Here is a 60,948-nt window from a genome sequence, read left to right on the forward strand (position 1 = left end):
GATCTTCATTGTTTCCTTTCTTATGCTTACTTTGGTTATGCTTCGCTCTTTCATTGTGGTCAGAAGACATAGTTTTAATGATGAGAATCCTTTTAAATTTATTGAGGGTTTTTTTGTTTTTGTTTGTTTGTTTGTAGCCCACAGTATGGACTACTTTAGTAAATGTTTTATGTGCAATTGAAAAGACTGTATTCTACTGATGTTGGATGGAATGTTCTATAACTGTCAATTAGATCAAGTTGGTTAGTGATGTTGTTCAAATCTTATATAGCATCTCTGATTTTCTTGTCTATTTGCCTTATCCATTGGAGGGAAGTGTTGAAGCCTCCAACTATAATTATAGACTTGACTTTTTCTTTTTCAATGCTTTCCATTTTTTTCTTTATATATTTCAAAGCTCTGTTAATACACTCTGCATACACATTTAGGATTGTTATGTTTTCTTAAATTTACCCCTTTCTGGGACTTCCCTGGTGGTCCAGTGGTTAAGACTCCATGCTCCCAATGCAGGGGACACAGGTTCGATCCCTGGTCGAGGAACTAAGATCCCCCATGCCACAAGGTGTGGCCACAAAAAAAAAAAGTACCCTTTTCCAATTCCTCTTTATTTCTGCCAACATTTCTCATTTTGAATGTACTTTGAATGTATAGTCCCTCTAGCTTTCTTTTGATAAGTATTAACACAGAATATCTTTTTACATAATTTTACATTTTCACCTATTTGTGTGTCTTTAAATTTAAAGTAAGTTTCTTGCTTTTTAAAATCCAATCTAGGACTTCCCTGGTGGTGCACTGGTTAAGAATCCACCTGCCAACGCAGGGGACACGGGTTCGAGCCCTGGTCCGGGAAGATCCCACGTGCCGTGGAGCAACTAAGCCCGTGAGCCACAACAACTGAAGCCCACGTGCCTAGAGCTCGCTGCAACTAAGGAAAGCCCAGGCACAGCAATGAAGATCCAATGCAGCCAAAAATAAATAAATAAATTGGAAAAATAAATAAATAAAAAATAAAATCCAATCTGACAATCTTTGCTTTTTAACTGAAGTGATTAGAACATTGACATTTAATATAATTGTTAATACGACTGGGGTTAAATCTACTATCTTTCTACTTGTTTTTTATTTATCACATCTGCTCTTTAATCCTTTTTCCTCTTTCACTGTCTTCTTCTGAATTGAGAATTTTTAAAATAATTCCATTGACCTCCACTATTGACTTAGTTATTCCACTTTATTTTATTCTTAATGATTGCCCTAGGTTTTACAATATATACCTTTAAGTTATCACACTCTGTCCTATTCTCTCTCTCTCTTCCTCCCATAACTCAACTACCTGTATGTTAGATCATTGGAGTTTATCCCACAGCTCTTAGGGCCACATCACCTGCTTCTAGACTCTTTGGCAAGCTCGTTCACATGAAGATGGAGTGGACGAGGATGAAAAGAGTAGTCCAGCCATAGTAGCACCAGGATTTGACCCCTTTGGGCAGGTCAGAAGTTCAGAGTAGATGTTCAGCCAGGCTGCAAGGCACATGTCCAAAGGACTCAAGTCTTTGATCAAACTCTTCGCTCGAGGTGGAGAGAGAGGAGGGTGAGTGTTTAGAAAACTCAAGAAGTTTTAGAGTCTCTCTGAGTGAATTCAGTTTTTATTTCAGCCACGGTTCTGCTGGCAATAGAAATTTGCTGTCTGCCTATTAGGTGTTCTCGCAGTCGTTTCCAGGCAAACACCTTCCCCCACCTCCTCTCCTCCCTGGGGTGAACCTGAGTCCTGGAGGGCTTTCCATCATGAGAGTGTGTGTCTGCACCAGGGCACTAAGCAACTAGTCTCACGTAACTGTCATCCTCACACACACGGACATCTGCTGAGACAGCGGGTTTCCAGCTTGGCTTCTGGTCATACGGTTCTTGTTGATTCTGCCTACTAGGTCGCTTTAGTTTTGCCAGTGTTCTGGGGTGGACGTCAGCCGCAATAAGCCACACACGAAAACAACGTTCTAGTGCCTCTGGAGTACTTGCGGGGAGTGCAGGACCCAGCTGGGCTGCCATGGCCTGTCTGTCTAGACACATTTCAGTTCCACTGCCTTTTCACCCACCAGGCCCTCCGCACAGCTTGCGGCGTTCTGTCTTCTCCCGGGAATCAACACGCTGGCTCGCCCTGCTCTCAGGTCCCCTGACACGTATGAAGTACCTGTGATCCCTCATCCCTTCCCGCAGGGCCAGTATGAGGGCAGGGATCTGTGGCGCCCTGCGGGTGACAAGCCAGTATCTCAGCTCTCCTTCTAACACTGTCCCCTCCTCCCCTAAGGGGTGCTTTCTTTGATTGGTTTTTGTTTTATCCTGAGGCGGGAAAAACTAATCGATCTTATAGTCTTCTAAAACTATTATTTATGACATAAAGTGTGTGTCCCGCATTATTTAGAACTCAGATTTTTTTTTTATATTCAAAATCTGAAATTTAATTCTTTTCTCTTAAAATATCGTCTTTGCCCTGAGTTCAAAAACCTTACTTGGGAGTCACAGGCCAAGACCTGACTTTTCTTACTCTCTGGTTCTACTACGAGAATCATCCCTTGGCAGTGGGTACAGAGTTTCAAAAAGAGGACCTGGAGATAAAGAGAAATGACTGAAGAAAAAATTATTGAGACTATCTTGATGAGTGTCTTGAAATACTATCCAGTTACATGTATATAAAAGATGGACAACTATAAAAGTTGGTCACAATTTCTTTATTTAGCATTGTTTCACTAAAAGATTTAAAATCAACATTCAACCCTTAACCTATGAATAGTGTAAATACTTAAAAGTCTCTCCTTGTTTCTTTTGTATCTTAAAAAACCCTTGTTGTCTATTTTTAGCAAGCTTACTACTTCTATGTTTTCTTTGCCGTGACTGTGACATCCGCCTTAGGTATTAGGCTCCTCTGGAGCAGAGGCTGTATTTTTCCCAGGAACTACACTCATTTCCTGATAGATTGGTTCTGGCAGCTCTCCCGTCTCCTCCTCTAACTCCTGCAAGATATGCGGCTCCCTTTTCCCACTATCCCCAAATACAATCCTAGACTCCAGCCAAAATCGTCTACTTGCAGTTCATTTATTCATGAATAACTATGGGGAATCAACCATATGACATTTGTTGGCAGGCAGAAAAGTAGTAGAGTAGTAATATGTCATGTTTGTCGAGCACTAGGCATTGCCCACTTTTCTAGTGTTTTATATGTATTTCACTAAGTTGTCCCAACTGTTTAAGGCATATACTGTTATTATTTCCATTTTACAGCTGAGGAGTACAAGTCTCTGAGAGGTTAGGCATCTTGCCAAAGTTACCGGGGCTAGAGCCATGATTCCAGCCCATCCAGTCCGGCTCCAAAACCCACACTCCTAATCTCCACACTGCCTCACACCCCAGGAGGTCTGTCAAATTTCTACCGAAACTCGAGGGATTCTTAGGTAGAACTACGTCAAATATGACTGACGTTAGGAAGCTACTGTCTACTTAAGTGTGTAGTGACTTCCCTGGGCGAGTGAGTTGGACAGCAATATTGTTTTGGTTGGTCTTCAGCACGCTGCCATAGGGAAGCAGCCCTTCCTGGAGGCTTATGAGTTCCTTCTCCTTGGTGGTGTGTCCTTGCAGAGACGTTGGGTGAATAAAGTTATCAGAGTTTGAAATCACCTCCCCACAATATTCCACAACTTTTTCTGATCTATCTTATTCCCACCAAGTAACCAACTTATTATTCCACGCACAGCACTTTACCAGTTACCGATCTAAGGCTCTGCCCTCTGTCTCACTATGGGAGACTATTGGACTTACAGGTACCACCAAGTACATTCTAACATCCCATTGATTTTCAGTCAGAATATCAAGTGGGGAGAGTAATAACATCACGGAGCCATGGCTCCTGTCATGGTCAGGGAGAGGAAGCTGGGGGCCCCCCAAAGGGAAAGCAATGGCCTGGTACAGTGGTAGTCAGGGTGAGGGCAAAGGGGGAGCAGAAGCTGAGCAGACTGGAAAGGTCAAGCCGTGGGAAGAAAACAGCATGCAGGAATGAAAAGAGCAAAACCAGTGAATAGTCAAGGCCAGAATCCAATAGAATGAGAGCAGAACCATTTCAACACCCAAAAAGAGGTGACTGAAGTATCCAATGAAACAAGGGCGTTACCTCAGTCCTTTGAATAGGCACATGGGTCAACCCAATCTTTTGTTTCTGAACTTCTTTCGGAACCCCTATCTTTTCTGAAAGGAAGACACGGTATCATAATATCATTAGGGTAGAGGGGTGTTTTATGGAACCCAAGAGCATGAGGATAGCTGGGTCTCAGAAGCGTGCAAGGATGTGGGACCCTCAGAGGCTCTCTCTTTGCTGTCTCTGCATTTCTGCTTTATTCTTCACTCTCTGTTTCTATTGCTTTTTCTAGGACCGCAACACTCCTTAACTCGGGTGTTAGAGGTCCATCCAGATTCTCTCTCTGGATTTCAGTTTTATATTTCAGGAAGAAAAGATTCTCCGATTGGCCTAGTCTGGTCAGGTACTACCCTTGGACTAAACAATCGTGCCTAGGTTTGGGGTCAAGTTGTAGTAGCATGGCTGGTGAGAACCTACTATGGGCGTTGGGCCCCTCCTTCAGTTTCACCATCTCCCAGGCCAGTCTGTGTTGCTGTAAGGATCAGATTAGAGAATATATATGAAAAGCTGCCATGAAAATGGAAAGTACTGTTACAATTTTCATGGCTGAAATGTGTAACCGTAAGGAAATATTTGAAGCCCAAATTGCTTTTGTGGTAATATTATTAGTTTCCATGCATTATAAAGATACCCTAGATATATAGAGTCCTGTAAATTGGAATCAATTTGCTTCTTCTGAGATTTAATTCTAAACCTTTTGCTTGCAAAGGATGCAGTGAGAGAAGGGCAGGCTTTCCAAGAACAGGTCTCCTGATTTATAGAGAAGAAAAGTCTAGAATTGGAGGGAGCAGGGAGAGACACAGAGACAGTCATTATTTGGCATCCAAAAAGTTAACAGAGGAAACTGTTAAGCACCAGTCAAGGATGTGTGAAGGGGAAAGTGGCTGGATTTTAAGTTTCCTCTATAGGATCTCTCTTCCAGAAAAGAAGCCAGTTGTACCCCCTGGAGAGGATGCTTTGTACCGCTAGTGATAATTGCTCCTCATTAACTTGGCCACAAAGAAGCCGTGTGCTGTGCATAGAGGTAGATGTGCTTGCTTTCTTCTAGTTAAATGCTAATTATTTTAGACCTTACGGTTCTTGGGCTGTAGATTTTTATTATTAAATTTCCTGACTCCTCTTCCATTGTAAAAAGCAAACAAATAAACAAAAGGTAACTCAAAAGAAAAATATCATAAGCTTTCATTTAAAAATGTGTTTCAGGGATTTTGGGGCTTAAGAGTACAGCATCTATTTTTAGCTGATAAAGCTTTAAATTCCATTCTATTTCACACTTAAAATTCAAAGGGCCAAGTAGATTGATTGTTTTACTTGTAAGGCTGTGTTGCCCAGAGTAAATTGTTTAACCTCATTGTGCTTTTTGAGGAGGAGAGGTAACATCTTACGTCTTGAGTGTTTCTGGGACTTTAAGCATAAAAACCATGCTAGAGCATAAAGTAAGTCATGACACAGTGTTTTTCTCTGCCTTGATGACAGTGCATCACAGAATTTTAATTATTAATGTGTTGTTCAGATGTGTCCAAATGCTTCCCTTTTAAAAGAAAAAAGGCAATGGAAAATGGAGTAACTGGGATGACACTAGAAATTAAACATAGGACCACCTTTCTGAGATCTGTAAGTAGTTCAGAATAGAGATGGAGGTGATCAAGGAGGAAAGAACCAAGTAGGAATAATCAGGTTAAACAGTAAGAAGATCAAGAATAAATAAAAGGGACTTCCCTGGTGGCTCAGTGGATAAGAATCTGCCGGCCAATGCAGGGGACGTGGGTTTGATCCTTGGTCCGGGAAGATCTCACATGCTGCGGAACAACTAAGTTAACGAGCCACAACTACTGAGCCCATGTGCCACAACTACTGAAGCCCGCACAGCTAGAGCCCATGCTCTGCAACAAGAGAAGCCACCACAATGAGAAGCCCACGCACCGCAATGAAGAGTAGCCCCAACTCACCGCAACTAGAGAAAGCCTGTGTGCAGCAAAAAAGACTCAACACAGCCAAAAATAAATAAAATTAAATCTAAAAAAAAAAAAAAGAATAAATAAAGGATGTTAAGAGAAGACGTGCAGGGGTGTGTGTGCGTGTGTGCACACACACACACACACACCCCAAAGAACAAAAACTAAACATATTTGAACCTCAGAATTAAACAGAGAAAATGTCCCTGTGGATCTGTTGACATCTTCTACAGGAAAAAAAAAAATTACTTCTACCAGAATTTTTCAAGGAAGTGTACGCGGATGGATATTCTTGAACTGACAACCAGTCAGTCGGTCTACAAAAATGGATAACTTAGTCAGAGCCAGACAATGGCAGAGGAAATACACCCAGGAAACAAGATAGACATGATCCCAATCCTTGAGGAGCTTCTTGTCTAAAGGAGAGAGATACATAAACAAAAATAGCAGTCAATGATAGGGCTACAGAGGAATCAGGGTACGCCCAGGAGCTTATTAGAGGTGCACCTAACCTGGAGGGTGGGGGAGCCTGGGAAGGCAGAGAATTGCACGTTCAATGGCCCTGGGTGAGGAAATGTTACCGAATCCAAGCTCGCTCTGCTCGCCGCATGACAGGCCAATAATCAGAGATGAGGTGTTGAGGCAAGGAATACTACTTTATTCGGAAAGCTGGCAGACTGAGAAGATGGCAGACTAGTTTCTGAAAGGAACCATCTCATTGGCGGCTGGATGCCAGTTTCTTTTATAGAACAGAGAGGGGGAGGAAGTGAGGAAGTAAAGTAAAAAGGCCATTTGTCTTGCAAAATATCTCCTGGAATGGCCAGCCTCGAGGAGGGGATATGTTAATTTCTTCTTTCCTGCAGGCATCCGCAGGTGGACAGGGTCTGATTGTCTCCCTGTGAGCTGAACAAAGGCACTTTAGTTTAACATTCAGGTGGAGGGGCAGGGTTCCAAGAGGCAGGACATTATGTATGCCAATAGCCATAGACAATACCCTTTTAGTGATTATAGCAACAAAAAGCAATGAAGAGCAAAGGTTAAAGTAAAAGAAACAGATCCAACATGGAGTCAGATTTTGTTCTTCCCTGTTACAGAAAGGGAGCATGGACTTCTGCATTCCTGAGTTCCCCTAGACTGTCCACCAGTAACTGTGAGGGAAGTCCTCATTAGCAACTGTGGTTTAAAGGAAAATGTTTTGAACTTGAAGTCAGACCAGTTCTAGATCCACCATTAAAAGTTGTGAGATCCTGAGCTTCCTCATCTCAGTTTCCTTGTCTGTAAATTGGAAATAATAAAATATTTCCATGATTCGAAGTGACTGGAAGCTGCATTATCAATTTAATAAGAAATTTTCAAGGTAAGCATGGAGAGAGAAGTATGTGTCAATTGTAGTATACGTCCCGATTTCAGCAACATTAAAATGTAAAAATACGTACATCATAAAATTAAGAAAATGTGGTGATCTTCCAGAGTTGTTGTGAGGATTAAATGAGATTATATACAAGAATATAATTTCACACTGTGCTGTGGACTGAATGTCTGCATCCCCCAAAATTCATATGTAGAAATCCTAACCACCCATGTAATATATTAGGAAGGGGGGCCTTTGGGAGGTCCTTAGGTCATGAGGGTGGCTCCCTTGTGAGTGGGATTAGTGCCCTTGTAAGAAGAGACAGGAGAGCTTGCTCTGCCCTCCCTCTCTCCATGTGAGGATACATAAAGAAGGTAGCTGTCTGGCATCGAGGAAGTGTGTTCTCACCAGACACCAGACCTGCCAGTGCCTTGATCATAGACTTCTCAGCCTCTAGAACTGTGAGAAGTAAATTCAGTTGTTTAAGCCACACGGTCTATGGCATTTTTGTTATAGCAGCCTGAACAGACGAGGACACACTGTCAAGTCCTACAGTGGAAGTATTATTACTTGCCTCACCATCTGCATAAGACCCAGACTTTAATAAAATACTAATGACTTGAAAAAATGGATATGCCGTTCAATCTTGGGATCAAATTTCTTCATAAGAGTCATTTTTATTAAGGACGTTATATCATTCTTAACAACTAATATGCAGAGGCTTTTAGAACTAAAAGGAAATTTAAAGTTCAATGAATTCTATCCTTAAATTTTATAATAGTAAAAAACTGAGGATCAGAGAAGTAAGATTGCTTTTCTGTATACACATGGTACATGACTCCGTTGGGACAGAAAGAGGACTTTTTATAGACGATGTTGACAACCGTTAGTGATTATGGCTATGGTGAACACTTGGAATCGCTGTGTAACCTCAGCTCCTACACAGCAGCTGAAGGATGCCAATCCCCCCAGTAAGCAATGCCTTAGCAACAGTGCGGTACAAGGTTAAGCTGATTTAGGGGGATCGGGGATGATTTAGGGGGATGGGATTGGGGGGGATGGGATGGGGGCAGGTGGGAAAGGCATAGGTGGAGAATTCTGAAGTATGAGATGAGCTTCCTCCCCATGGGAAACAAAATCATGCTCAGTCTGAGGGACAGAGTTGCTGGACTTGTCGGTCCTTCTGTACGGGGGTGTTTCCATACCCCTCCAGGAGCCCTCCCCCCCCCTCCCGGCAAGCCGTCTGAAAATGACAAAGCAGAGGAGGTCTCTCAGACACATGACCACTGGTTGGGGTGGGGAGTGAGGCATGTCTGTTCACACTAGAACCATAAGAGGTTATTATTTTCTTTGTAGTCACCAGGAAGGCTGAGTTGGGCTGGGGTGAGTGATGACACTGCTAGCATCCCAAGAAGTGCATCTGCGAATGATTCAATCACATACCTACCTACACCCATGTCCCCCCGCCCCGGCCCCCCTCAGCAGCGTAGCAACGCTATAGCAACTCTCTTATCAAAGCACTGCAGGCAGGACGCAGCACTTTGTGGCTCTATCTATAGAAGGCAGATGAGGATGGGGTTGTCACCATCCCCCATCTGGGGATACTGACGCCTGGTTCCATCATCCCTCTAAGCTCCCTGCAGATGACGAGAAGTCCAGTCTGTTGTGCTAACTCTGTGTTGCTCTATCTGGCACGCCGTTGGCCTGCTCTTCAACTTCAAGACAAACTGGAAACAGGCTGCCCGACAGTGGGCAAAGCTGAACTGAAGAGTCACAGGAGTTTACAGCAGGAAGTCGGGTATGCAATCTGTGTTTACCTACAACGACTTCCTTGAGTTCTCAACACAGAAGTATCATTGCCACCGTCGCTGACAGATGCAGGATCAGAGACTAGGAAAGCGTAGTCAGACCGCTCAGGGTGGGGGGACTGGTTCGTAAAGGAGCTGAGATTCCCACCCGGGATCCTGACTCGCAGAGTTCTGTCAGGGCCGCGTCAGCACGCCTCCCCCCCAGGGGTCCCCGTGCGCGCGGCCCCGTCCCCAGGCACCGGGCCTGCCCAGGGCTTCGGCTCTGCGCCCGGCGCTACGGCGCCTCCCCAGCCTTTGTTTGAGTGCCGGAGAGCCCGGAAACAGAGAGAGGCGTGACTTCAATATTCCTGTGGTTTTTGAGCAAGCGATTGCCTAACCTGTGTCTGTCTCACGCCGGCGTGAAGCGTCCGTAGGCAGAGCCGGCTGCGCTGCGAGCGCTTCCCTGGGCGCGCGCGGCCTCCCCACCCATCCTTCCCCGTACACCAAGCAGCCAGGGCCGCGGGTGGGAGGCTCTCCTCGTGGTTGGCGTGGCGGAGCGTGGAGATCTTTCTCATTCATAAAACGAACATCCCCGCTCGCTGCCTTCCCGCCGGCCTCTTGCCGCGCCATCCGCGTCCAGGCAGGCCTGGGTCCCGGGGAATCTGCTCCGAGGGCCAAGGGGCCTAAAGTGGCCCTTTGCGCGTTCCGCCGGGAAGCCCCATTTTATAAACCCCGTGTCGTGTCCTCCCGCTGCAGAGACGACTGACATGGATCGCGGAGGGACACTCGCGACTGAAGAGACGAGATGGCTTGTGGTTCAACTCACAAGTAAAACCTCACCCTTTGACTTCAGGCTGTCCGACATTTTGTGGCTTGCATTTTTTGGAGCGACGGTCAACTGGGCTACCTCTCCATTTGTAAACAACCGGCTTTCTAGGTCCCTGTTGTCCCCCTTTTATGGCGGCAGGTGGGATCAGGGGAGTGGGCGGGAGGGATGCTGGCAGGGGCGGGGCGGGCCAGGTCGCTGCGCTAATTCAAGATGCGCCCTCCATCCAGATAAGAGCTTGCTGTTAACAGCGGTTTTCTCTGCGAACCCTTAAAATTGCCCCAGGACTCCCCTAGCAGCGAGAGGCGAGCCCTCATTCGCCGAGCGGGCCCCCCTCGCCCCTCCTTTGCCCCCTCCCTGCCGCTCCTCTCGGCCCTGGAAATTACAACTCCTCGGCGCGCGGCGCCGGCAGGAGGCGGCGGCGGCACGGAGACCGGAGGGGATTCCCGAGCCAGCCGGGCGCTCGCCCTCCACCCGCGGGCCGCCGCGTCGCACGGCCAAGGTCACAGGCGCCGCAGGAGCAGCGGCGGCGAACCGGAGCAGCGGGGCCGTGCTGGCCGCGGAAAGAAGGCCCCGGGGCGCGTTCGGCCCGCGTCGGCAGCGGCCGCAGACAGAGGCGAGAGAAGGTCTCCGGGCCGGCGGGGCCCCCCGAGGTAGTCGCGGGCGCAGAGGCCCGGCAGCTGAAGGCCCCCGGGTCGGCGAGAGCGGAGCTCGGGCTCCAGCGTCGGCTCCCGGGCGCTGTCCGCCGCCTCGTGGTGCTGAACCCAGCCGCGGGCCAAGAGGCCTGCTCGCCCGCCTTCTCACCTACAGATCGCCCGGACTGGCGGTGGCCACCGGCCAGGGCAAAAGGGGCCCCTGGGCAGCTGCCCACTGCACCCGAGGGGCTGAAACAGGAGAGCCAGCGAACCTCAGCCCGGCAGCCGGTCCTCATGTGGAGAGGAGACGCGCGCAGCCGCCAGCGGCGGCGCTACTGCTGATTCATCCCCTAGAGCATCTCGCAGGCCACCGCGAGGGCAGCCGACCAGCTCCGGACTCTGGCCGCAGGTTGCAGCCGCTGGTGCAGGAGCCTCGCGGGCAGCAGGTGAGGACCCGCTCTCCTTCCTCTTGCCCCCAGTCGTCCGTGGGCGGTGGCCCCAGGACTGAGAGAGGGGCGTGCCCCCGGCTTGCAAAGCAGTCATGCCCGTGTGACGCGCCCGCCTCCCCCTCACTGGTGCTAGCCACGCTTGCTCGCCTCTGCCCGTCTCCGGGGCTTGGGCCGTTCCACCTCCGCGCCGAGCCGGCGCAGCGATGGAGGAGGAGCTGAAGTGCCCCGTGTGCGGCTCGCTGTTTCGGGAGCCCATCATCTTGCCATGTTCCCACAACGTCTGCCTGCCTTGCGCCCGAACCATCGCGGTGCAGACCCCGGACGGCGAGCAGCACCTGCCCCCGCCGCTCCTGCACTCCCGGGGCTCAGGGCTGCCCGCAGGCGCCGCCGCCGCCGCCGCCGCGCCCCCTCCGGACCATGAGACGCCAGCTGGCCCGGCCTGCGGCGGCGGCGGCGGCGGCGGGAGCGCGGCCGGCGGCGACCACGCGGACAAGCTGAGCTTGTACAGTGAGACAGACAGCGGTTACGGCTCTTACACCCCGAGCCTCAAGTCCCCCAACGGGGTTCGCGTGCTGCCCACGGTGCCTGCGCCGCCCGGCTCCTCGGCCGCCGCCGCCCGGGGCGCCGCCTGCTGCTCCCTGCCCTCGGCCTCCTCGAGCTCCATCACGTGCCCGCAGTGCCACCGCAGCGCCTCCCTGGACCACCGCGGCCTGCGCGGCTTCCGGCGCAACCGACTGCTAGAGGCCATCGTGCAGCGCCATCAGCAGGGCCGCGGGGCCGCGCACGGGGCGTCCGCAGCCGCTGCCGTGGCCGTGTGCCAGTTGTGCGACCGCACCCCGCCCGAGCCGGCCGCCACGCTCTGCGAGCAGTGCGACGTGCTCTACTGCGCTGCCTGCCAGCTCAAGTGCCATCCATCCCGGGGGCCCTTCGCCAAGCACCGCCTGGTGTCGCCGCCGCCGCCGCCGCCGCCGCCGCCGCCGCGCGCGCCCGCCGAGGCCGCCTCTGCGTCTCCAGGCGCCGCCCAGGGCGCCCCCAGCGCAGGCGGAAGCTGCAAGAGCCCGGGTGCCACCGGCGCCGGAGCGGCGGGGGGCGGCGCGGCCCGCAAGTACCCTACGTGCCCTGACCACGAAATGGAGAACTACAGCATGTACTGCGTGAGCTGCCGAGCCCCGGTGTGCTATCTGTGCCTGGAGGAGGGCCGGCACGGCAAGCACGAGGTGAAGCCGCTGGGGGCCATGTGGAAACAGCACAAGGTGAGCGCCCGCGGGGCAGGGCACGGGGCACGGACGCCAAGAAAAGGGCGCTCCCCTTCGTTAAATAAGCTCCAAGTACTCTGAGCTGAGTGTTGGAGATGGGAAGGGCATGGAAGGACGACACCCTAGGTCCCCTCGCGCCTGAGGCTTTATGATTCCACCCAAAAGTCGTCTAGAATGCAGAAGCAGGACTCGTTCACTCCCCAAATTGACGAATAAATTACCTTGATGGCCCCTCTGGGTTTATGACACCTAGGGCCCCCTTCCTCCCTCTAAAAAGTTCATATTTTTTTTTCTTTTCTTTTTTCCTTTCTTTTTTGTTTTTTAAGTACAAGTGTTACCACCTGATTGCAGGAAAATGTCCGATGCCACCCGTGCTTGGTTAATCTTCTCTGAAGGCAGGAAGGATTCTATCCCAACCCTCAGTGAAGGGATACACTATCTCCCTTAGACCAGAATTCCCATCAGCTTCTAGAGCAGAAAGTTTTCTACTCTCTCAGCTAGTCTCCAGCACTTTCTAACCCCAGAATGCCTCTCAGCTTAAAGGGAAGATGTAATTCTTCATGCGCCTTATTTGAGACTTCGGGCGTGTGCCCTGTTAAGGAGGGGACCCACTGAGAGACCTTCTCTTCCTGGGACTCCAGGTGGCAGGAGTGCGGTGGAGTAAGCACTTAGTAGGACAGCCAGGCGCACTCACCGGCAGGCTGCTGAGGGTCATCTTTCCAGGGACTTGCCTGCGGGTGCCACCTCCCAAGTGGGAAGGAACAGCCGCTACAGGCAACTCGCACACACTTGTGGTGGCCAGTGTATCCTCATAGCTGACACCGAAGGAGAGAAGCCTTCAAACTCAGGGCAGGCCCTCGATCAGACCCCAAGGCAAGAGTGGGGTCAGCTTTTCTAACATTCACCTTAATTTCCTACTCAAAGGCCAGGCCGTGCAACTGGACTCACTGCCGAGGTCAGTGATCCGGGTCCTTTGTTCAAGGACTCCAGCTGCAAATTTGGACGTTTATCATTCAGTATCCTCTTTCCAGTAAACTCTTACCCCACAGAGAGGCAGGAGATCTTCAAATAGCCCAACAGGAAGTATGTATTCTGACTGAGGAGGAAAAACACGGGAAAGTAAGGCAACTTGCCATGGTCCTCTCATATCATCCAACTGGAAATGGACAAAAAGGGGAGCATAGATGGGAGGAGAAGAAGGGACCAACCATTCATACTATAGATTTATTACATACATTTACATTACATACATACATTACATTTATTACATACAGTTACTGTATAATTTCTGCTACAACATGCCTGTTGTTACTGTAACTCAACATTTTCAAACAAAAAAATTAGGCAAGAACAAATGAGGAACACTTCAGAAATCCACCTCGGAAAGGGAAATTTGCATAGTAGTTCAGAAAAGGGCGATCTGGAGTCAAATCCCTAATTCTAGAGCAGCGGTTCTCATTTGGGAACAGTTTCACTCCCCCTCCAGGACATTGCCAATGTCTGGAGACAACTCTGGTTATCCCACTTAGGAGTTGCTACTGACATCTAGGGGTAGAGGCCAAGGAGGCTGCTGAACAGGCTACAGGGCACAGAAAACCTCCCGCAAAACAATAACCCAGAAAAATATCAACAGTGCCTCTGAGAGAAACCCTGTTGTAAGTTACACAGACCTGGATCCAAATCTCAGCATTTGTAATTGACTTGCTATAAGCGTTTAGGCACAGTTTGAAGCCCACTGAATAATATCTAACTCAGATAATTGTTGTTGGGAGTAAGTATAATGCTGTATGTTTAGCCTCTAACACAGTACCCAACTCACAGTAACCGATATATATTATTTATCATTATTATTATTATAGTGCTAATACCACCAAACTTGCAGAAAGCTATAGGGCAGCAGCAAAGAGTACTTCTTTGACCTCAGTGACTTGGTAACCTGGTGAACACATGAGCTGGTAGTGTTTATGTTGAGTCCTAAAATAGCTTGGAGCTAAATGAGAATGTCTGCTGAGTGAGTTATTTATATGATATTTTGTTACATATTGCTTCAGGGTAATTGTAGCTGCCTTGCTTATTTCATCTTTCAAGTGAAGAGAGTCATTTTACAAATAAAGAACTCTTTTGCAAAGAGGCTGTGATCAATTACCAAGACAAGGTTCACATTCAGATTTTCGGAGCTGGTAAATTTTCGCAGCCTAGAAGGCTAGAACTAATTCTGGGTGTTGCCACCCAAACTTTTAGACTTAGTGAAGAGTGGAAACCAAAACGAGTTGAGATGAGTTTGCAGTCTTAAAGGAGATTAAGCCTCTTACCTGGAAAAGCGAGTTGGATAATGACCAAATGGTTTCAAGAACCAAGATCATGCAGGGAAAACATTGGTCGTCCTTGATTTGGTGTCCACAGCAGTTTTATAACATTTCTATCTGAGGAAATATGGAAAGAATATGTGATATTTGCTCAATAGAGTGGGACAGTTATCTGTGGGAAACACAGCTAAGCAGAATCTAAATGTCTCAATTTAATGCCACGTCTTCAGGGGACTAAGACATCCTCTTAAGTCCAGAAGGAATTCTCTGAGATACTTTTGTGAAAAGCTGTTTTCAAGAATGAGAAGAAGTTCTGCTGTTCTCCTTCAGCAGGTGCTGTTTTTCTACAGAAAGGGCAATCATTCAGTGCTTCTTATGAGCATCTCAACTAGGGGCTGGAGATCAAAAGATAACAGAGGGAGCCTTGATGGACCGTTTGGTCTTGCTTTGTGGGCAGGCGTCTAGACCACCATTGTGAGCTGTGAAGGTGATTACTTTTGAAAGATAAACTAGTGCACTCAATTTCACACTCCCACCAGGGCAGTTTAAGTTCTTTAGTAAGACTTAAAAGTCTCTGGATTTTGTCGTTCTTGTCATCGTCGTCGTCTAAAAATCCCAGGAGCCATGACAAAGCTTGGTACACTACCAGAACGAGAATCAGGACAGAAATATTTCCCTAACATCCCTATGACTGGAGAAGCCTTAAACAAGGCTTTAATTCCTCTCTAGCACGACTGGAGCTTGCCATCTAATTAGTGATTCTTAGGGAGAGAAACATGTAAGTGACACTGAAATCTACTTTGAAACAAGATGGATTATCACTTTTCAAAAAAAAGTGTAAACACACTGCTATATTTAAAATGGATAACCAGCAAGGACCTACTGTACAGCAGAGGGAACTCTGCACAATGTTATGTGGCAGCCTGGATGGGAGGGGAGTCTGGGGGAGAATGGATACATGTATAGGTATGGCTGAGTCCCTCTGCTGTGCACCTGAAACTATCACAACATTGTTAATTAGCTATACTCCAATATAAAATAAAAAGTTAAAAGAAAAAACAACAGTGTAAACACTTTAGGTCTTGGCCAAACACATTTTTAGATGATTCTCCTGGAAGAGGATTAATAATTTCAAAGAACTTCTGATGTGAAGAAACTATACGTTGTGAAAGATAGGACAGGGAAGGGAAGCTTTCCATGAGTGCTTTTGTCTTTTTGCCTATTGATTGTGGAATTCCAATTTTCCTGAAGGAAAGGGTCCAGAAGGAGAGTGTCACTGTGGGATGTACCTCTTCCTAGTGTGACATGTCACAGAATGTCGGCAACCACTGTAATCCTGCTGGGTGCAGGACTCTGAATTAAAAATGCTTAAAAGTTGATTCTTGAACTGAGGAAGGGACCGCTGGAAAAGCCCTTCCTCAGAAGTCTTTTGAGAACCATGGACAATAGAATAGAATCAAAACAAAAATCTCATTGTACCCCAGGATTACTGTTCCCAATGAGTCAAGCACTTCACAAGAGCAAAGGAGATAGTGAGGTCTAGAAATCACGGGAAAGCCAGGACTTCAGGTTACTCCCGTGCCCCAAGGATCTGCCAAAGGATACTTGGCTTCTCAGAAGCCTGGTCCTACCTTATTTTATCAGAGAGATAAAGAAAGGCTTTTAGCCTTTAAAGCCTCAGAGGAAAGACTTCCTCCATTAAAAGAGATAACACATGAATGCCCAAAGCAGAACGTGTAATCATAACTGTATACGATCGTAAGTATACTTATTCGAGTATTTGTAGTACATCATAACACAGGGAATAGATGCGCTTTGTTAAGAACTAGAATTACAGAGGTAGAGATGTAGAGATTAAATACCAACCCCAAATTCCAGTTTGCAGAGAAAAAACATTTCTAACATTTTGGAGTTTTTTCTTCTAGAATTCTATTGTATACTTATTTTGTAACTGTCTTTCTTTTTTTCCTCTAATCATACCGTACAAATATCTTTCCTGTCAGTTAATGAACATCACTTTTCCGTTGTAAGGATTTATTATTTTGCTTGATTCACACCCTGATGCTGGGCTCATCTAGGTATTTTCAGTCTTTTGCTGTTAGGAACATTTTTCAAGTTAAATCTATGCCTTTCTTCTTAATAATCTCCTCAGGTTAAGTTTCTAAATATGGAGTTGCTGTATCAAAGGAGAACTGTCTTCCAGACATCTGATTAACGTTGCCAAATTGCCTTGCAAAACGTTTATACCTATTTTTTCTCCCAACAGCAAAATTATGTAAAAAATTAAAAATTCATGTAAACAGGGACCATTGGGGAAAACAATAAGGTGGATTGCCTTGTTTCTAGTAATAACTGTTGGCTACTTTCATTACATTATTGTTAGACCTATTTTTTAAAAGGGGATCACAAGTATCTAGATTTTTATATTTTTAACTACCAGTTAGTGATCTGCCTTCCCTCAAAAACTGCTTTAATAGGCATAACTAGTGCCTAAATAGCCCCTTTTGGATTTTAAGGCCCCTGAAAAGACCAAGCCTTCAGGGCCCATCTAAGGCACTTTTAAAAAATTTTTTTATTTCTTTATTTTTATTTTTGGCTGCATTGGATCTTCATTGCTGCGCACAGGCTGTCTTTAGTTGCGTCGAGCAGGGGTGTGCGGGCTTCTCATTGCGGTGGCTTCTCTTGTTGCGGAGCACGGGCTCTAGGAGCACGGGCTTCAGTAGGTGTGGCATGTGGGCTCAGTAGTGGTGGCTCGCGGGCTCTAGAGCACAGGCTCAGTAGTTGTGGCGTGTGGGCTTAGTTGCTCCTTGGTGTGTGGGATCTTCCCGGACCAGGGCTCGAGCCCGTGTGCCCTGCATTGGCAGGCGGATTCGTAATCACTGCGCCACCAGGGAAGGCCCTAAGGCACTTTTGAGTGGGGTCTGAACAGGGAAAAAGAGGGTTAGGTAGAGAGAAATGCTTGGCAGAAATCTTCTGGGAGGTCTGAAGTCTCTATCTCTGGGGCTAATCGCTGCAAGCCGAGAGTTGCTAAACAAATCCATCAGGGCCCTCAGAGCATGCGGCATGGAAGTATGCACCATCTGAGTGCAAGCCTGGATTTTTTGAGATGTTGAATCCTTCACCAGCTCTGAAGCTCTGGGAAATGAAGTGCATAGGCTGGCTTCTGTTCCATCTGCCGCAGACTGACAGAACCAATGGCAAGTCTGCTTAGAGCCCTGGAAACGTGAGCTGACCCCAATAAGTAGGGGCTGCCGCGTCTTCTGAAACCACCCTGTGTTAACATCACCACTGTCTTTAAAGCCACTGGGGCTGTAGCCTGCCTTGTGCTTGGATTTAATTCCAAGGAGCTCAGTAATTCAGGAACAAGTATTAGAAAGAACCCCTGTGTTACAAGCTTTGAAGTACATGCTTTCCTCATCATTCCACGCATCTGGAAAACAAAAAGTGGGTTTGACGGAAGGCAAGAACCCATAACTTGAATTGCTTTTCTCTTCTCTTTGAAGATTATTTATGGAGTATCAGGGTTCCGAATTGAGGAGGACCTTAGAGATTGTGAAAGGACAACCCCATGTGACTACTGAAGAATGTGTTTCCTAGTGGACGCTCTGGTGGTCACTCCGTGGCTAAGCTGTTCTATTTTTAGCCTGCAGTGGGAGGTCCTTTATCTGGGTCGAGATTCTTGGTGGGTGGGACCTTACTTGTGGATGTCAGTGAAAGGGACTGTCCTAGAGGAGAGGGATCTCTCAATCTCTGAGGCTGCCTAGAGGGGTCAGCAAGCTGGTACACCACCTGCTTCTGTAAATAAAGTTTTACTGGAACGCAGCCATCCTCCTTTGTTTACATTTGGCCCATGGCTGCTTTGGGCTCTAACGGTTGCTTTTGGTAGAGTTGAGTAGTTGTGACCAGAGATCGGCAGCCTGCAAAGCCGAAAATATTTACTGTCTGGTTCTTTATGGGGAAAAAAATAACAATAAAAGCGCCGACTTCTAGACTAGGACCTCGTGACTCAAAGCGAGGTCCGAAGAGTAACAGAAGCAGTGCCGGGAGCTCGCTGCAGATGCGGACTCTTGAGACCCGCCACAGCCCTACCGACTCATGGTTTGAATTTAGCAAGATCCCTAGTTGATTCAGATGGACGTTCAAGTTTGAGAAACCTTGACGGGAATGCTTTGGGGGCTCCAGGGCGCTGGGTCCAACACTGTAACTGTGCAAGTCACCTCCAGCAGTGGGAAGTGGACTCTAGGGGGTCCCGGAGGTTTGAACCAGAGTCTTAATTACTCTGGGAATCTTCGGGTTCACCAGATTCTGGGTGCTGGGAGGCAATATGGTGCTCAAAGACCACCTGACCCAGAGGTGGACGGGAACCTCTGAGGGGTGGTGGTGCTGTCTGAGCCCTCCTGGGCCAGAGCGTAGGTGACTCATGAGAAGGGAATTCTGGGCAGACGCTCTTTGCTGCTTCCCTGGGTTTGAACAGAAACGTATATACTGCTGTTTGTATCTCTGGGTTTCCTTTGGGTTGTGTCTTCGTCATTCTATAAAGGAGCAAAGCGGGCGCTCTGTCCACTCTTTAGGCAGTTTTAAAGGTCCTGGCCAGAGGAGGACCACAGGACCAGTGGAGGAGGTTGGAACTCTCAGAGCCGTGAGGCCTGAAGGAGCAGGAGAGAAGCAGGCAGGTACTGCGGGGCTCTCATGAGTTCACCCCTCCCCGCCTGGCATTTCCCCTTCCTAGGGTAGCCCGGTTCCTAACAGAGACCATAAACCCCAGCATGCTCCTTTTGCAGATGAGGAACGTGAGGCCGAGGGGCTTGCCACAGTTGCACAGCAATTTGTGAAATGATTCTGGAAAAACATGATCGATTCCTCCCTTGTACATTCTGATGAACTATAAAAATAACAGGATGCTCTGTGTATCTGAACAAAAACAGGTGCCTAGAGCATTCCCTAAAGAGTAATGAGGTATGGAAAAAATACAGGGTTAGCGGACACCTAGTCTAGACAGTGGGGACAGAGAGAGGGGCAACAACCCCTCCCTTATTCAGCTGATACGGGCAGCAGAAAAGGGAGATGAAAGGTTGAGGAGGACACAGTTCATCCTGTTCGGAGCAAAGAGGATAAAAGAACTTGAGTGCTGGAGGGAATCTCAAAGATAGATAGCTCTGTCTCTTCATTTTTCATGTGGCTGCAGAGGGAGGAAGTGGTTTGCAGGGAAGATTAGTCAAGGATCCGCAAGGGACAGAAACAGGTGAGGGAGTTGGAAGGGGTCTAAATGACATGTGACAGACGGGAACCTGGACCCCTCCACAGGAGGGTCTGGGCCTTGGTCACATGTCCTCTGAAAAGTCTATCCAGGCTGTGCATAGTTTAAAAAACACAGGTCAGGGTTGTGTTAGGGAAGTTTGGCAAATGTTTGTACTTATCCAACCTCCCAGTTCTTCCTTATCGTTTGATTCTGGGTGGTAATCCATAAAACCAAGAAACCAATAAAACATGAGTCATCATAAATGACAGTCCTTAAAACAGAGGGTTGTGGCTTACATCACTCCATAAATAACGCGTTACCGAATGTCTGGCTACCTATCCGCTGAGCTGTGTACCCACGGGACCAAAAGTCAGCTCTGGTACTCACTGAGGATAACTTAAAAACTGATGATGCCTCTTGACCTGTAAGTCGTTTCCCTGAGCTTATGCCGCTAATGAGCACTTATTCTTCAATCGACCTAATTCCTTATTCAGTCAACACGTAAGTCTTCAGTGCCGGTATCCTACCAGCACCACTGTAAGCACCAAGGCCGTGGAAGGGCATGTTCTTTTCCCTCAAAGAACAGAGATCTAGTCACAGGAGAGAGAAAATCAACACATGCATAAACAAGTAAATAAATTGGAGAATTTCGGATAGTAGTAAGTACTAGGATGGAAGTACAATAATGTGATAAAAAGCAGTTGGGCGGACTTCTTCAGGGGGAAGGTTGGAAAAGCAAGACTTGACGACTGGCTGAGAAGTAACCAGCCCAGCACACTTCTGAAGGCAGGTCGCTTCACAGGGAGAGGAGGAGCCGAAGAACCGAGAACGGGAGTTGGGGGACCCCCACTGTGTTTGAAGGACAGAAACGTGCCTTTGCAGTACAATGAAAAAGGTGGATAAGGTACAGGAGCAGAGACACAGGGAGGGTCCAGACGACGCGGGGCCTGGCAGCCCACAGGGAACAGATGGGATTTTATGGTAAATGCAAAGAGAGGTGACTAGAGGACTTTAACCTGGGGAGTGATGTTTATTTTTTTAAATATATACGTATTTTAAATGTATTTATTTGGTTGCACTGGGTCTTAGTTGTGGCACGTGGGCTCCCTAGTTGTGGCACACAAACTCTTCGTTGCAGCACGCACGTGGAATCTAGTTCCCTGACCAGGGATCGAACCTGGGCCCCCAGCGTTGGGAGCGTGGAGTCTTAAGCACTGTGCAACCAGGGAAGTCCCCTATTTTTTAAAAGATCTTTCTGACTGCAGTTGGGAAATGTGTGGTAGGGGGACAAGAGTAGGGGAAGGAAGACCACTTCCTAGGCTGTGAGAGTCACTTGGGCTGTAAATATGGGGGCTTGAACTAGGAGGGAGGCAGCAGGAATGGAGAGAAGTGTATGCATTCACATGCTGCCTGGGGTTCTCTGAGCTTCTTGGACTCGTGGTCTGATGTCTTTTATTATTTTCGGAAACTTATTGTCTATTATCTCTTTCGATGATTCTTTTGCTCTGCCCTCTGTCTCTCATACTTCTGGGATTCCAATTACATGTATGTTACGTTGTTTGATATTGTTCCACCCTTCTTGGGTGCTCTGTTCTTTTTCCCGTAGTCATTCTTTTTGTCTCTGTTACAGTTTCATTCATTTCTGTGGACCTCTCTTTAAGTTCACTGATTCTTTCCTAGGCTGTGTCAAGTCAACAGATTAGTCCCTTTCCATCTTCTCAGTTGTCCTGACCCTTCCCCAGCAATAGGAAGCCTTGAATGGTCTGGACCCAGGCCTGTTTCCTGCATCTTCTCCAGGAAGATTGGGTTTTTTCTTTTCCCTATCTCCAGCCACGTGGGGTCTTCACTTTGCTCAGGGGGGAGGGGAGGAGAGACAGGATTTGTTGCTTGGCCCCAGTGGCTTAAGGTTTTTTTCTGGCGGGGATAAGGGTCCTGGTAGGGCTTTGTACTTTCCTGTGGTGACTGTCACATCTCTCCTTCAAGCCAGCTCTGCGGTGCAAATGTTTCCCTTTTTTAATCTAGTAGGCACTTTAGATTGTGCAAATGGTCAGGTTCCACTTTTCTCTTTGGTCGCTAAAATGCTTAGAGCCAAATATTTTGTGTGTACACAATGGATGTAATTATGTTATAAACTTTGAGCCTCATTTCTGGCTCCATTTTCTGCTCCCACCCTTGGTTTTCTTTCTTTTAAGTTATGCAACCTTGAATTCTGTAGACCCTTGCAAGCTGCCTTAAATCCCTTCTGAACTAACTAGGTTAATAAATAAATGAGTCGCCTGCTTGAATAAAACCACAGGGAACAAGAAACTTCTGGAAAACCTCATTAAAGTAGTCCCCTACTGGGACTTCCATGTTGGTCCAGTGGATAAGACTCTGCCCTCCCAATGCAGGGGGCCTGGGTTTGATCCCTGGTTGAGGAACTAGATCCCATACGCATGCCGCAACTAAGAGTCCGCATGCTGCAACGAAAATCCTGAGTGCCGCAACTAAGACCCGGCGCAGGCAAAATAAATATTTAAAAAGAGGAAAAAAAAAAAGATAGTTCCCTGCTTCTGAGCAGTGCCCAGTCACTGTTACAAAAGCTAAATACTGTTTGAAATGTTCAGATCAAGAAACAGGGACTTTCCCAGTCACTGGGACACATGACTGTTCCCTTCTCCCTGTTAGTCCCTTGTAATAAAGAAACTCCAAAATGACGGTACCTGGTGTTGACAGCAGGATCATGTGTCCGGGTTCACATCTTTCATGTGAATATCACCACATACCTCAGTTCGTTTTGAGGGTGTGATTATCACCTCTCAGACTGGCTTCCTGTACACGGATTTGCAGCTTATCACTGATGAATATTTGTCCTCCACACAGCCAGGCAGGGTTCCACCCCTCTAGCTTGTTGGGAGTATGAAGATGTTCAGAGGGGAAGTCAGGGCACGTTAAGGCCAGAAGACCCTGCTGAGGGGTGTCAGGAACCACAAGAGCTTTGAGATTTTTGCCTGTGTACAAGCTAACACGTGCTCTTGCCGCAGTTCATGGATGTGGGCAGAGGTGAGACTCCTGGGTCAGAGTTGGAGAACGGTTTTATCACTCACGGCAGCAGCAGCAATCAGAGAATCAGCATGTCTGTGCCATTTCCCAGAGCCCAGTTCCCCCAGGGTGATGTGAAGAGAGCCAGATGACACCCCCACACACAGTAGGTTGCATTACAGAAGAGAGGAACCTCAGCTCAGGGAGGCTGAATCTTCTGTAACATGCAGTGAGCACCGAGCTCTTCGCTCCAGAGGGAGACAGCAAGTCCCGTTCCCAAAGTTGTTTCTGCAGACATCCTTGGAAAGATAGCCAGAACAAAGAGCAATCAGTGCCTCGCTGACAACACTTGTAAAAACCCAAGAGACACGGGCTTCCCTGGTGGCGCAGTGGTTGAGCGTCCGCCTGCCGATGCAGGGGACGCGGGTTCGTGCCCCGGTCCAGGAGGATCCCACATGCCGTGGAGCGGCTGGGCCCGTGAGCCATGGCCGCTCAGCCTGTGCGTCCGGAGCCTGTGCTCCGCAACGGGAGAGGCCCGTGTACCGCAAAAAAAAAAAAGTTCTGATCACAAAAACCCAAGAGAGCAAAGTTATCTTCCAACAGGAAGATTAAGTCAAAATGCAGGTAGTTCCTCAAGTGGTTTCTGCTTGTATACATTATGGGTAACGTCTCCAAGCTCCTCTGGTTCTCCGAACTCCTTGCTTCGGTTGGGGTACCCAGATGGATGGTGTGATGGCGATGGTGGTGAGGAAGGTGGTGGAATGTCTGGTGTGGGCCCCAGGAAGTCTGAGGACGGCTAAGGTGGCTTTCATTCCTGAGTCCATTTGTGTCTCCTCTGGCACGTGAAGGACAAACAGCATCTCATGACTGTATGATGCAACTGAACATTCCACTGGACAAGCATGCCTTGGGCACCTGCTGTAACCCACAGGCTGTGCCGAGGGCTGTGGATGCACTTGAAACAGGCTGCAGGGAGCTCACAGACGCCTGGAAGAGAGGATGATGTTACTCCAACCTAATGTTTGCACAAATATAAAAAAGTGGAATAAGTGCCACAGTTGTCACGTGAATAAACTGATGAGGGACGAGACAGGAGAAGGAAGTTAATCCCACCTGGAGATTTGCAAGGGGAAGGGGAAGGGGTAGTGAGCGGGAGGTTAAGCAGGAGATGGTGTCTGAGCTGGGGTCGTGAATGATGGGTAGGAGTTTTATTAGTTGGGAAAGAAAGGAGAGGCTTAAATGTACAGCACTGTGTGAGATGTTAAAAAAGATACTGAAAATCGAGTTCCTACTTTCAAATAGCTTATTATCTGCTGGTCGAGCACCAGGGATGAACGTACATTCACACAAAACCGAGGGACCCCGAGAACCACAACACCACTTCTGATAAAAGTGAGGGAACTTGAATTACCCATCCTTTAGCATCTGAGACTCACAGAAAACATTCGGGATCTGGAGAGAGTGGTGAGAGAACGATGGGAGAAATGGATTCCAGAAGCCACATGTAAAGGGACAGCTAGCTTGAGAGTCTAAGAAAGATTTAAACGTTGGCTTCATTTAAATTACCCCAGAAGAACTGGGGTGGGCTGGCTATAATCCCTTTGAAGGTTCTTGTAAATTTGCTTTCTTTTCCCAGGTTGTTATATTTATCCTGTTTGCCAGTAAAACCTGGCAGCAAAACCCTTTGGAACATCTCGATTTGCTTTGCTAAGTTAAGAGGAGAAGGGGGCCAAAAAAGAAGTGAGGAAACTGTATGGGAAAAGAAGGAGTAAGGCAATGGCGGAAGGAACTTGGGAAAAGGTTGATGAAGACGGCAATCTTGCACTGGTCATCAGCTCTAGCCTTTTAGGTGGACAGGAGGGCCCGTCTCTCCATTTCCTCACAAGAAATAAAGAACAGTACCAGAGCGCAGATAACTGGGGCTAAACCCTAAGTGTAAGTGGGCGCAGAGCAGAGTCAGATCGATGGCAGACTGCAGGGAAGGCTGTACGGAGGGGATTGGAGCTGAGCTGGGTTTCAAAGTGCTGGGAGGATTTGCAGAGGCGAAAGGAAGGAGGTATCCAGACAGGAAAGGAGAGTGTCCTTTTTGTGTAATTTGATCATGGATAGAAAGCTCTAAGACACGTCCTCATGATCGTCACAAAAACCATCCTATTATGGTTGCCGGTGACTGGAGTTGGCTTGATCCCAATGAAGAGGCAGTTTGGGTTACGGGTGATAAAAAACATCACCTGGCTTTGCCCGGTGTATGGCCTTTGTACAAGTACAAAGTCAGGATTCTGGTCCGGGGACTTTGTGCGCCCACCATCCTATCCCAGGCTGGTTTGCTACCACTGGAACATGATCTGAATGACTCTTATTTTTTTGCAAATACCTCTTTGAGATCCTGCTTTCAGTTTCTTTTTCTTTATAAACGTATTTTATTTATTTATTTTTGGCTGCGTTGGGTCTTCGTTGCTGCGCGCAGGCTTTCTCTAGTTGCGGCGAGCGGGGGCTACTCTTCATTGCGGTGCGTGGGCTTCTCACTGCGGTGGCTTCTCTTGTTGCGGAGCACGGGCTCTAGGCGTGCGGGCTTCAGTAGCTGTGGCTCACGGGCTCTAGAGCGCAGGCTCAGTAGTTGTAGCACACGGGCTTATTTGCTCCGCGGCATGTGAGATCTTCCCGGACCAGGGCTCCAACCCACGTCCCCTGCATTGGCAGGCGGATTCTTAACCACTGCGCCGCCGGGGAAGCCTTTGTACTCCCAGTAAGCCACAAGCATCAATTTAATAAGTGAATGGTGACGACACGAAAATGTATTCTAATATCAGCACCGTAAATGACTATTCCAGTGGGGTCCCTTTTAGCTTCATGGAACAGAGTGATTCTTGCAGGAGGGGGCACTCCAGGGAACAGTGTGGAAAATGAGGGCAGGAGGAATTAGGCATTTTTCTGGGCCCCTTATTGAAGAGAGCCATTCACGCTCATTAGCATAGCACACCCCTCCCCCATTAGATGAACTAACGGTTTTGGAAACAATCAGCTGATCTAGTGGGACGACAGAAGCCAGCTGGAAATATCGGTGGGATTTTTCCCAGATGTTAGCTGTTACATCTTGTCCGGAGAACAGATCGAGTCTCAGTTTACTAGACTGCCATTCCCGAACTCTTTCGTGCTCCCGAGGTAGCAGGATGCGTCGAATAAGAAAGTTCGTTTTAGAGACGACTCTCCTAAAACTCTGCCACTTGCCAGGGAGTGAGATCATGCATTTTGAGAACTCATGACAGGGGACTTCCCTGGTGGCACAGTGGTTAAGACTCCGTGCTCCCAAGGCAGGGGGCCCGGGTTCGATCCCTGGTCAGGGAACTAGAGTCCACACGCATGCCGCAACTAAGAGTTTGCGTGACGAAGAAGCCCGCGAGCTGCAGCTAAGGAGTCCACCTGCCACAGCTAAGACCCAGCGCAACCAAATAAATAAATAAAAGGAGCTCGTGGCAGCGCACACCACAGAGTAAGTGCTCGGTGAAAGAAAGCCAGAATCATAATTGGCCCCATCATCGTGATTATTGTGAGTGTCGAGGCCAAGCACGGTCGGAAAGAAGAGGCGACTGTGTCAGGGTTGAGGTTGTTCCCAAGAGCCCTCTTGTGGGAGGGCTGAGACGCAGCCGTCACCCTAATGACGCAGCTGTCCCTTGGTGGGCCTCTTCACCACACCACATGAACAGGTGCTACAGAGATCTATCCTAGGACTGCCCGGACAAACCTTCCGGTCGTCACTGACTGATATCATGGAAAGGATCTGGATTGAAATCAAAAGCTCTGGGTTCAGTTTGGAGCTGTGTCTCGAGATAGGTCTCTTAATGTCTCTCAGCCTCAGTTTCCACACTTGAAAGGTATGAGGACGAAGCGAGATGAAGTAAAGGTTCGCATGGCAGCTGCAGGGCACTCAGTTTATTGTAACCCCCGACCTCTTTCCTGAAGGAATAAGCAGCTTGGCCGCGTCCCCTCTTCTCTAAAGAACCCAAAGCCCACTTTATGGTGTAGAGAAAGACTGTGTGTAATATGATTCCATTTAGTGAATATATATGAAAGAACATGTGTTAGAATAGGAGTAAAAACTGTGCATAGGGTACTAGTTTCCTGGGGCTGCTGTAACAAATTATCACAACATGGGTGGCTTGAAACAACCAAAATTTATTGTCGCACAGCTCTGGAGGCTGCAAGTCAGAGATCAAGGTGTCACAGGGCCACGCTCCCTCTGAAGGCTCTGGGAAGCGTTGATCCAGGCCTCTCTCCTGGCTTCAGGGGGTGCCTTGGCTTGTGGCCACATAACTCCAGTCTTGCCCCTGTGTGTGTGTGTGTGTGTGTGTGTGTCTGTGTCCAAATTTCCCTTTTTCTGAAAACATCAGTCATACTGGATGAGGGGCCAGTCTACCCCACTATGACCTCATCTTAGCTAACTACACCTGCAGTGACCCTGTAAGTCACATTCGGAGGCACTAAGGATCAAGACAGTGAAAGACAGTTGCAAGTTACCAACCAGGCAGAGGAAGCCGGTTGTCTCCTCGTACCCTGTGAAAATGCTTGGCTGGATTGAATTTGAATTGTTTTCGAGCAGAGACTAGGCACTCTAAGGCGAGTGGGAGTTCAGATTCCGGTCGTGGGTCGGGGAGAATGAAGGTTTTGAGGTGGGAGAGGGGCTGTGGTGTTGGGTGGGCAGCGAGGGCCCTGGAGACACTGGGTGGAGAGCAGGAGAGGGAATGGAGGAGAGAGGGGGCTCTCGAAGGGAACCTTGTCATCCTTGCGACTTTTCCCTGAGCCCTTATGAAGATCACCACAGTCAATTATGTTGAAAATATTAGCCATCCAGGGTTATAATAAGAAACGGTATTTTTGCATCAAGACATTGTTCTGGAGTTCAAATGTCCTGAATCAGAGGGCATTTGGGGAAAGAGCAAGTGACTGTTTTCAGTTGTAAAATTGCTTAGCTGCCCAGGGTAGAAATTTCAAATGAGATCTTAGTAACGTATGAATTTTTTTAATGAAAGTAACTTTATTGTTTTGTCTAATTATAAAAGAATAATATGCATTATTTTTAAACATTCAGACAATACAGAGGCGATGCAAAGAAACATGTGAAAAATCACCTATACTCTTAAAATTCTTCCATGTGTGATACACACACACATTTATATAATTACCTTAATAGTGATCATATATATGTATATAATTTTTAAATAAATGAGCTCTTCTTACATGTGCTTTTGGTATAATGTTTTTCTTTCTGTTGAACAACCTGTTATGGAGATTGTCCTACATCGATATAGAAACACATTGCCGTTTTAATGGATGTTGGGTATTCATTCATGTGGATAAAACATCACTGATTTAATCATTATTCCTGAACATTTAAGATCATGTACAAATGTTTACTATTTTTAGTAATGCGATGACCGCTCTTGTACATACATCTCTGGATGCTTTTATCCTAGTATTCCCTTTAGGATAAAGTCCTATACAAACATTAAAACATTTTAGGGATCTATTTCTTACCTCTCCCTGAAATATGAAGCCAGGATCTTGTCTTTAAGAAGCAATTCTTGGGACTTCCCTGGTGGTCCAGTGGCTAGGACTCCACGCTCCCAATGCAGGGGGCCTGGGTTCGATCCCTGGTCAGGGAACCAGATCCCATATGCTGCAGCTAAGGGTTCGCAAGTTGCAACTAAGAGTTCGCATGCCGTAACTGAAGATCCCAAGTGCCGCAAACTAAAGACCCAGCGCAGCCAAATGAATAAATAAGCAATTCTCAACTGCTCCGTGTCTCCCCGGGTGCCATCTTCCTCTCCTGCCCCTCTCGCAAACGCTCTCCTGCCAAACCTATCGCACTGGTGTCGGCAGCAGGACGGAGAGAGAAGGCAATGGTAGAAGGAGGGGTTGGGTGACCCAGGGGAAGGAAGAAAAAAGTCACGTGTTTTAATGTGTTATTTGATTTTAATTGTCACAGCTAAGTAGGTAGTATAATCCCCAGCATGTAGATTCTAATAAGAGAGGAAGAACTTGCCCAAGAGCACATGGCTAGTAAAGGAAAGCCAAAGTCTGCCTGACTCCAGAGACCGTTTTGCTAGATTTAATTATTTGTTCAAAATATTTTCTGCTCTCCTTGTGGGAAAGCTGTACTTCTTTCTCCATTGATATAAGGCTGGGCCGTGTAACTTGCTTGGGCAAATGAATGATAGAGGAAGTGATGTGTGCTACCTCCCAGGAGAAGCTTTAACAGCCAAGGTGTGTTTCTGCCATAGCTCCTTTTCCTCTGCTATGAGGCTAAGATGTCTCAAATATGGGATATGCTCCTTTAGCTTGGATCCTGAAACAAAGAGGGCATGTGACGTGCAATGGGCATCCAGTGTGAGCAAGAAGTAAACCTTCGTTGTTGGAAGCTTCTGAGTTGGTGGGGGATGTTTGTTACTGCAGCTTACCAAGCTGAGGCTATCTAATACAACCACACTGTTTCCATTTCACTTTCTTGTGTCTCTTGCCTGAGCCAGGCCCTGGTTATTGGTCAAAATATTTCTATCTTTTCCTTTGGTTGCAGAAGAATGAGGAAACAGTTTTTTGGTTTTTTAATTTATTTATCTTTGGCTGCTTTGGGTCTTTGTTGCTGCACACGGGCTTTTGCTAGTTGCAGTGAGCGGGGGCTACTCTTTGTTGTGGTGCATGGGCTTCTCATTGTGGTGGCTTCTCTTGTTGCGAAGCCACAAGAGAAGGAGAGGAGGCTGCAGAGGCTTCTGGGGATGCCAACGTAGGGAGATTTCTGCAGACAGAGACAAGCAGAGGGAGCTGTGGGTCCCATGGAACAGTCTTCTCCTTGTAAATATCCAGGAGAAAGCAACACCTAGAGAACAGCGATTTATAAGAAATAAAAGACCAGTGTGTCTTGTCTTTTTACAACCAGACCAGCACTGCTGGCCTTGCTTTATACAACTTCCAGGAACCAAATAAATAGCTTTTGCATTTTTGGCCGCTTCATGGAGATTAAGGCAGATTGTCCCAGCCCTGATAGAAGATGGAGGCCAGGGCTGTGAGCTGAAGGAAGTAGCCCACCTGGAGGCAGGGGGAGGAGTGTCTTCCTGGGGACTGGGTAGGGGATGGGCATGGAGTGTGGTGCTTGTGGGCCGTGTTGTGGAGCCAAAGAATACTGGTTGGGAAGGACACCGAGTTCCTGTAGAGGATGCTGAAGGTCTCTGGGTCTCTTGGTCCATGGAGCAGACTTTTGGGAGGAATGTCTCAGAACGCACCTGGAGCAGCCCTGCCTGACAGACAGAGGAGGACCAGCCCTCACCATAAGCACACGGGCTTCAGTAGTTGCTGCGCGCGGGCTCAGTAGTTGTGGCTCACGGGCTTAGTTGCTCCGCAGCATGTGGGATCTTCCCGGACCAGGGCTCGAACCCGTGTCCCCTGCATTGGCAGGTGGATTCTTAACCACTGCGCCACCAGGGAAATCCCAAAACACTTTTTTAAATTTAGCAGTGTTCTCTACCAAATCCATACCTAGACTTCTTTCATACTTGATTTTTACTTTTTAATGTGGACTTTTTTCCATGATCCCTCAACCATAGAGAGACAGGCGTTCCCTGTCATCCCTGTCGGGCATGCTGTCTGGAGGTGACTAAAGGATGCCTTTTTGATTACTTGGGTCTTCTCTGAACTTCTTGTCTTTACCCTGAACGTTTTTCTGGATCGTTTCATTTCGCTTAAAATCCATGTGTTCTCTTTTGAGAGAAACATAAATCTAGCACTTCCTGAGCAAGTTTGAAATGACAGCGTGAGACACGTAGTGTACCTCGCAAGCTTGTTTTCCTCCTAATATCTCTACATGGTTAGTGACAAATGAGGGGTATATAATCCTTTTTGATAGTGAGTTACCCCCAGAGTGTAAGAAGTGAAATTCCATGACCAGTCTGACGTTACATTGCATGTCGGATGCAAAGCAGAAATGGAGCTCCGGTACTTGCTTCTGATCCTTGGTTCATTTTATAACTTCTCCGCCATATTGTCCAATAAAAAAATAACTAATTAATGCATCTGTTCAGCAAATACTTATTGACTATACACTGATAGCTCGTACAGAGATGAAGCAGACCAGGGTACCCATCCTGTAAGACCACACACTGAGCAGAAGAAAGGGTAAATGCATGATGACAGTCCAGTATAATGCGGTGTGGGGTGGCATGGGGGCCCAGAAAAGGAGCATCTCCACCGGCCTTCAGGGGGTGGCAGGGAGGGGAAGCAGCATGAGGGAGGGACGTCTGAGCTGAGTTTTGAATGATGACTTGTGGGTGCTGGCAAAGCAAGGGGGAGACCACATCAGGCAGGTGAACAGAGATGCAAGGGTGTCGAGGGATGGGGCAGACTGGCAGGTCGTGCCGAGGTGGCTTGTGTCTTGAAGGTGGTACAGGCTGCTGCCCTTGCCTGTTCACTCCTACAGGAACTGACAAGCCCACGCCCTGGGGGGGACGTGGAATTTCCAATTATTCTGGGTCTGGTTCCTGCACATGTGAGCTCTTGAGGGTCATTTGTAAATTTATTTATTTATTTATTTATTTTTGGCTGTGTTGGGTTTTCACTGCTGCGCGCGGGCTTCTCATTGACAGGCTCTAGGAGCACAGGCTCAGTAGTTGTGGCTCCCGGGCTCATTAGTTGTGGCACACGGGCTTAGTTGCTCTGCGGCATGTGGGATCTTCCCGGACCAGGGCTCGAACCCGTGTCCCCTGCATTGGCAGGCGGATTCTTAACCACTGTGCCACCAGGGAAGTCCCTCTTGAGGGTCATTTGGCACTAACTGACTCTCTTATCAGAATGGGATGCAACCGTGTGCGCATGGGTACATGCAGTGAGGTAGCCAGTTCCCTTCAGGCCTGCCTCATTTTTGACCTCAGCGTTAAGTCCTAACCAGAGAAGTTTGGTTGGTGGCTCTGAAAGATCAATACTGGCAGCTTAAAGGTCCCTGTTGACAAGCTGAACTGCTCCCCCTGCACGCCCGGGGCAGGAGCTCACCGAGAACTCCTGAGCTGTCAGCATTTTGGGGAATCGGAGTCTGAAGCCGAGCTGTGGTCAGGGCGGAGGAGAGGCCTCTCGCCATCAGCCGTCTCCAGAGGGACTGAGCTTACGCAGCTGCAGCATGAATCACTAGTTACAACATAGATATCTTTGTGTTTGTTTAGCCTCCTAGTCAGTTAGAGCGAAAGAAACCAACTGTGGTTCACTTGAATTGAAGGAAATTTACTGGAAAAATAAAATGCTTGTTTCTAAGCATTTACAGAATCCGAGGGAGCTTTGAGAGCCATGTTCAAAATTACAGCAGGGACCACATACAGCCCTGCATGTTTGCTAGCCTCTGTTCTCAGCACCTCACAGGTAGCAACTCAATCCCACGATAACACCACAAGGGACCTCCTGCAGGAAGAGACTAAACAATTCACCCAAGGGCACAGAGGATGTGAGTTGGGATCCACACCTGGCATTCAGGTTCCAAAGGCCTTCTCGAGCCCGAAGAAGCAGGAGCTACAAGAATGGTCTCCTCCCAGGAGTCTGGTCAGGGACCTGTAGAACAAGTGCCTGTAGTTCTGCGTTCCTTTGCCCCTTTCTCAGTTCTGAGTTCCAAGGAGCTGACATACTCCCAGCTAGAGCAGGGCATGTGCCTGCCCCTTGTTGGGTGACGACAGTGGGACTGGGGCCATGATCCCAGTCCTACCAGATGGTACCTGGAGGGAAAGAGGCAATTTCTCAAGGCAAAACAAAAGTACCGTTAGGAAGGTTAATGGACGGCCAACAGCAGGGAAGCAGCGGTGCCTGCGATGGTCTGGAGAAGCCCTGTCTGGGATCTCATTATGCTCAGAACCCCCGTCCCTAGAGTGCCGGCCCCTGAGCCCAGGGCTCTCCACGCAGGCTCTCTCTTAAACCTTGGAATAGCCCTTGGGGTGCACATCACTGCCCCCATTTCCAATGAGGACACAAAGGCTCACACAGAAACTTGGTCACATAGAGCCAGGCTTGGAGTTCAGCCCTTGACTCCATAGTCCAGTCCACGCATGGCGAGGCTCCTGGGCACGCGGCTGGCAGGTCCGGGAGCTTAGTCCGCTCTCCGGCCTGTTAGCGCGAGGCTGAGCTGAGCTTCTGGGAAGCTTTGCCCCCGTCACCACCTCCCGTCCGCCAAAGCCTGAGTGGCTGGCTCGGCGGTGGGAACGGGGGATGTCAAACCAGCCACCTTGCAGTCACACCTCATCCACTCCTGGCCTTTTTCCCCCGTTGTCAGCGTTCACAACTCTGTGATCTCAAACCTCTGTGAGGAAAGAGCCCTCCATCCCCTGGGCCACCCTGCATCCCACCCGCCACTTTGGAGGGACCGAGGGAGGAAAGTCAGAAGGTATCCAGCTCTGTTTTTACTCAAGTCAAGTGGGGAAGGAGTGGTGCTCAGGAGATCCCACCAGGGCGGGCCCCCCAGGGAGAAGCCCCGGGAAGAGGCCTCGGGCCCAGCAGGATGGGCAGGACGGGCCAGGCGGTGAGGCGGGGTCGCCACAGGCGCCAGCCGTCGGAGCCCCCAGAAGTCAACCTAGACACCTCCCGCTGCACACCGGGGGAGCCAAGACTCACCCCTGCTTCTCTGCTGCCCCAGAGCACACAGCACTAAACTCAGTCAATCCACAAGCCACGCGAGCGAGCGCCTGTTGTGTGCAGGCCCCGCGCTGGGCACACGGATGAATTCACGTCTCACTGGAGGAGCCTCGCTCCACTGAGGGCCAGGGGACAAGTAACTAGATACCAGACAGACGGTGACAAGGACTAAAATTGGGGGTAAGCAGGAGGCCAAGGGGGAGCAGAGGAGAGGAGGACCCCACAGACTCATGGAGTCCGGGAAGACTTCATGGAAAAGGAGAAGTGCACCTGGCCTTGGGCAGGCTGATCCAGGGCTCCAGGTGGGCGTTGTGAGGGCAAGTGACGGCTGGGACAAGGCTCACAACGCAGGGGGGGAAGCGAGGGGAGCGGATCTGCCGGAAGCCGGGGTCTGGGTTCAAAAGCCCCAGGGAGGGCGGAGGTGCTGACCCCCCGCCAGCACACCACTGGGCCTCCTCAGCTGTAGGTGGCCAACGGGTGCCTGTTGACGAATCAGCCAGTGACTGGGTGAAGGTCTTGACGGCCAGGCTGCAGGGTTCCCCCCTTGTTCAGCAAGAGCCCCAGGAGAGGAGACCTTGAGCCCCAAGGGCCAGGAGGAGAGAGATTCCAGCAAAGACACCATTTCTTACTGAAGGAGGAGTGCATTTCCAAGCAGGACAGAGCAGATCGGGGTCTACCCTGGTTTATGATTTAAGCAGGACAGCTGTGAACCTCCCACTTTAAACCCTTTTGTATCAGTGTGTGATACGAGTGTATCAAGGTACAGTCGCCCCGCTGTATCCGAGGATTCAACCATCTGTGGATCAAAATTAGTTGAGGAAAAAAATTCCAGAAAGTTCCAAAAAGCAAAATTTGAATTAGCCACATGTTGGCAACTCTTTTCATAACATTTACATGGTATTAGGTGTTTTAAGTAATCTAGAGATGATTTAAAGTATGTGAAAGGCTGTGTGTGGGTTACATGCAAATACTACCCATTTTATGAGGGACAGTTCAGGAGGCCAAGTCTGAGATCAAGGCGTCACACGGCCCTGAAGTCTCTAGGGAAGGATCTATTCCAGGCCTCTCTCCCAGCCTCTGGCAGTTCCTTGCTTTGTGGTAGCATAACTCCGATCTCCACGTGGCGTTTTCCCTCTGTGTACATCTGTCTCTGTGTCCACATTTCCCCTTTTTATAAGGACACCAGCCACATTGGATTAGGACCCACCCTAATGACCAAATTTTAACTTGCGTACCTCTGTAAAGACACCGTCTCCAAATAAGGTCACATTCTGAGGTCCTAAGAGTTGGGACTCGGACACATCTTTTTAGGCGGCCATAATTCAACCCATGACACCTCCCCTTGAGGCTGCCCAGGGTGCAGCCTTGAGTTGGGAAGGGCTGCGTGATGGAGAGGTGGCGCTCTGGCCGTGTTGCTTCTCTCCTGCTGCCAGAGGCCTGTACCTACACACGCCCGTGAGGTCCATGTCTGCCGAATCCGCAAGGCCAATTGGGCTGTTCATCTTAACGGGCATAGGAGTCTTAAACAGAAGATAAACCTAAGAGAGGAAAGTTCAGAAGCTCCCCGGGCAAGTGACAAGGCCAGGAGGTCACCACTGTGTTGGCTGTTGGTGTCCCAGGGGCTGGGTCCTTGGGACCCCCTGGCAGGAGGGAGCATTTGAGAGGAGGCGGGGAGGGGGCCTTACCATGGGAGGGTGCGGGGTCACCTGCCTGGGCGGAAAGTCAGTGGCCACAAGTGCTCAAGGCTCTCAGGAGGGTGCTTCGAAGGTAGTTTCTCTGCTTATCCAGGAGCCCCTGACTTTTGATTTTCTCAAACGAGCTCTCCACATCGCTCTTCTATTACTGCTGTGCTGTCAAAGGATTAGGACATTTTTAACTCATTTTAGGAATTATCGTCAGCCACGAATTTAAAAAGCCAGCACCTGTTAGTGAGTGGAGGAGGAAAAGGGGGGAGGAAACGCGCCTTGGCCCCATTTCACAGCCTCTTCCTCTGTGCTGAGTGAGCGTGCCTGACACTCGGTGAAAATTCGGCTGTCCTTGACCGTGTGCCCCAGAAGCGCGGGAGCAGGGCGGCTAGCTCTCCTAGCGCAGAGGCTCTGTGCCCAGTGGCTCCTAATCGCTCCCCCCGGAGCCCTGGGAAGGCAGTTAGGCTGAGGGCCAGGGAATCTAGCTTTAGGGACAGCGGAGTGAATCGCTGGCCGTACCCTCCGCAGATAAAAGCAAATCCTCCTTTTATTCTCCCCCAGAGTGCAGCTGCTTACGTGTTCCCCCGACCTCTCCATTCTTGCATTACACAGCCTCCCGGTGTAATAGTGTCATACTGTGATTTATAATAAGATATATATTTGGTCTTCATCTCGGTTCCTGGCACAGAGCTCCTAAACCTCTAGGAATTTCCTAAGTGATAAAGTATCTTTCATGATGAGGTGATTGTTGGAAAGCCTCAGGTAACCGAAGGATGGACTGGTTGCCAGGGGAACGACCGTGTGAGTAGGGGCTGTAGCTGTCAATCCCCCACTCACTCCTCCTCCCAGCCTCTGGGGAGGAGAGATGGGCTGGCACTTCCATCAATCACCGATGACCAACGACTTCCTCAATCACGCCTGTGTAATGAAGCCTCCATAAAACCCCGAAAGGAGGGGGTCCTGAGAGCTTCCGGGCTGCGAACACGCGGAGATGTGGGGCGAGGGCATTGAAGCTCTGTGCCCTTCCCCAGACCTTGGCCCCTGCATCTCCTCCGTCTGGTCGTTCCTAGTTACATCCTTTTATAATAAACTGGTGATCTAGTAAGTAAAGTGTTTCTGGCAAAGTAATCAAACCCAAGGAGGAGGTGTGGGAACGTCCTATCTCTGGGCACTCGGCGGGAAGCACAGGCGATAACCTGGAGTTGCGATTGGCTGAAGGGGAGACAGACCTGCGGGCTGAGCCCTCAACCTGCGGGATCTGACGCTCTTTGCAGATAGAAAGTGTCCGAGCTGAGCTGCATTGTAGGACAGCCGGCTGGCACCGGAGAATTGCTTGGTGTGGGGAAGAACCCACACGTTGAAACTGGCGTCAGACTCATAAAGAGAAACGTCTTTTTGAGCGCTGTGTCCTGTGACTGTCCACATAAACCCCTTGCACCCCTCCCACCCCTCAACTGCATCAGGACGCGCCCTCCGGGTCCTGCGGTCCCCAGCTGGCTGCCTCTGCGCGGGGCTGGAGTGGGAGTCCTGACAGCACCTCCTGCTTGCGGGCAGGGGCGGGCGCTACGCCTCACTGCTGTGCCACCACGTCACCCAGGCTGAAGGGGGCCTTGCTCTGACACTTCGGAAGTTGCTCTGGTTCCCTAGGCAGCTGCACGTTTGAAACGTTAATGGAGGGGAGATGGAGAAAGTCACTCGACGGACAGGCAGCCCCACCTGAACAGGAAGAATGTGAGTCAAGATGCCGCCAGGAGAGGACGCACTGTCCCTCCCCATCAGCCCGCCTACGGACGGTTTGGCTGGAAATCAGGGTTTCTCCTTCCTCTGTCTTGCTTGAGTATCTGAAAGGCAGCCCAGTGCTAGGAGCAATGGCCTTGGGTTCAGAGAAACCTTGGTGGGAGCCTCAGCTCCATCCACCAGCTTCTAGCTGTGTGACCTTGAGCCTCGGTCCCCTCTTCTGTAAAATGAGGAACATGCTAGCACCCCCCTGGTGGGTTGTGAGAAACCAACAAAATTAGACACGTTATTTGGTGTCGGCATTCGGTGAACGCTGTCTGCCGTCATCACCGTAGCTACTGACCCGGGTCATGAGCATCAGAGAGCTGTACCGGGGCCAGAGAGGGGAAGCCACAACGCCAGGGGGCAGCCGGGTCCAGGCAGCCTGCGTTTTACCCTGTGGCACGAGAAGCACCCTCTTCTGGCCTTAGGGGAGGGTCTTCGTGGGGTAGATGTTGGTTCTCTGGGTGGGTCCTATCTTGATACCTGTCCTGCATCCTCCGTAAGGAGCTGAGGACCCAGGTGGGATCAGACCTTCAGAGGGGCGTGGCTTCTGGTCCCTCCGTGTGCTTGGCACCTGGCCCAAGCTGGGAATACAGCACTGCATACGCCCAATACGACTCCATCCAGCACACAGGCCTCTGAAGTAGCAGACGTTGAACAGTTCATCTGTCACATGTGACAGGAGACCAGAAGAGATCAATTCAGTTGCCAGGTGTGGCAGGCTGAATAAAGGCCCCCAAGGATGTGCACGTCCCAACCTCCAGAATTTGTGACCATGTCACCTTACATGGCAAAATGGACTTTGCAGGTGTAATTAGATTAAGGATCTTGAGGGGAGGAGCTTATCCTTAATTGCTCAGCTGGTTTAAGGTCATCACAGGGGCCCTTGTAAGAGGGAGACAGGAAGGCCATAGTCAGAGGAGATAGGAGGACAGAAGTGAGAGGCTGAGTGATGCAAGGAAGGGGCCACCAGCCAAGGGATGTGGGTAACCTCTAGAAGACGGAAAAGACAAGAAAAAAAGGTCTCTCGGGGTTTCCCTGGTGGTCCAGTGTGTAAGACTCCACACTTCCAATGCGGGGGTGCCTGGGTTCAATCCCTGGTCGGGGACCTAGGATCCCGCATGCAAGCCACAACTAGGAAGCCCACCTGCGGCAACAAAGATCCCACGTGCCGCAGCTGAGACCCGGTGGAGCCAAAATAAATATTTTAAAAATAAATGAATAAATAAAGCCAAGGGCATGTTTTTAAAAAAAAAGAAAGAAAGAAAGAAAGAAAAGGGGTCCCTCCCTAGAGCCTCCAGAAGGAAGCTGACAGCTTGACTTTGGCCTGTAAGACTCACTTCGGACTTCTGGCCTCCAGGACTATAAAAGAATAAACCAGTGTTGCTTAGGTCCCTGAGTTTATCGTAATTCTTGATAGCAGCAACAAGAAGCCAATATACCGTGAGAACCCACAACACGAGGGGCTGAATAAGTCTGCGGAGTCAAGGGAGGGTAGAGCCCCTCGGAGTATCAGTCCTGGGTGGGGACTGTCGGGGACCATGGAGGCTTCGTAGACAGCATGTCTCCATATAGAGGTTCTGGGGGTTGGAGGTGGCTTCAGTGCACAGAACAGAGCACTAGATTAGCATCTGCAGACCCCCATTCAAAGCCACCTCTCGTTACTGGCTCAGTGGCCGGAAACACAGTGAGCCAGTGGGGACAGGAGCGGATCCTCTGAGCTGTTTTGCCTACAGGGACTCCCCCCGAATCTGGGTCACATCCACTGGAGAGAGGGGCTGCCCGCATCGCCCCTGGAGCCTAGTTCTCCTGCCAAAAACCCTTTCTGCTTCTGGGGGACCCTCAGTCTACCATGGAAGGGGCCTGCCACCCGGCAAATATTCATCTGATCGCTCTCTAGGTAGACTTCTACCCGAGGCCCACCCTGCTCCGCTGGACCCCTAGCATCAGTCCTTCCCTAGCATCACACCTGTGTGACACATCCTTTACAGCCTGGACCCTTGGATGGGGGCAGGCTGGGAAGGGGGATCCTGTAGGGCTGGGGTCTCACGCACCCTGTGTGGGTCGTGTCCTCACCCCCTCCAGAGCCTCCATGTGCCTGTCTCACCCACCTTCTCCTGTTCCCAGGTGTGGTCCCTGTGGGTGGGATAGTACCCTCTCACGCAGTCTCCAGCTTTGTCACTGCATCTGCTTCAGCAGTAAGGGCACCCGAGGCCCCCGCCGTGTCGCTGCACCTCGGTTTAGGCTGACCACCAGGGCAGTCGTATTTATCTTGGTCGCTGGCCTCTTGGCGAAGGGCCTTTCCAGCGCTTCAGTGGGGCTTTTGCAGCCGTTTGTGGTAGCAGGTGGATCAGGAAAGGGGAAGCAGGCCTAGGTGGAGCCCTCTGGTCTTCCAGAAGAGGCAGGGAGAGGGAGGGCGTCGGAGGTTCCGTCAGGTAGGACTAAACTGGGGCAGGATCCATGCCAGCGGTTAACTAGAAACAGTTAATACCCAGAAGTGTGAAAAGAGCTCTGATCCGCAGGGCAGGGTTGGACTGCCAGTGCCCAGGACCAGATGGGGCTTCATACCCTAGAAATGGCGGGTCCAGAGTGGCCACATGGCCGTTTTAATTAAGCCCAGCGTGTAAGAGGATTGAGACGTGACTAGCTCGGGGCAGCTAGTCAGACAAAATCTAGAACAGAATCCATCCACTGACTGGATCTCTGCGGAGCACATTCTAGGTGTGAGGCCCGTGCTGCCTGTGCAGAAGTGCACAGGACAAGCTTGCAGGATGGCCGACAGGACAGGGGAGCAGACGCATTTCCCCTGGGCTGCCCATCTCAAGGAGAGTGAGACACGCCCTGGAAGGAGTGCCAAGGGCACGTTCCGTTTGGGGAGGGAAGCAAAGCGTCAAGAGGAGGTGGCATTTGGTGGCCGTCTCTAGATCCTTGGTGCCTAACGTCTGCACTTCTGCTGGGTGATCCTGATGTCAGAGAACAAAGACCAAGTTTAAAAGGAGGCAACTTGGGACTTGCCTGGTGGCGCAGTGGTTAAGAATCCACCTGCCAATGCAGGGGACACGGGTTCGAGCCCTGGGCCGGGAAGATCCCACATGCCGCGGAGCAACTAAACCCGTGCGCCACAACTACTGAGCCTGCGCTCTAGAGCCTGCAAGCCACAACTACTGAGCCCACGTGCCGCAACTACTGAAGCCCGCGTGCCTAGAGCCGGTGCTCCACAACAAGAGAAGCCACCGCAGTGAGAAGCCCACTCACTGCAACGAAGAGCAGACCCCGCTTGCCACAACTAGAGAAAGCCCGCTCGCCACAACTAGAGAAAAGCCCGCGTGCAGCAACGAAGACCCAACGCAGCCACAGATTAATTAATTAATTTTCTAAAGTAAATAAAAGGAGACAACTTAGGGGCTTCTCCACAGAGTCTGTTTCAAACATGAGAATTATCTCTGAAAGGTTCTAGTTGGCTAATTTAGATAATTCATGTCTTGGTCTGTTTGGGCTGCTATAAGCAAATCCCACAAAACAACAGAGGTTTATTTCTCACAGTTCTGAAAGCTGGACATCCAACATCCGGCTGCCGGCCAACTTAGCTCCTGCTGAGGCTCTCTTCGGGCCTTTGCGGACAGCCACCTTCTCACTGTGTCCTCACGTGGCCTTTCCTCAGTGCAGTGGGAGGAGAGGGGGAAAGTGCTCTCCCATGTCTTTTCTTTAAGGGCACTGATCCCATCATGGGGCCTCCACCTATGTGACCTAATTGCCTCCCAAAGGTCCCATCTCCTAATACCATCATACTGCAGGTTAAGGCTTCAACATATGGATTTGGGGAGGACACATTCAGTCCGTAACAACCCATATATGACGGGTTGAACAATTGAGAGGATTTCGGGAAAGCTTGGGCTATATTTCTAAGCATAATAGTAAGAACTCGTATGAGGTAGGGGTTGTTATTCCCACCTTACAGGGGAGGACCCTATAGAACAAAGAGATGAAGCATCTTCCCAAGATGCACAGCTAATGAATGACAGCGCCAAGATTTGACTGTACTGGCCCAGAGTTCTCTTGCTTAATGCAGTATGAGGCCCTCTAACACCATCCAGAATGGGAGGGAGAAGGGAGAAAGCTACCCCACGTACCTAGAAGCTACTCTTTCGGGATGCAGGCAAAGATGTGATGCTAGGCCAGGAAGCAGGTGGTTTGGCCCACTTGGAAATACATTTTTAAGCTGTCTGTCTAAACTTAGAGACTCTGCAGCAATGTAGTTCTAACCTTAGAGGAATAAAAAGGCATAAAATACAATGTTTGATTCAAGTTAAAATCCATTCAGTCATTTTAAAAAATTTATCTTTGGGGCTTCCCTGGTGGCGCAGTGGTTGGGAGTCTGCCTGCCGATGCAGGGGACACGGGTTCGTGCCCCGGTCCGGGAAGATCCCACATGCCACGGAGCGGCTAGACCTGTGAGCCATGGCCGCTGAGCCTGCACGGGCCAGAGCCTGTGCTCCGCAATGGGAGAGGCCACAACAGTGAGAGGCCCGCGTACCGCAAAAAAAAAAAAAAAAAAAAAAAAAAAAAAATTTATCTTCGGTCTGGATACTTCCTTTCTTTCCAAGAGGATAGTATAACCAACATCCACAGAGACAGAGCAATCCATTCTCATTTCTCAGACGGCAGGCTCTTCTCTCAGACCAGAAAGACACAATTTTCAGTGTCCCCTGCTGGCCCCAAGGTAGTCCCTGTGGAAAAGAGGAAGAGCATGTTTCAAAACACTGAAGCCAAATACGGTATGCTGTGAACCCATAACACGTTGCCAATAAGTGAACCACTTGTCCCTTGAGAAATGGTTTCCACCTTCGCCGCCCAAACCCTGACTCCTTTGCCACTAGAATAACCAGGTCCAGTTTCCACAGTGCTGTCACCTGGGCAAGGAGAGGTGTCTCTAGCCACATCACACAGGAAGGAACTGGGGTCAAGAAAGGGTCAAGTGTGTGCTTGTCGGGACATCCCTCGACGGCGACCGGACCTCACATGGGTGTCCGGGCTCTTCTCAGAGACCAGCAGACGGGGCACAGGTCTCTGTGCAGGCGAGCACCCTGCTGGGCCGGGGCCAGACGGCGTCAAGAGAAAGCAGAGGGCATGTCTGGTGGGCCTGGAGCCGTGTCTACTGAGCTGTGAGATCATTCCCCTTTCAGCTGGGTGTTTGCCTAAGGTCCCTGGAGGCCTTCAAAGATCACTCTGTTCTGGGCTCCTTGCCAAGGTCCTGGGTCTACTTGCCAAGCAGGAAGCAGGTCCACAGGCCCTGGGGTGGGACGGGCCGCGGGGAGGCCAGGGCTGGCGGGGACAGAGCCCCGCTGGCTCCAGTTCCCCGGGTGAAGGGAGGGGGACTCTCACTAATGCAGCCTCTGGCGGAGAAGGTGGTCGCCGTGGCGATGGCTCTGCAGGGACCTGTCTTAGCTTAGCAGCCGCTTCTAGTGGAGCAATTGCTTTGCTTTTTATTCAGCCAGTGAGCAGTTTTTGAGCCCCTGCTTTTTGCCAGTGCCTGGCTAGAAAGACAAAGACAAAAAACAAAGTCCCCGCCACGAAGGATTGTATAGGTTCCTGGGAATCGGTCCCTCCTTGGGGAGGGAAAGGGTGCAGCCGCAGTGGGCCCTCTGCTCTGGGTGACTGTGGTGGGGAGGGAGGTGCCCCTCTTTTCTGGGCACTGATGATGGGCCTGAGGGATGCCGGCCTCTCCGGCTCCTGCTGGGCACGGTTATCAGGGATAGGCTGAGCTGCCCGAGGACCTGGACCCCTCTAAGGACGGGTGCAAAGATCTGTGCTACCCAGGGACTTCCTTGGTGGTCCAGTGGTTGAGAATCTGCCTCCCAGTGCAGGGGACAGGGGTTCGATCCCTGGTCAGGGAACTAAGATCCCACACGCCACGGGGCAACAGCCCATGCGCTGCAACTAAGACCCAATGCAGCCAAATAAATATTAAAAATAAAAATTAGGGCTTCCCTGGTGGCGCAGTGGTTGGGAGTCCGCCTGCCGATGCAGGGGACACGGGTTCGTGCCCCGGTCCGGGAAGATCCCACATGCCGCGGAGCGGCTGGGCCCGTGAGCCATGGCCGCTGAGCCTGCGCGTCCGGAGCCTGTGCTCCACAACGGGAGAGGCCACAGCAGTGAGAGGCCCGCGTACCGCAAAAAAAAAAAAATTAAAATTAAAAAAAGATCTGTGCTGCCCAGAACAGCAGCCACTGGCCAAACGTGGTGGCTGAAAACTTTAAATAAAATTTAAATCCAGTCCCTCAGTTACATTAGCCACCTTCAAGTGCTCAGAGCCACCCATGCTGGTGGCAACTGGATTAGAGCAGACACAGAACACGCTGCTGTCCCTGTAAGGTCGACTGGATATTCTTCCTGCGTGGATAATTGCAGCAGAAAGTGGTCCACGCCGGGTGCCCGTGGAGGGAGGGGCCTACACCAGCTGAGGTGGGGGGCACGGGGAAGCCAGAGGAAGAAGGAAGAGCTTCTCCGGAAGCCGCCTCTCCGCTGAGCCACACCTGAGGCTCCCAGCTGTCTCCCAGCAGGACAGAGCCCAGACCTCACTTGACCTCACCTTGAACGCTGGTGACCCTGGTCTGAGGCCCCTTCCTTCTCCCTGTGTCTCCGCATCCACTCCGTGGCTATGTTTGTACCATCCAGCGGATCGCAAACTGCATCAGAAACCCCTGGAGAGCTTGTTAAAAGACAGATTCCTGGGCTTCATCCCCAGTTTCTGATCAGTAAGACAGGGGTGAGGCTGGAGAATTTGCGTTTCTAACAAATTCCTGGATGATGCTGATGCTGTCAGTCTGAGAACCACACTTTGAAAACCATGGAGATGGTCCAAAGAATCACATTCATTGATTCAGTCATTCAACCAATATTTGTCTCATGCTGCCATGGGCATGGTGCTCTTTCTGTATGTGAGCAACCAGGCAAGGTCCCTGTTCTGGGGAGCCTACATTTTCGGGAGGAGAGACAGACAGGAAGCAAACCTGTGTTGGGTGGTGATGAACATTATGAAGAATAAAGCAGGGCAAAGGAAGAGGCCCCACTGACAGATCATATCTGAGCAGAGACCTAATGGAATATTAGTCAGCCATGAAAAGGAACAAAATGGGGTCATTTGTAGAGATGTCGATGGACCTAGAGTCTGTCATACAGCGTGAGGTAAGTCAGAAAGAGAAAAACAAATATTGTATATTAACGCATGTATGTGGAATCTAGAAAAATGGTACAGATGAACCTATTTGCGGGGCAGGAACAGAAATGCAGACGTAGTGAACGGATGTGTGGACACAGCCGGGGGAAGGGGAGGGTGGGACGAATTGGGAGATTAGGTTTGACATAAATACACTACCATGTGTAAAACAGTTAGCTAGTGGGAACCTGCTGTATAGCTCAGGGAGCTCAGCTCTGTGCTCTGTGATGACCCAGATGGGTGGGATGCGGGGTGGGAGGGAGGGAAGTCCCTGAGGGAGGGGATATATGTATACATACAGCTGATTCACTTCATTGTACAGCAGAAACAACATTGTAAAGCTATTATACTCTAATTTTTAAAAAAAAGAAAAGAAAGTGGAGAGCAGGTATGACCCAGCCTCTCTGGCCCCGTTTTTGCTCTGCCCTCAGCTTTTTACTCTGAAACATGAGTCGTGTTAAAAATCAAGGGCACCAGTCTATTCAATAGCAAGATTTTGAAGACAAATTCGATGGTGTGTGTATGTGTTTCATTCAAAAGAAGCCTGAGGCTAACAACTGGGCAGGGTAAGGAGTCCCTAGCGCTAAGGAGGAGGCCACCATCATCCCCTTCCACGTGATGTCTTGGGACCCCCAGTCCATATGGCTCAGGCTCACTTCCAGTTCCTTTCCCCGCCCATCCCGCTCAGGCCAAAAGGCGCCTGTGCAGGGGTGGGGTGGGCAGAGCGTGGCCTGGGACCTGGGATTCCCTCACATAGGCGTCTGAGTTCCTACTGATGGGGGGGCACAACTGCTACAGCGGGGAGGGGGCCAGACCCAGCCAAGGCTCTACTTGCCTTCTTGTCCTGGGTCCTGTCAGCCTGAACCAATTAGCTGAATGCTCCTTACTTCTACCCAGCTTTTGGGGTCCAGACAGAAGAGTGTTGGTCAAGCAACACTTTATCAACCATTACTGGAAAAATAAACACATGCAATAGAGTCCAGGAGTCAATAGCGGTCCCTTCGTAAGTGAGGACGGTTCCTGGGTTCTACCCTCTTATAAACACAAGCCTTCATGATGAAGTGCAGACCAAGTGCCTTTAACACCTAATTTTCCTTTTCAACCTGTGATATCTTTTAGGCCCAACTGTCTCAGGCCTTAAATGGAGTTTCCGATAAGGCAAAAGAAGCCAAGGAGTTCCTAGTTCAGCTGAAGAACATTCTGCAGCAGATCCAGGTGAGCATAGCTCCGGCTGGGAGGGGAGTCCCTGCAGGAGGTACGTGAAGTTTAGCAGAGGAGAGGAAAGGCCCCGTGGCAGGCGCTTTTCAGTGCTGAACATGAGAAGGCCTAATTGTCCCACTGCACGCCTCAGATGTTGCGGACATCACACACTCAATCCACTGACACCCCTGTGACATCTGATAGGAAAGGGATTTTGCATGAACTCAGAGAGAATCCTAGAAAGAGAACTGGGCAGAAATAATGCAGCACTCTGCGTGGCCACGTAGCCCTAGGCGGTATCTGTATACGGTGCTTTTGTACCAACGCATCAAAATATAAAAGCATCATTTACTAAACAGATGTATTTACTGAGCACCCATGCTGTGTCACACGCAAGCCCGACGCAGATCAGTAAGGCACAGCCTCTGTCCCCAGGAGCTCTGTCTGTCGGGGAGACAGCGTATAAATAAATGCATGCGTGGGGGAACTTTCCCACAGATCACGAACCGTAGAGCATTCCGGTGTCTGGATGGGAAAAAGGACTGAGGGCACTGAATTCCTAAGCAGCCAATAAAAACCATTCTTCCTAATAAGTGAAAGCCAGAATTCAGCTCCCAGGCATTTCCTGTCCTGGTTCTGATGTTTCAGGGACACCGGAGGTATCCGTTGGGTGGGGCAGCTGTAACAAGGTACCATCGATTGAGTGGCTTCAACAACAGTAACTTATTTTCTCATAGTTCTGGAGGCTGGAAGTCCAAGATCAAGGTGTCAGCAGGGATGGCTCCTCCCAGGGCCTCTCTCCTTGGTGTACAGATGGCCATCTTCTCCCTGTGTCCTCACACCGTCCTCCCTCTGTGTGTGTCTGTGTCCTGATCTCCTCTTGTAAGGACGCCAGTCAGATTGGATCAGGGCCCAGCCTGATGACCTCATTTAACTTACTTCTTTCATGGCCCTGTCTCCAAACACAGCCCCATTCTGAGGTCCTGGGGGTTAGGACTTCAAATAGGCACTTGGGGCAGGGGTGGGAGAGAACACCACCAGCCCATGACACGAGGTCTGAATCCAGGCTGACCTGAGTGATGTTGAAAGTTTTTTGTTTTTTTTTTTAAAACGGAGAGAGTCAGATCCTACAGCAAGAACAGTGGGTTTTGTTTGTTTTACTGTTTTCTGATTAGAGAAAGCAAAAGTATGTTATAGAAATTTTGAAAAGTAGAGAATAACAGACAGAAGTAAGAAAAGTTCACCAATATCTCAGCCCCTGAGGTGACGCCCTCGCCGTTTTGACACGTTGCTCCACTGCTTTACACACACACACGCATGTGCAGTGTGCGGTTATGCTGCACACGCTTGCAGCTGCTCTTCTTCTTCTTCAGTCTCTCTCACGAGCTTTTCCCGTGGCATCAAAAACCCTCACAAGCCCTCATGGTTTGGATGACTCTGATTCCCTCCATCCTATAGATGTGCTGAGACGCACATGTGCACTGTTTCCAGTTCAATAACGGGACAGCTCACCCCGGGACGAGCTTGCTGGTGTGCCCCTGTGTCTCTCGTGCTGGCCACGTTTCCGAGTGTCTTCTCCCTAAAGCTCTGTGCATCCCGCAGGAGAACGGCCTGGACCACGAGGCCTGCCTGGTGGCTCAGTGTGACGCGCTGGTTGATGCTCTAACCCGGCAGAAAGCCAAGCTGCTTACCAAGATTACCAAAGAGAGGGAGAACAAGCTGAAGGTGGGTCCCCGGGTGGCCGATGCCCTCGGTCCCATCACGGCCTCCGAGCCGAGCTCGGGGGAGCATGCAGTGTAGGCTCTGGGTCAGTGTTAGTTGAGTGAACAAACGAATGAATGAACAAACGAACAAACGAATGAATGAAGGAATGAACAAACGAACGAATGAATGAATGAACGAATGAACGAACGAATGAATGAACAAATGAAGGAATGAACAAACGAATGAATGAACGAACAAACGAATGAATGAACAAACAAACGAATGAATGAACAAACAAACGAATGAATGAATGAACGAACGAACGAACGAATTAATGAACGAACGAACGAATGAATAAACGAACGAACGAACGAATGAACGAACGAACGAATGAATGAATGGGGAGAGGAAGGGCTGAGCAAGTTGGCCCGGGACCTACTTACACTCGTGTCACTTTCCCTGAAGCAATCAGCATCCCTGCTCTCCCTCCAAAGCTGGAGGGAGATGCCTAAATCCTGCCACTCTCTCCCATCTTCTCCCCGCCCCTGTTTTCTGTCGAAGGGACACTGCCTGTTCTCATCTTGCAGAGCAGAGGTGGCCACGGCGGGTGACAAGGCTCCGGCTCTCCCCCTTCTTCGGGCTTTCTGATGTCTGGTGCTCGCAGTGGTCAGCAGGGACACCACAGCCAGTGGCCACCGCGGCAGGGGGAGGCTTCCCCCCACTCGGCACTGGGTCCCCGGGCCAGGCAGGTGCCCCGTGAACACCCTGCCTTGACAGAAACTACTCACCTCGTTGTCTGGGCTCGATCTATTCTACAGACATTTCCCAACTGAATCAGGAAATGTTACTTTCAAGGAAAGGAGTGTGTGTTGGGGACGATCCATGGTTTACATGCAAAGCAGCCGAGCCCCTTGAGTTTCCACCCAACGCGTGAGACTGGGGCATCGGTCCCTAGGAGGGTTTCAGGGGGTGCACGTTCTCTGCTTCTCTATCCAGAGTTCAGGAAGGTTGCTCTGTGGGGTGTGGCGACCCTGCTTGTTGGGCAGTGGGTCCATTTACCGCCCACGTAACGAGGGCACGTGGAGCTCAGGAACACAGCAGCAGCAGGAGAGGGTGCAAGGCAGCCGGGACCCATGCGCTTGCCGCTGCAGCCGGGCTGCTCTTCCTCGATGAGACAGTTACTAGGGATACTTCTCGTGGCAGATGGTTTGGGACCAGATCAATCACTGCACGCTGAAGCTGCGCCAGTCCACGGGGCTGATGGAGTACTGCCTGGAGGTGATCAAGGAGAACGACCCGTCCGGGTTTCTGCAGGTGAGCGGGCTGGGCAGCTTTCCTCCAAATCCACTGCCATGCCCCAGACTAGCTGAGGTTCTAGGAAGGTCCCTCCCAGCGGCTTGGAGTTGAGCAGAATCTCCTGTGCTCAGCGATTCCAGAAGACCTAGGTTCTCTTCTTAGCTCTGCGTCTCACTAGCTGTGACCCTGGCTCTGTGTCATCCTTAAATGAGGAGATCAAACATCATAATCCCTAGGGCTGAAATGCCGTGCTTTCGTGCCTCGACTTGAAACCCCAGTTCAACATTTTCCCCACAGATGAGAAAAGACAGTCTTTGCCAATCAAGCTGGAAAGATTGCACAGGACGAAGTGAGTCAGAAGAATCCACATGACCCGTTCCCTCAGGGTGCGGAGTCCTGCAGGTCTGGGCACGTGACCACTGCCTGCAAAGCCAGTGCAGCCTTGCTGGGCATCCTTCCAGCAGCCAGTCTGACTCGGGGTCACGAACACCTCTTGGGATCATGTGTGTGATTCAGACAGAAGCTCTGTCCTCCGTCTCTGGGGAACATGATGAATCTCCTGGACTGGTCCCCAGCAAGGGTGCATGGAGTCATGGCTCTACAGGGACACGTGCAAATGTCTGAATGAGCAGGACTTGCCAGCAGAGGAGAACAGAGCTGTGGGTTTGATGCAGTGAGAGTCTGGAGCAGAAGCTGCAGCACAACGTGGAGGAAACACAGTGGGAGGGAGGGAGCTTCACGCTCCTGGGGATGAAGGAGCTGCTTTCAGACCCTGGGACAAACCACTAGTATGTTTCAATTTGCAAAGTGCTGGATCTAGCAAAAGAGGGAGAGTGAAGACTGTTTTTGTATATTTTAAAAGTACTGGGCTTCCCTGGTGGCGCAGTGGTTGAGAGTCCGCCTGCCGATGCAGGGGACACGGGTTCGTGCCCTGGTCCGGGAGGATCCCACATGCCGCGGAGCGGCTGGGCCCGTGAGCCATGGCCGCTGAGCCTGCGCATCCGGAGCCTGTGCTCCGCAACGAGAGAGGCCACAGCAGTGAGAGGCCCGCGTACAGCAAAAAAAAAAAGTACTGGACTTCCCTAGCGGTCCGCTGGTTAGAACTCCGCGCTTCCACTGCAGGGGGCGTGGTTTTGATCCCTGGTCGGGAATGACCACGCATGACGCGCAGTGCGGCCAAAATAAATAAATAAAGTAAAAGAATTCTTTTAAAAAGTATCATTTGCTTCGCAAAAGGGTTTAGCCTGAAACAGCAAGTGCTTCTTTACGTTTAACATGACTAAGCTGTTAAAAGATGATCTCTGCCAGGGCGTGAGTGGGCGCGCTTAGCCACCGCGGCCCCCTGCGCCCACAAAGTCCCTGTCCCTTCCTTACCCCCTGCTACGCTATTTTCCCTTTGCACGTGGAAACCCTAAACTCTGTGCTTCCTTTAAGATCTCGGACGCCCTGATCAAGCGTGTCCAGGTGTCTCAAGAGCAGTGGGTCAAAGGTGCTCTGGAGCCGAAGGTGTCTGCAGAGTTTGAACTGACCTTGGACAGCGGGCCACTGCTGCAGGCCATCCACCAGCTGGACTTCATTCAGATGAAATGTAGGGGTGAGCCGTGGTTGGCCCAGTTCAGGTGATGCTGCTTCTGGAAGAGGCATCCACTCTGCAGCGCAGCTTAGTGCCCTCAGAAGACTTGGGACACTGGTGTGACCCAGAGTGGGAGGGAGGGACGCCTGAGTCACAGACCTGGGTTCACATCCCAGCTCAGCGACCCTCGAGCTGGGTGACCTCTGTGGGTAGCACCCAGCCTGGGCCAAACTTTTCCCGTTTGTGAAAGAGGATCATTTGTTCATTCAGAGACACCTGTTGAGTGTCTACCACGTGCCGGGCACCATCCCAGGTGCTCGGGACACAGCCGTGAGCAAGTGTACAGACTCCCTCACTAGACGGAGCTGATAGAGAAAGAAATAGACAACACATCGATAACACAATACAACGGGTAGTGTAATGTAAGCTGATAGTGGCAGGTGGGACAAACAAGGTGACTTTTGAGAAGGGGGCGTTAGTAGACATGGGTGTGGGGGGGAGATATTTTGAGGTGAGGAGGAAAGAGATGTAAGGTAAGGGAAGAACATTCCAGAAGGCCGAGGGGTGGTGAGTGCAAAGGCCCCGAGGCAGGTATAAGTGTTCTGTGTTCCAAGAAGAGCGAGAAGGTCAGAGGTGAGAGCAGACGGGAGAAGGTGGTGGATGGTAGCGGTGAGTTCAGAGACCCACGGGGGACACGAGCTAAGGGTTAAGTAAAGTTTGCATAGCTTTCCCCAGGTTACAAAATTAGCAAGTGACGTCCCCCTGCCTCTCCAGAGACGTTAAGGGTACATTCAGGAGGGGGAATGAAGCTCTTTGGTTTTTTTAGACCAAGATATCCAAGGGCTGAGTGCCACACCTACAGAATCTGTGAACTCAGGAAAATCCTTAGTTCAAAATGCGTGGCCATTTTTAAACCAGAGACACCCAGGCTCTTGTGCATCTCTGTGCTTTCTCCCGTACTCAGTTTGCACCTCCCAATCTCACCTTAATCGAACTTACGATACACTTGACTCAAATCCCTAATTCCACGGGTTGACTGCCTAATACTGTAAGATGGCCTCTCCTTCCGGGGTCTAGTTCCCTAGGCCTTTAAAATGCTTCCAGACAAAAGTTTCAGTGGGTCTTTGCATTTTGCCCTCCCCGCCCCCGAGAGCATCTTCCGGGCCCCAGCTGCTTGCCGCCCTGTGCAGAGGGTCCGCAGAGGCCGGGCTGCAAGTCCTCGCCAGCTGCTCACGGGGCCGAGTCAAAACCAGTGGTTCTTAGTGGGCAGGTGGGCAAGGGGCAGCGCTTCCTCAGGGCTCCAGACCCAGAGGGGTGGAGGCACCTGCCAGGCCTCCCCCTGCCCCAGATCCCAGGACCCCCGTCCAGGGTTGAGAAGCACACTGAGCTGCACCCACGAGCAGCCAGGAGGGACGCAGGGTGGCCACCTTTCCTCCTGGGGTGCGGCCGGGTCCACGCGGCCTCCCTGTGCCCTGCAGGGGTTTGTGCACTAAAGCCCACCTGTCCCCGTCACAGTGCCGCCCGTGCCCCTGCTGCAGCTGGAGAAGTGCTGCACCCGGAACAACAGCGTCACACTGGCCTGGAGGACGCCGCCCTTCACCCACAGCACCGTGGACGGCTACATCCTGGAGCTGGACGACGGAGATGGGGGCCAGTTCCGGGTGAGGCCCCGCTGCTTGCCGGGGGGAACTTGCGCTGTCCCAGCCTCTGCACCAGCCCAGGGGGCTGCCCTTAGCTCTGATGCCACCAGCGAGGGCATCGGCCCCCAGGACGCAGAGCAAGTGGGCTCGGGCTCATGGGATGTGGGGCTTCTCTACCGAGGGCTGGGTCTGGGCAGGCAGAGGCGGCGGCCACAGAAAGTTCTGTATGGCTTTTCTGTGAAGACTGACACAGGTCGGAGGCTGAGGTAGAGCTCCGAAAAGGTGTCCCCCGCGGTACCCACTTCCCAGTCGGCCCAGCAGCGCACTGGTATCTGGTCAGCACCCTCCCACCCAGCACCCCGAAGCCTCTCCCCACCCCCTCGAGGTTCCTTCACACCTGCCTTGCCCAGTTCAGTGATTAGTTCACCTGGCAAGGTGGGAAGACACCTGAGAAATATTTGTTGGGTTGGGGTGACCGTCTACGTTCATGTCCCAAATGATGAAATCTGTGTGGACAGTAAATACGCTTAGCGAGTCACAAGTGCGTCTTCTAGTCTCGGCCCGTGGTAGCAAACCTGGACGGCTCCCCACCCCAAGCCAGCGCCCTAACGCATCTCTACCGCGAGACGGCACACAGTGAAGTTCAGGCTCCCGTCCAGTCGTTGTGCTGACAGGAACACCAGGGCGTACAAACTCGGGGTCTGCTGAGAGCTCCACCTTTCTGTCCCCGAGGGACTAAATAAAGACTCGTTCTAACAAACCAGTGCAGTCATAACAATTCTCACACTTCTTCTCCTGGGAAGTGGCACCCATTCAACGTCTCTTGCCAACGGTCAATATTCTCTTTGTTTCCCTCAACTGGATTGATGCCTATGTCTTGTCTTATTTCAAGAATTTCAGAGTTGGGGAAATCACTGCAGTACTCCCTTGGGAATAATTGAGTCCCTGGGGATATGGGCTCTTTAGTGAGAAGCTGAGGTTGCTTTGGCCAGGAATAGTGGGTCATACACCGGGTCCAGAACCTCAGCCGTTCCAGTCGTGCAAACGAGCTAGGAACTGACAGAGCTCCCTGACTAACCAGAAACCGGGAGGAGAGCTTATGGTTTCGAAACGGGAAGAAAGAGGAGACTGTTTGAGATATTAAAAGAAGCAGCCAGGACTTCCCTGGTGGCGCAGTGGTTAAGGATCCGCCTGCCAATGGGAAGATCCCACATGCTGTGGAGCAACAAAGCCGTCTAGAGCCCGCGAGCCACACTCCTGAGCCCGCGTGCCACAACAACTGAAGTCCGCACACCTAGAGCCCGTGCCCCACAATAAGAGAAGCCACTGCAATGAGAAGCCCGCGCACCGCAACGAAGAGTAGCCCCCACTCGCCACAACTAGAGAAAGCCCACGCGCTGCAACGAAGACCCAATGCAGCCAAAACTAAATATAAAATAAATAAATAAATCTTTAAAAAATAAAAATAAAAGAAGCAGTCCACAGGGCTGAACTGAAGATGGCTTCTCCCCTTTGAAGCATGACCGCTAACAAAAGCTCCACCCGAGGGCTAGAATTTATGAGAAACCACGTGTTATAGTGGGAAAAGCGTGGACGCTAAATGCAGACAGACCTGGATTTGAACGCTGGCTTCTAAACGGATTAACTGTGATCTTGGGCAAGTTGCCTACCTTCTCTGAGTATCCTTGTGAATAAAATAATGAAAATAATAGCAATGTCCCAGGGTTGTATGAGGATTAAGATGTCTTATACAGGGACTTTCCTGGCGGTCCAGCGGGTAAGACTCCGTGCTCCCAGTGCAGGGGTCCCGGGTTCCATCCTTAGATCCTGCATGCATGCCGCAACTAAGAAGTCCACAGGCCGCAATGAAGATCCTGCGTGCCGCAACTAAGACCCTGCTGCAGCCAAAATAATAATAACATAAATAAATAAACATTTTTTGAAAAGATGCCTTATACAGCGCCTGGCACACAGCTACTATTATCAGTAACTTGGAAAAACAAATGAAGAGAAACACCCCAAGTAATCAAGCAGACGTTTTAGACTAAGCTGAATGTAATGCCGTAGGTGAGGTGTAAGGCTATGCATTTGGAGGAAGTTAATAGGACAGAGCAAGTGTGAAGTAAACGGGAAACAAAGTAAATGTTCTAGAAAAGGATCTTTGGGGGCTGATGCAGAAATGTCCCACCCTCTGGGGAGGCCAGGAAAAAAGCAGCTCCAGGAGTCCCAAAAGGAGGAGGAAGGTGGCAGCCTCAGCAGTGGGAGAAGTGGGGAAGGAGGTGGAGCGCCCGTCTTACTCCAGAAATGGCCAAATCAACTTGAACCACCTGCGCCTGGCCACGCCCTTCCTCCATCTGCTTTTTCCCGTCATGTGTGATGACCCTTCCCTTTCAAATATCTTTTGTTTTATTTAGATGCTTAGCCCATGTTTTTTCTAACTTAATTTCCCACTGGAAACCAATAATCCCCTCTTACTCCAATCGAGAAGGAAGTGGGGTTTTCAGCAGCCCCACTCCCGGGCTCTGGAGTCCTGTCCGTCCGGCCTCTCCTCTGCGGAGGCAGGACGGTCTCGGGCAGCATCCCGGCTACCGCACCTCATACCTTCACAGGAGAGGGCCCATCAGCCAATAGGAAGCGTTTGTGTCCAACTTGGACGTGGCCTGAGACTCGGCCACCACGTGTCCAAAATCTCCTTATTAATAACTCTTCGGGGATGCTAGCACTCTGATGTCACCGTGCGGCTAAGAGAAATTTTCCACATAACGGAGGCGCCTGACGAGCCGTCTGGGTCTCTTCCAGGAGGTGTACGTCGGCAAGGAGACCCTGTGCACCATCGACGGCCTTCACTTCAACAGCACCTACAATGCCAGGGTCAAGGCTTTCAACTCCTCTGGCGTCGGGCCCTACAGTAAGACCGTCGTCCTGCAGACGTCTGACGGTGAGCCCTGGGGTGTCTCGGGGGAAACAGATTCAGGCCCAACCCACACAGACGGGCAGACAGACAAGGGAAATCTGTGAGCTGCTCATGAGGGAGCGTGAGGGAGTGGCGGAAACAGGCGAGTCTGTCTCTTCCAGCCCCGCCCCTGCTCCGCTCACTTGGCTCCATGTGCCTCACCTCCCTGCCCCCCAGCCACGAAGGAAAGAGACACTCCTTCACCCCATTTGCTGGAGCTGGGAAGGGAAGCTAGGAGTTGAGAGGCACAGGGAGGCTAAACTCCCACTTCCGAGGGGCCGAGAGCGGGTAGGACGGTCCCAGAGAAGAGAAGGCACGCGGCTGCCAGGGAGGAACCTACCCCTCGAATACCCAGCGCGAGAGCTCAGATCTGAGGCGTGCCCACCGCGCTTCATCCTTTCAGGTTTCAGGCAACCAGAGCACGTCGGCTTTCTGCGGGATTTTGATCATCTGAGTCCTTAGCGTCGAGGGATGATGTAGGGGTCCCAGGACGGTGCCAGCCCTGTGTTTAGTGTCATTGTCTCTCCCAGCATGTCCTCTGGGGAACACGTGACAGCCTGGACTGTCTCCCAGGGACAGGAGCAGATGATGCTTCCCCCCCAAGATGGGTTCACCAGCTGTGTGCCCACGGGGGCCCTCGCCTGCCAGCGGGCTGTGAAGCAGAGCCTGGAGCTCTGGGGCTTTGGTGACCTCACTTCACCTCTCTGCGTCTCAAATCCCCCTCCCACGAGGTGGGGTCTGGATATCTACTCCCCCTCACTCATAACAGTGCCCAAAGCGTGCAGAAGGGGCTTAGAAACCAAGATTCCACGAGAGCATTTAGACTGGGGGCCTGACTGTCTGTGTTCCTTGGCGAGGTTGGGCTCATGGGATTGGGATCTTGGATGAACACAGAGGAGGGAACGTGAGTGTGTGTGTGTGTGTGTGCGTGTGCGTGTGTGTGTGTGTGTGTGTGTGTGTGTGTGTGTGTGTGTGTGAATCGCACAGGGAAGAACATTCGACACCGGGTGCCCGCTTCCTGAGAGATGCCAGTGGGTCTGTGTCTCCGAGCCCAGGTCACAGGCTGCCACTCACCCTGCGCCTCTTGCCCTTTCCTTTGCAGTGGCCTGGTTCACGTTTGACCCCAACTCTGGGCACCGGGACATCATTTTATCCAACGACAACCAGACGGCCACCTGCAGCAGCTACGATGACCGGGTGGTGCTGGGCACGGCGGCCTTCTCCAAGGGCGTGCATTACTGGGAGCTGCACGTGGACCGCTACGACAACCACCCGGACCCCGCCTTCGGGGTGGCCCGGGCCAGCGTGGGCAAGGACATGATGCTGGGCAAGGACGACAAGGCCTGGGCCATGTACGTGGACAGCAACCGCAGCTGGTTCATGCACTGCGGCTCCCACACCAACAGGTGCGTGGGCGCCGGCCTCCCTGTCGCGGGGCTTAGGGATGAGAGCCCTCCTGCTGTTCCCACGTTCCGGGGTCGGGAATGGCGGGCGGTGTTTTCGGCCACTTTGGCGTCCAGCTTCCAGGGAGAAGCGAGCGCTGGCCCGCAGCGCAGGGGGCGGATCGGACAGAGTCTAGAGCACAGCAGAGCCAGCGGGTGTGCAGGCCGCTCGGCGAGCCCCGCGCCTGGGTTCCGCCGCCCCTCCCCTCTGCTTTCCTCCACACCCGTCAGCCCAGCAGGGCTGTGAATCAGCCCGGCGGGAGGCGCGGCACCCTTGGGGCGCTCCTTGCTGGTGGCTCTGTCCCGGGGACCCCCAGCACTGCCTCACTCTGAGCCCGGCCCCGGCAGTGGTGTCACCAGGCTGGACACGGGAAACTCCCATGCTGGGGGGACGGGCCCTCTGGGGCTGCCCTGGCCAAGGAACCCACAAGTGGAGGGTTGTGACCCTCAGAGCTGCCTGCTTGCTGTGGGGTTTCCTTCCCAGTCTGCTGAGGGCCTTCTCCCCAGCGGGCAGAGGCGAGGGGCCCCGAGAGGCCGACCTCCCTGCACGCCAGCGCTGGGCAAGGTCAGCTCTGGGGGCCCTCGGTGCTCTGCGCCCACCTGCAGCTCTGCAAATGGCCCCAGGGGTCCTGGTCTGGGGCAGGGACTTGCCTGAGCATCCTCGGGGCGGGGTTGGGGGGGGGTGGAGGCCGATCGGACCCTCCCACCTGCCTTTTCACTGGCAGTGACCGTCTCTCCAGAGGCAGCTCTGCGCGGGCGCTGCGGACTGCCTGCTCACAGACAGCGCAGGGGCCGAGTCTGGGCCCAGCAGCTCCGTCTCTACTTGCTTAGGCCACGCAGGCGCCCAGATACACTGGGACGGGCGTAACAAGAGAGAGCAGGTGCGGAGCTTTCTTTGTGCCCCATGCTGTGGGAAGCCCCTGGCTCCTACGGTTCCATCTGGGCCCTGGGAAAGTGCGGCTGTGATCGCCATTTTGCAGATTATAAGATTGGGGCGTAAGGTTGATGCTCAAGTCACAGGACTCATTAGAGGCGGTGTCAGGGTTTAACTCAGGATGCCGGCTCCAGTTCCGGGGGGCAGGGGCGGGGCGGAGCGGTCGGGGCTGGGCCGGGGGACCCCGGGGGAGGCTGCCGCTTGGGCGGGTCATTACCGCCACCTGGTGGTCAGCATCTGAACAGCACCAACAGGCCCGCTGCCAGTTCCCTTCCCCACCGGCGGGCTCCTGCCCTGGGGGGCCCGGCTCACCCTCCGGGAAACCTGCCCTCTGAAAACACCCAGCGAGCGCTGCTCGCCGTTTCCCGTGCTCCCAGCCCACCATCAGCCTCCAGCTGACCAGCTCATTCCCAGTCAGGAAAGGACAAGGATGGTTTGGTGATCCGAGACGAGCAGCCAGTGGCAAGGCCGGCCGACCTCAGCCCCAGCCAAGGGAGGGGACGGTCCGACGGCCTCGGCCCGCCCGCCCCGGTGCTGCCCGCCAAAGGACCGGCCCCGCCCGGTGGAGGCGAATCCCAGCCACCACGAAATGGAGCCTCGCAGCAGGTGTCAGGAGCGTCACGACGCACGCCCTGTGCCCCTCCGCGGGTCACCGTGGGATGGCCAGCGCCCTGCCCCGCCGCGGGGGCTGTGTTTTTAGGCGAGGGTACCCACAGCATCCTTTCGGGGATCCTCCCGTCCTCACCTACGTGCCGGGCTCCTCTCCCCAGGACGGAAGGCGGCGTGTGCAAGGGGGCCACCGTGGGCGTGCTACTGGACCTGAACGAGCACACCCTGACCTTCTTCATCAACGGGCAGCAGCAGGGCCCTACGGCCTTCAGCCACGTGGACGGGGTCTTCATGCCGGCCCTCAGCCTCAACCGCAACGTGCAGGTACCGCGCACCCTCCAGGCCAGGGCCCGTCTGCCGCCCCCAGCCCCGGCCCCGCTGCCCGTGGGCCTCCAAAGTGCGCCGGGCAAAGGGGGCTCTAAAGAAGCCGCCCGCGGTGCCGTCCAGGCAGGGAGCTTACCCACCGGCCCACCTGGGCATCCCCTGGAGACGCTCCTCTCCGGCGTGATGTTTTCTTGCTTGTCCGCTTGAAAGGAGCAGAGGCTCTAGGTGGCGGCTTCGGGGTGGGGTGTGGAGGGGGCGGGTGACAGGCAGGGTGGAGAGGGCCAGGGAGGGTGGAGGAGGGAGGCAAGTCCTGCTTCCATGTTCTGGGAGAGAGGAAGGTCGGTGCCCCTGCCCGGCGTGGGCCCCGATGGCCCGGGGTGTGCCGGGCCTCCACGTGGCTTTCCCCGGAGAGGAGAGACCGAACTGAGGCGGGACCTCTCCTAAGGGTTCCCTCTCACCCTCCCTGTCCCTCTGGCTCCTGCGTGAAGCAGGCAGCCCCTCAGGGCCAGGCCCAGTCCTGGGGGCTGCGGGGGTACCGCCGGCCCAGGAGGCCCGACACACCCAGAGGCAAAATGGGAGCCCGGTGAGGGGGTGAGGGAAGCTTGGAGAGCAGCGTGGAGCAGGGTGCCAGCCTTTGTTCCCGGCGCACTGCTCCTCCCCCCGGGAGGTATATGGGGTGGGGGCAGAGGCCTGCTTCGCGGTGCCCACTGACCCTGAATACTGTCACCTACTGATTGATTTGTACCTCCAGTCCTTGCAAAAGGGCTTTGAGGCAGCCTGAAATATGGGCTGTTCTTCCACAGGGTTCATAGAACAGATGTAGGAGAGGAAAGAGGGCCATGGAGAGAAAGCAGAAACGCATGTAAACCTGGAGCCCCAGTCCCCCGACTGTAAGAGAGCATCAGCCTTGCCGGGGCTCCTGGCAGCGGGGGCGGCGTGAAAGAGGCAACGACCAGCTCCTGGGGCAGGCTCCCGGGCCCGATGTCAGTGAGGACGAGCCTGATAAACAGCTGACTCCACAGCACAGAGGAGGCGGGCTGCTGCCCGTGGGGATCCCAGGGCAGAGGGCGGCACAGCTGCTGAGCTGTCTGCGCTCAGGGTTCACGGGCGGCAGCTCCCGCCCTCGCTCACCGCATCTTCTTTTCCAGGTCACCCTGCACACGGGATTGGAAGTGCCAACCAACCTGGGGCGGCCAAAGGTGCCGGGCAACTAGCCTCCCAGGCCCTGCTCTGCACGGCTGCCCCTCACTGCACTCACATAACCCCGAGGGCAGCACAGCCACATCCTGGGTGCAGCCCAGCAGCCACGGAGCATCTCAGAGACCCGCTTTCTTTGGGGGACGGAGAACGATCTGCAGGCTGTGCGCACGGAGGCCCCAGTCAGTGGTGAACACGGGAGTGTGTTTCCCCTCGTTCCACCGGCCGTTACAAATACGAAGAGGGACCTTTCTCAAGGGAGCAAGGAAGTGTTCGGGGTTTCGTTTTGTTTCCTGCCTTCCGATTTAGAAGCTTGTCTTTTGGGGGGCAAGAGGAGAGCAGGCTCTGAGACGTGAATCCTGAGAGCAGGAGGCGGCGGGGGGCGCTCGGGAATCTCGTGGCCTCAGTGTCAAGTCTTTGCTGGACTCCGCTCCTTCAGAGAACCAAGGGTGCAGGTTCCCATCTCTGCCAGGAAACGTTGTTATCCTTTAGCTTTTCGGTTCTGGAGTCTTCAGTACGTTATGCCACTTGCAGACCTAATCCAGGATGGATAGAGAGAGATGTTAATCATTCATCATGATCTTTGCCGCTCTCGTTGAACTGTTGAGAACTTTTTAAAATAGTTTCCTTAGGTCCTTCATTAGTCCACCAACCTCTCTCTCTCTCTCTCTCTCTCACACACACACACACACACACACACACACACACACACACACACACACACACACACACACACCAGTCTGCTACAATTCACTCAGTTCTTAAACACAAAAGAAAACACTGGAATCTGAATCACTATGTGAAGAGTCTCCACCTGGTGATGGCTTTTTCGGGAGCTGGCTTCCCACGACGTTCGCTGCAAACCTGTTACTCTTCTGAGCTCGGAGGCTCTCAGACTCATGAGCGTGAGATGGGAGTCCCTGGGGAAGTCTCTTATACTCAGTCCACCTTCACTTTGAGACCATCTACTGTCAACGTGAACGCATCATGAGAGCAAAAGGTGGCCCCGATAGCAGGGGAGGCTCTGCCCTGACGGGGTGGGCAGGACTCTGCAGGAGGCAGGAAACAGATGACGTCATGTTCCTGGTCTCCCTGCTTGCCCGCCAGCCCGGGTGTGCGGAGTCCACGTGGCCAGGGCGGGGCTCTGGGGTGAGCCCTCCCCTGCCTGCTGGGAACACTAACCTTCTCCCTTGAGTCCGCAGCCCGCTGCAGGGTCTGAGCCCGGAGCCGGCCGCCGTCCTGGCCCCGGAGCCCCTCCCCCTCCTCCCGGGTCTCTTCTTCCTTGACCTCCACCGCCTCCATCTCCAACTGGTAGTACGCCGTTCTCTCTCCTTTTTAAAAGAATATATTTTATCAAGCATTCTTTTTGAGGTCGAGGGGTAACTTGTCTATTTGCTGGATTGGATTTTTATAAAACTTAGCCCGGAAACCGGCACCAACTGTGTTTACTCAGTTCACTCACTTCTACCTGCTAGTTTAGACGCTGCACTTGCTTTCTGAGTCAGCCCGGCCAGTGCTGTGCAAATCCTACCCTCTATTCAGCAGATCCGACAATCCTACCTCAAGCTCCCGCTCCCAGATGGGGGGTGGCCTGCGAGGCCGGCTGCCCCGCGTCTGCAGGAGCCGCCTGGTGCTGTGTTCAAGCCCCCGCCGCCCAGGCCCTGGCAACCACCTGCTCGGTGGAGTCGAGGTCTTGCCCCGTCCTCGTCGTCCGGCGGGTGGCTCCCAGGGCACTCCC

General features: G+C 51.6%; 1 protein-coding gene across 13 annotated transcripts; it reads left to right on the forward strand.

The window, feature by feature from the left end:
- Positions 1–11,389: 11,389 nt before the first annotated feature.
- TRIM67 (tripartite motif containing 67) lies at positions 11,390–60,601 on the forward strand. Of its 13 annotated transcripts, none has more exons than XM_060125642.1 (13): positions 11,390–11,556; positions 11,653–12,132; positions 12,244–12,439; positions 45,458–45,553; positions 47,141–47,263; positions 48,446–48,556; positions 49,973–50,126; positions 50,864–50,875; positions 51,627–51,772; positions 54,551–54,703; positions 55,728–56,110; positions 57,851–58,013; positions 59,162–60,601. In XM_060125642.1, exons 1-13 carry the CDS (start codon positions 11,390–11,392, stop codon positions 59,225–59,227), a joined length of 2,250 nt encoding a protein of 749 aa, XP_059981625.1. In that variant the 3' UTR covers positions 59,228–60,601. The 13 variants fall into 13 exon arrangements, with proteins under 13 accessions (XP_059981625.1, XP_059981629.1, XP_059981631.1 ...); XM_060125646.1 differs by having other exon boundaries at positions 54,551–54,689; positions 55,807–56,110; XM_060125648.1 differs by having other exon boundaries at positions 54,551–54,689; positions 55,807–56,056.
- The last annotated feature ends 347 nt before the right edge of the window (positions 60,602–60,948 follow it).

The sequence above is a fragment of the Lagenorhynchus albirostris genome, chromosome 16, assembly GCF_949774975.1.
Source record: "Lagenorhynchus albirostris chromosome 16, mLagAlb1.1, whole genome shotgun sequence".
NCBI classification, from domain to species: Eukaryota; Metazoa; Chordata; class Mammalia; order Artiodactyla; family Delphinidae; genus Lagenorhynchus; species Lagenorhynchus albirostris.

Excerpts from the sequence above, each read along its gene's own strand:
- TRIM67 (XM_060125640.1), top strand. The coding sequence starts at position 11,390 with ATGGAGGAGGAGCTGAAGTGCCCCGTGTGCGGCTCGCTGTTTCGGGAG. Across the intron at positions 45,554-47,140 it reads ACATTCTGCAGCAGATCCAG|GAGAACGGCCTGGACCACGA; the intron begins GTGAGCATAGCT and ends TGCATCCCGCAG. Across the intron at positions 50,133-51,626 it reads CATTCAGATGAAATGTAGGG|TGCCGCCCGTGCCCCTGCTG; the intron begins GTGAGCCGTGGT and ends TCCCCGTCACAG.